The sequence below is a fragment of the Emys orbicularis genome, chromosome 1 (assembly GCF_028017835.1).
Source record: "Emys orbicularis isolate rEmyOrb1 chromosome 1, rEmyOrb1.hap1, whole genome shotgun sequence".
Lineage (NCBI taxonomy): Eukaryota > Metazoa > Chordata > Testudines > Emydidae > Emys > Emys orbicularis.
In genome coordinates, this window is record NC_088683.1 from 130,799,541 (window position 1) to 130,866,226 (window position 66,686).

Consider the following 66,686-nt stretch of genomic DNA (forward strand, 5'->3'; position numbering starts at 1 on the left):
GTTTCCCTGAGATAAGCATGATAGCACTCCCCGAATCAACCAATGCCGTGGTCTCTACCCCATTTAGTTTCACTGGTCTGGTATACATATGTGGGGTTAGTGAGACCCCCACAAGGTGGATTAGGGAGCATGGATCTGCCCAGTTCCCCAGGTTACACTGCATAGGCTCCTCAGCATTGGGACACTGTGCAGCTATGTGTCCCCACTCCCCGCAGGCATAACATCTGTATGGAGCCCTAGGCGTTCCCCAGTCTCTTGGTTTGGGCAGTCTAACATCACGATCTTCTTCTCCCTCAGTGCTCTGACTCTCTGTAGCCTCTGATGGGCCTTCAGCCTCTCTCTTTTTCCACGTGGGCCCTCCTGGTGGCCCAGTCACCCGAACTTTAGGGCGTGGTGCTGCTAGTTTAACCCGGGGTGCCTCTTCCTTAACTGGTCGGGTCAGCTCCCTCGCTGTCCTTCGCCTCTCTACCAGGGCGACAACCTCGTCATAGGTGGAGGGTTCGTTCTGGCTTACCCAGGCACGAAGGTCTGGTGGTAGTCCCCTCATGTATCGGTCGATGACCAGAACCGCTAGTATCTCTTCCGGACTCCGGGACTCTGTTTGCAACCACTTTCGTGCCAGATGGATGAGGTCATACAATTGGGACCGCGGGGTTTTGTCTTCCTGGTACCTCCAACTGTGATACTGCTGGGCCCGCACTGCTGTCGTTACCCCAGATCTGGCCACGATCTCTGCTTTCAGCTGGGGGTAGTCTGCCGCAGCCTCTTCAGGCAGATCATGGTAGGCCTTCTGGGCCTCCCCACACAGGAATGGGGCAAGGATGCCAGACCACTGATCTCGAGGCCAGGCCTCCCGTAGGGCTGTCCTCTGAAAGGCCAGAAGGTATGCCTCTACATCATCCTCCCGTGTCATTTTCTGCAGCCAATGGCTGGCCCGTTTGAGCTGTGTCCCATCATGGCCGCGATTCAGCTCTGTAAGGGACTTTACCTGGTTTACCAGTTCCCGCAACATAGCTCGGTCTTGAGCAGCCTGGTCCATCAGCAGGCGATTAGTCTCTTGCTGCAGCCGCACTGCCTCCTGTTGGGCGGCTGCCTGGACACGGGTAGCCTCCTGCTGGGCCGCCGTAGCTTGTATCAGTGCCCGCACTACATCATCCATTGTGGTGAAAAAAAATAAACCCTCTCTCTTTTTTTTTTTTATTTTTTTTTATCACCCTCCTACTTCCGCTGCGCTGTGCACCCCAAGATCCCACTGCTGACACCAGTTGTGACAAAGTTCCTCCTCTATCTTGGTGGGTCCTGCGCTTATTGGCAGATTTTCTTGACTCAGAGATTCACCATGTGGGTTGGGGAACAGCCCAGAGACCTTCCCCTCTGGAAGAACCCACAGTCCAGGTCAATTGGGAGGTTTGGGGGGAACCCGGACCCGCCCTCTACTCCGGGTTCCAGCCCAGGGCCCTGTGGATTGCAGCTGTCTATAGTGCCTCCTGTAACAGCTGCATGACAGCTACAACTCCCTGGGCTACTTCCCCATGGCCTCCTCCAAACACCTTCCTTATTCTCACCACAGGACCTTCCTCCTGGTGTCTGATAACGCTTGTACTCCTCAGTCCTCCCGCAGCACACCCTCTCACTCTCAGCTCCTTGCACCTCTTGCTCCCAGCTCCTCACACTCGCACCACAAACTGAAGTGAGCTCCTTTTAAAACCCAGGTGCCCTGATTAGCCTGCCTTAATTGATTCTAGCAGCTTCTTCTTAATTGGCTCCAGGTGTCCTAATTAGCCTGCCTGCCTTAACTGGTTCTAGCAGATTCCTGATTACTCTAGTGCAGCCCCTTCTCTGGTCACGCAGGGAACAGAAAACTACTCATCCAGTGACCAGTATATTTGCCCTCTACCAGACTCCTGTACCCCGCTGGTCTGGGTCTGTCACAATATATATATATACACACATTATAAGTTTTATTGTAGTTTTTTGTCTGGTGAAAAAAATTTCCCTGGAACCTAACTCCCCCATTTACATGAATTCTTATGGGGAAATTGGATTTGCTTAACATCGTTTCGCTTAAAGTTGCATTTTTCAGGAACATAACTACAACATTAAGCAAGGAGTTACTGTATTGATGATAATACTGTGGAGCCGAAGATGGCATCAGAAGTTGAGTCTCGAGGAATCGCGTAAGGTTCCACGAAAGCGTGAGCAGAAGCCTAAATTGCTACCCTGCAGATTTCTGAGTTGGGAACATCTTTAACAAAAACAACTGAGGTGGAAGCGGATCTCAGGGAATGCATGTGAATTCCTGATGGAGGTTGCAGGTTATGGGCATGCTAACAATAGTTAATGCAGCTCGAGACTCATTTGGAGAGCCTTTGAGTTGATATTGAGGAGCCCTTGGATCTCTCCACTATTGAGAGGAAGAGTTTAGGAGATTTCCTGAAGTCCTTAGTCCTGTCCAAATAAAATGCTAAGGCTCTCCCAGCATCAAGCGTATGTTGTATCGCCTCCCTGTTGTCACGATGTGGCTTTGGGGAAAAGGTGGAGAGGTGAATGAGCTGGTTCATGTGGAAGGACAATGCCACCTTAGGGAGCAACTTCACATGCGGCCTCAGGATGACTTTATCTTTAAAAAAGACTGTGAAGGGTGGGTGTGCCATCAATGCTGCTATTTCCCCTATTCGATGTGATGGCCACTAGAAATTGTGTCTTCATTGATAGGTGTAGAAAAGAGCAGGCCCCCATAGGTTCAAAGGATGGCCTAGTTAGAGTTTTTAGAACCAGATTGAGGTCCCATGTTGAAGTGACGGGGCGGGGCTGGTGTGCAGCAAGAGGTTTCCCATGCTCTTGAGGAATCTTGAAGTTGTTGGATGGGCAAATACCGAGTATTCATCCACCTGTAGGTGGAAGGCCGTTATGGCTGCAAGATGTACTTTGAGTGAGTTAAGAGACAAACCAGTCCTTTTGAGGTCTAATATATAGTCTAGGATCAAAGGGAGGGAGAAAGATGTCAGAGCAACGTGTTTGGAATGACACCAAATTTGGAATTGTTTCCACTTTTGCATGTAAGTGTGATGAGTCATCGATTTTTCTGCTGTGTAGTGACATGTCCTTCACCTCCTTGGAGCAGCATCTCTCTGTGTTGGAACCATGAAGGAGTCAAGCCTGGAGATGGAGGATGTGCAGGTCAGGATGATGGAGCCGCTCGACATTTGGGGAGAGTAGGTGAGGAATGGGTTGAAGAGGAATTGGAGGACACATTGCCAGCTGTGTCAGGTATGGGTACTACACTTGTCTCACCCAAGTGGGGGCAATCAGTTTGAAATCCTGAACTGCAGAGTTGCAGAGGAATATGCCTTCCTTTCAAATAAGTATAGCCTTTTCCAGTCTCTGTCATAAGGGATTGATTTACCATGGTGCTGTTTCCCTTGTGAGTTAATGGCACCCACGACAATAGAGTTAGGCTGAGGGTGTGTAAAAAGGAACTCCACCTCTTTGTGCGGCACATAGTACTTCTTGTCAGCCTTTTTACGTGTGATAGAGAGGCTGGCGTCTAGCAGATGACCTTGGCAGGATCCAGAATCGCCTTGTTGACTGGGAGGGCAATTCTTGAAGAGGAGGAAGTGTGTAGTATGACCAGCAGTTTGTGGGGGGTGTCTTTCACCTTTTTGAGGAGGGTTTGCAATGTGTTGGCAACCTTCTTAGTGAGATCCCGGAAAACCTTAACATCATCTGCCAGCGATGGCGGAGGGGGCATCACCACCTTATCTGGTGAGGAAGAAGAGATGTTTGCCAGTGGTGTAGCCTCCTCTTCTAGTCTGGCCTCCTGCTCCTCAAAAGTTTCCTCCTCAGGTTCTGGGGCTCTGGATACAGAGGCTATAAGTGATCATCTAGTAGACTCCCTGCAGGAGACACTAGATGCCTGGGAAGGATGATGCCTGAAGGCTGCCCACGGGTCCCAGTATGGTCACTGGGGCGGAGGGAAGGGCATGAGTGGCGGCACCCATGAGTGGCCAGACCAGGAAGGGTGGTGATTGCAGTGTGGGTGTAGTTAGGAAGGCCTCAGTTGTTGTAATGATGGGGCATGGTATGGGACCAGGGAGATGTTGTCATCCTGGTCACTGTCAGACTCCCTGCTGAAATAGGGTGGAGCTAGAGGTGAGTGCTCTGGTGCTGCTGGTGATTCCAGGGACCGGGAAGTGCTCGGTACCAAGGCCCTGGTATCGAGTAGTGGGGACTCTGGCGTCCCTGCAATCATGAGATCCCTGGAAAAGCGAAACTCCTGTGCGGCACCATCGTTGTAATTGGTACGGTTAGGGGCTGACAGTGCTGGCTTGTCAGTACCGATGATCTTTTATAGGCAGCATGGTCCGATGAAGGATGCTTCGAGGCAGTTGGTGCCATGGATTTATTTGTTGGTACCAATTCCTCAGAGTCGGTACAGTCTGTACTTTTGTCTTTGGAAGGCAGTGCTGCAGCTTCCACCCCTGTGCCCTTCAGGTCTTTAGGCATTAAGATGTAACTTGCACCTGAGGTCCCTGTGTCTTCTAGTACCATGCTTTGGTGCTGTCTCTGCCGCCGGTGCTGAAGTGATCAATTGCGTCGGAGATCTCCTCTGGCTGATCAGGGGCTTGGTTTGAGGGCTCACCACCCTCTTTTTGGAGGCTTTGTGAGGGGAGTCAAAATATTTTCTCCTCAGCTCTCCCTCCTGAGAAGTTGAAGGGTCTGGGGACAATCTGTGCTGCAGAGGGGATTCGGGTAGGGTGACCAGATGTCCCGATTTTATAGGGACAGTCCCGATTTTGGGGTCTTTTTCTTATATAGACTCCTATTACCCCCCACCCCGTCCCGATTTTTCACACGGTCACCCTAGATTTAGGATTAGCTGCAGGTTTAAGAACACCCTCTATGAGCAGGAGTTTCAGCTTTAACTCATGGTTCTTTCTGGATCTAGCCTTGAGTTGTTGGCAGAAGGTACACTTCTGTGGGACATAAGCCTCTCCAGGCACTGGATACAGCAGAAGTGTCTGTCTGTAATTGGTATTACCTCCAATATTTTCAGGACCCTTAAAGCAAGGTGGGCATGACTGACATGATAGCCTCTTAGGGCAATCAATAATCTCCAGACCTGCCTGTTGTACTCTGGATAATATCTGTGGGAGCAGGGATGAGGTGTTTGATACACTAAGGGAGGAGGCCACGGGACTTGAAGCAAAACATGTAGAGCTGGAAAATCAAGTTGACACCTGAAGCTGTAACTTATGTTAACACAACCTGCTGTTGATGTGCACACCAAATCCAATATGTTCTGTGCACAGATTTGGCAAGTCTAGGGTGCAGATGGAGGACACAAGTGCCTGATATAGACTGAAGCAAATGTCAGCAGTTGTTGGAATTAACTGGGATTGTTTCCTGTTGTGGGTTTACTCTTATAATACAAGTAGGGTTCTCTTCAGTGACTGTTATGGAATTTATTGTCAAATCTTTCAAAAGTGACTAATGACTTTTGGATACCCAATGTGGGACCCTTTTAAAGGGGCTTGATTTTTTCCCCCAGGAGGTGGATACTCAGCACTTTAAGCTGTCTCCAATTGGAGTCAACATAATCACTAGTCACTCTGGAAAGCTTTGTCATACACTTGACGCAGAAAATGTCAAAATCAGCTCACGCACTTGCAGGCCAGCTGCAATGAGTAACTGCTGTACTGAGAGGTGACAGTGGGAAAGAACTTAGTGTGGAAACATTTACCCCGTCCACAGGGACTTGAAATGCATGTTTTGGGAGTCCTAGTTTTCTTTAGCCTGATCTTGGGTAGGGATAGAATACCAGGGTCATGCACAGGAAGGACCAAATGAACAAGGTGCATGTCTCTGTCCTGGGCAGATTGGGATTTGGCATGTCCACCTCTATGTTGGATTGCACTGAGGGATGAGTCCTGTGAGTCCAGTCCATAGTAGAATGGAGAGTCTTTCCTCACTGTTCCAGACAGGCTGTTATTTCAGGCCACCTCCATACTGGATCTGCAGCCCTCTTGTTTTCTTGTGGAACTGTCTAGTGTGCTGAGTGATGCCTTAGTTGGCAAGTCATTCAGACATGCAATTATAGACCAAGGTCTTGTAAATAACAATTCAGTGTCACTGGATCGCCTCGTCAGCCCAGATGCTCATGACTCCCTGGGTGTCTGGCTTGGGACAGCTGGCAGCATGCTTGTAAAGAGGCTTCTATAGAAAGTGTGCTAAGAAATTAACTTGCTACAATACACAGTGACGGGGAATCTGATTCTGCTGGAGAAACTATGTACAAATGAGCTTTACAATTCTTGGCACAGATCAGAGGCTTCTAGAAAACATGATCCCAGGCCAATAAGAGCTCAGAAACTCAACTAGACAGGACACCTAATCAGGTGGGATGGTAATGGGAAGACTTTTCACCATTGGGGTTGGGAACAAGGCTGCTTGTTGCCTACACTGGCATTTGAATCTATGAAGATGGTCATGGTGGAGGACAACATGCTGATTAGTCATGCTTAAAGCAAATCTACTGTTTGAACACCTGTGCACTGTTGTGAGCAACTTGGTCTACACTAGAAAAGTTTTGCCTTCAATTTTTAACATTGCAAGTGTGAAACATTTACTTTGTTAGAAGCCTATGAGGAGCAGCTACAGGTGTTACCCAAGGTTTTCAGAATCCAAAGCAGTGGTAACTTTACTGTTTCTTTCCAGGTGGTGTCAGGAATAAATCAGTGGGGGCATGCTCATCTGTCTGATAAATGATTGGCACAAGCAAGAGTGCTTTTACCTAAAACTACTTTTTTTATTAGGTCTCAAGCTTTCTCTCTCACACACACACACACACACACACACACACACACACACACGCACACACATGCTGTAGCAGTAGGTTCAGAGCATTCCAAACATTTATAGCTACCCAAAAAGTCTGAAATGGTTTCAAGAAATCAGCAGCCAGGCCTCTGTGGGGGGACCGCCTTCCGTCTAGCTGCTGCTGGGGAACTTACGTGTCAAATCCTTGCCCAGAGGAAAGCTTCCCTGGACTTCTCCAAAGCACACTTTCTACCTAAAATGTTTATAATTTTTCTCCGAACAAAGCACAACTCATAATAAGTTCTCATAGGCTAATGATTTCTCTAGCAACAGCCAATAACAGTTCATTATTCTCCTTATCAGCAAAACATTTCTAGTCATAACAACAATAAAACTTATATATGGGAGGCACCTAAAATCAAGGTCGTTGTCCAAACCTTCCTTCTATTTTCACAATACATTCACTTCTTATCCATCCTCCCATCCTGATAGCAAAACTGCAAACATGCAGTTATTTTGCCTTGCCTCTCAGGGCCTAAGATTATCCTAGCTATGTGATGTTTGGGTTTCAGCTGGCAGTGGCTGAAAACACAAAAAGGCTGACTGCAGTACTGTAGAATTCTGGGGTTACACAGGCACCTGGATGTGTTCTCTGCTTATACTAGATTTGCAGAATAACAAGAGGTACCTACATCACACTTGAGACTTACTTTTCTGCTCTGGCCCCAGATATCTTGTGTGACCTCAGGCACATTACTTTGATTTAAACAAAAATTACAGATTGAATGGTTATGATTGCACTTGCAAATGCCAGTTGCATGTCTGATCTGCAATCAATCATTTCACACACAAATTAGCATGCAATTGTGCCTGCCTAACTTTGGGCAAGCCACTATGGGCCAAATTTTCAATGTCACACACGGACCCAAATTTATATGTAGTGTAACTCCACTGGGCCTGGTTCTTCTTTCACTTAGACTAGGTCTACACTAAAAAGTTAAGTTGACCCAGCTGCATTGCCCAGGGGTAGGAAAAATCCATACCTTAACCACAAGCTCTTCTAGTCTTTACTACTGAGAGTATCAGCACAGCTCTGGGAAAAGGATTACATTAATCTGTGCTGCACCTGCTTTCTAGCTTATTGCCTTTGCAACTACAAAGGAAAATATTAGTCATTCCTAAGCAATAGCTATTGGGCCAGATCATCAACTGGGGTAAATGCGTAACTCCATTAATTTCATTGGAACTATGTCAATTGACACCAGTTGAGAATTTGGCCCATTGTTTTCTTTCTTCTCCAGTGTCAGTGATGGATTTAGATAGATATTTTTTATATTTTATTTTTTACTCCAGACAGCATTCTCTATCAGGATATATCAAATTTATGTTAAATTTAAAGCCTAAACTAATGGAGAAGTGTCTCTCTAAATATTCACTACCTATTACCTGGAAATAGTGATCAAGCAGGGGCAGATCTCAAACCTGACTGAAAATGAAATGATTAGAATGGGGTATATGGGAAGGTGGGTTTTTTTATGTGCGCTTTGACGTATCCTCTAATCACATATTAATACAGCTGTAACTCTGTGTAGCAGTCTGTCTCTATCTGCCTTTGCATTCATCAGAAATCAAATGTTTAAATAAAAAAGTGAATTGGAACCTTGAATTTCCTTTAAGATAATTGAAATAAAGCAAATTTTCTTGTAAAGAAAACGGAGTCAAAGTAAAATAAAACAACTCTGTGACTGTATCTTATGAGTTGTAGCAAGGAAATATCTTCAGCCTTTTTTATTTTTAAATGCTTCATACAGAAATGCTGCAAGACTGAGCCTTTTCTGCATTTACTATCAGGGCATTATTTTGCAGGTTGTACCTGTAAAGACATTTATTTTTCAAGCAGTTTATGGAAATAGCACATACTGCAATGGCATGTACTAGGCCAGTTCCTCACCTTTGATCTGTTATTTTTGTAATTCTTCTAAGAGTTGTCAGCATTTAAGGGCTTCTTTAAACCTTCCTGTACACTCTTTCCTAATTATTGAATAAACCTTTGACAGCCCTGGCTATCTTTGTAAGATATGTAGTTGCATGCAGAGGATGGTGAGTCCTTGGTTTAATTCTCCCATAAATTGTAATCCTCTCCCAATTTCTGGGAACACAGAAATGAGCCATGTTTATTCGACAGAAGGACTCTTGTGTAGACACAAATAAATAAAATCTAACCATGGAAGACTTTGAAGCTGAGATAAAATTCTTTCTAAGTAGATCATTCATTATAAAAGAAGTTTTGTATATAACGGGTCCTGATTTGAAGCACTAACCATCTAGGGCCCTTACACAGTCCCATTGATTTAACTTTACACGCTACAAGTAGTAATTAAGCAAACAAAATCAAACAGTATCAGAGGGGTAGCCGTGTTAGTCTGAATCTGTAAAAAGCAACAGAGGGTCCTGTGGCACCTTTAAGACTAACAGAAGTATTGGAGCATAAGCTTTCATGGGTGAAAGCTTATGCTCCAATATTTCTGTTAGTCTTAAAGGTGCCACAGGACCCTCTGTTGCTTTTTACAAAATCAAACAGGAAAATTTGGAGATGCAGTAAAATTCTTTAAAACAGGGACTTGCCACTTGATCTTATTTTTTTAAATAAATCATCTTATTCTCATCTTGAAAAGGAAGAGAAGGGCACTTGCTGCTGCCTTTATATATTAATCTGAATTTTCATTGGGATAGAAATGAAAGGCAGAGTCCCCTGCCTTTCAAGTGATTAAAATTAAAATGCTTTTCACTCTAGTAATTCAGGCTTCCTCAAGACACAACCTCAGTGGACCATGTACAAAGAAAGAAAAGAGAGCGGTTCCCCTAAAAAGGTTTAATTTGGGTTTCAAAACAAACATGTATAAAGCATAAACATTAGTGCTATGTTGGGTCTATCTTCCGTTGGCACTTTAAGTAACCAGTAGTCCAGCTGCAAAGGAGAGAGAGAGAGAGAGCAGTAGGATCGGGTGAGTTTTTTTTCTTTTCAGATTCAGCCTTCAAAGAAATTTTCAAAGGGAAAGGAAGTATTCATAGATTTCGTAGTCACTTAAAGGAATATTTATCTCAACTGGAAGATCCAACATCCATTGAAGACTTTATTCTGATTCTGGGATTGATTGATCTGGGATGGAGGAAAGTATAGGTAGGAGAGAGGAAGGATGGCCTTGAGTGACTTGGTTCAACTCCCTGCTCTGTCATAGACTTCCTATGTGGCCATAGGCAAGTCACTTAGTGTCTCCGTGCCTCAGTTCCTCATCTGCAAAATGAGGATTATAATACTTCTTTTTAGGCTATAAATTCTTTGAGCCAGGGAGTCTCTCACTATGTGTTTACACAAGGCCTAGTACAATGGGGTCTTGATCTCAGTTGCAGCCTCCCAGTGCTGCTGTAATAAGCATACATCTACTTGGATAACCATCAATGGGGTGAAATGCACCCTGTGGCTGTCTGCAGGGCTTTGAAGAAGAAAACAGCTTACTTTCCCCCTACACACAAGAAGCAGGCTGTAGGCTGCAATACGGTCCCCCGTGCACTTGTCCATGTAACAAAGTTTTTCATATTCAGATACAAATATGAAAAATCCAGTTAGCTGCCCGTGTCTGTGTAGATCAGTGCAAATCATATTTGGCATCACATCAGTAATCATGACTGGTCCCAGCAAGGTGTAACACCTATAGTTTCCCCACTCTTCAAGTGCACCGTGCTCCGTTCCAGGACAACTGAAGGTCTGGTCCTAGATTTGCACACTTGGAAAATTTGGAGTATTACCATTTTCAAAACTAAAGAATTGTTTGAGGTCAGAAAAAAGCCCAAGAAAATTAAATGGACACCAAGGTAAAACAAACAAACAAACAAACAAACAAACAAATAAAAATATTTGTAATGTTGGTAATCAGCCAAATCATGGAAGTCTCTGGGAGTTTTGGGGTATTCAGGGAAAACAGGATCTGGCTCAATAAACCTTAAATGATTATTAAAATGTATGGGTAAAAAATACAAATCTAAATGGCCTTTCACCATTTATGCCATTTGTTCGCTTTCTGCATTTCTCTCAGCTTGGTCAATGGAAATACACTAGTCTGTACTCAACAGGAGTCTTGTCCGAGTAAAGATTGTATTGAAAAGACAGATTATCCTATTGACTGAAAATTCTTGCACATAGTGTGTGAAGATTAGCAGTCTGAATTTTGAAACCAGGCCAGAAAAATCAACTGAGATATCAGAGTAGTTCTGCTTTGACAAACTGAATACATTAGAGATTTTTTTTTAAATAAACAGAACTTCTATGTGTTGACACTGGCAACAAATAAGGTTGAAGAGGCCACGCAAAGAGAGAATAGGGTTTTTTAACCTTTAGGAGCTAATCTTCATTCCTATTAGTCGGTGGATAGGAACAAAAGCAGTATTATTCCTTTGTGCCAGAGCTAGCTTACCCTTTGCACAACACCTAAAAATGGTGGAGTAAATTGTCGTCAGTGCTATACTGCCTACATGTAGGGTGACCAGATAGCAAGGGTGAAAAATCGGGACAGGGGGTGGGGGGTAATTGGCACCTATATAAGACAAAGCCCCAAATATTGGGACTGTCCCTATAAAATCGGGACATCTGGTCACCCTAGCCTACATGACACGCAGCTTTAGTCCTTCAAAGCTTCCTGTGCCCTAGCATGCAGGGGAGCTCTGAAAGTGGTCGTAAACAACTGTTCTTATCTACTGCAAATGGGATGTAAAGCCCCCTTCTGGAGGCTGTAAGGAAAGGGATTAATCTCCCTCTGGCTAGGAGGATGATAGCTGCCTACCCTGACTGCAACTACAGGTTGGCACAACTGAGCCAAATGTGGAGAAATTAATTCCCCCAGCCATAGGTGCTGGAACTAGGGATGCTGGGGTTCCTGCTGCACCCCCTGGCTTGAAATGGTTTCCATTATATACAGGGTAGAGTCAAGGTTTCCAGGAACAGGGCTAGAGTGAGACGAGTACTAGGGAGGTTTTCTTCTTCAGAGCTAAACTTTAGACCTTGTGTTTGAACTTGGCTGAAGTCAGGCACTTCTGTTGACAGAGAACAAATTAATAATAGCATATGGTAGGTGTAGTGACACCTGTAGGCCATCTCTTTCCTGTTACTCCTCACAATGTGTCTTGCCCCTCCCCCACATTCTTCCCTAGTCTCCTCTGTTTCCAAGGGTAAGTCTCACTCCAGCAACCCAAAACAGGCCACTTTTTGTCTGTTTTACAGATAGCTAGCCAGATTCTGTCACCCTCGCTCTTGTTGAATAGTATCTTACTTGTCTCCTTGAAGTCAGTAGGGCTACTCAAGGAGTAAGGTATTATTCAGCATGAGCAAGGGTGGCAGAATATGGCCCACCATTTGCAAAATTCAAAGTAAGTACCAGATCATCAGATGGTTTAAACTGGTGTAACTCTATGGAATTCAATAGAGCTATGCCAACTTATACCAGGTGAAGATCTGGTTCTAAGTGGGGTTTTTTTCAAATTGTAATAATAATGGGTAATGTTTTATTATGGTAATCCTTAGGAAACATCAAGTGATGTGAATGAGAATGAGTTAAAAAAACTAAAACATCAGGTATCTCATTCACTACTATACACCCCATTTGCTTTGTAAGTACCAACAACTAGATCTAGGATAGGTGGAAGGTAACTGAGAAGGTGGTGGTTCTTCAACTCCAAGAGCACCTGGACTCAAATGGTTTTCTGGGTAATTCTAGTCTAGGATTTGTCCAGTCTAGGGCAGTTCTCTGCTGGGAGCCCAGGGAGGAAGGACTGTGTCTCTGGAGGGCTGATAGAACTGCCAGCACCCTGGACAGAGCAGTGCTACTAGCAGGGACTGGGGGAGCAAGAGACAGCTCCTGGCTGGCTGCTGGGGTTTGCAGGCTGAGGCCCTGAGGCAAGGGCAAAGAGGATGCTGGGGCCACAAGGAAATGGCCAGACAATTTGCAGTAGCAGCCACTAAGGGAAGTGGCTGAACAACAGACTGCAGGTCCCCCAGAAGGGAGTAGCACAGTGTGTGGCATGGCCGGAGGACTGTGTTGCTGAAAAGGACACCGCGGTCCTTGGAGAGATGTGGATCCTAAAGCAGGAGTGACAGTGGTGAGACAACACCTGAAGAGGGTGCAAAGCTAATTCCCAGGACAGCCAGAAGGAGGTGCTAGAGTGGTGCGTGAACCCCATTACAGGCAGATTGTTCTTAAATTAGCTTTGCTGGTTTATAAAGCTCTGAATGGGACTGGCCCTAGTTAAATTGAAGACCTACTTCCTGAGTTTCCACCTGATGGGTCTTTTCATTTTGCACTTGCATACTGCCAGTGCTAAGTAGTTCCATAATTGCAATTAAAATCATAGGTGATCGAGCTTTCACTGCAGCAGTCCCACTGGTGTGGAACACTCTCCTTTCTGAAATGTCTCATTTAATTTCCCCCTCTCTTTAAAAAAACACCTAAAAACTTTTTTCCAGCAATGTTTTTAAATTACCATCATTGTTGCTGCTGTTTTATTTTGTTTAGTCATCTTGTCTGTGATTTTGCTGAGGTTGGGGGGTTCTTTTTATTAGTTGAGCACCCCAGGCACTCTTGTGGATGGGTGCTTTATTATTTAATGGTCATAATACAGACATGACCAGTTCCATTATAAACATTATTGAGAGGCCCGGGGGAAGGGTGCCAAATTATTTTTATTCTTTCAGGAAGAGAGAAACCTAATCAATTCTGAAAGAATTAAAGCTTTCTAAATTAACTGATCTGGTCTTTAACAGTATTAGTGGAGTTCTTGCTTTCTGTTATCTTCATGCAACCTGGAGTTTGGTTTAGTAACATTCATGGTTCAGCTGTTTAGCATCACGTCCACCAGTTCACATGGGGAAAAACAACTTATAAAATCTCAAGTCATTGATATATATATTTTTTAAAAGGCAAATCTATAGGTCATGGCAAAGATGCATCTTAATGTACACAGCATGTGTCTACATGTCATATCCTCATCTGCACTCAGCTCACTTTCTCCCTGAGACTTAATCTAACATTCCAAACCTCTGAACAGATTCAAAAAGCGTGTGTTTAGAAAACAGCCTGCTAGAGAAATGTCTTCACATTTAGAATCATTCCCCCAAATGACACCAACTCAGGCCCACAAGGAAACATATTCAGTCCTGGAGAAGTGGCAGGCTTTAATCTGGGGAAATGAGCACTTTATACCACATTTGGAAGCTAGGAATCTACCGTAAGCACTGGTATAAAATGTTTATTATTTGGCCTGGTTGATTCCAAGATATTAAACCTTAAAGGCAGATATTTGTCACTGAAAAGTTATTTAATATTTTAATTTATTTTCAAAATGTATTGGTTATAAGTGGTTTAGATACACATTAGTTTAGGATAGGAAACAGAGAAATTGCTACAGCCAACTGAAACTGCAGGAGGGAGAGTGTGGGTTTTCACATAAAATGATATTTTGAAAAATCTAAGCCTCTGTGACAACCTAAATTCCCTCCTGCAGGTTCAATTAGCTATAACAATTTCTCTTCATTGCCTGTCCTAAACTATTACATAGCAAATTAACTGTTAAACATCTGCATTCCACACCAGTGGTGGCTGCAAATCAGTGGTGGGTGTTGTGATTCCTGTCTATCATTTTTAGAGTATGTAAAGTCCTTTGGGATCCTAAAGGATCAATGAAGCAATGTAAATGTCAGGAGATGATGACTGAGATTAAAATTTTACTCTTATCCAGCTATCATTTATGAAGTCATCAGTGCTGTTTTAGCATGGCCATTTTTTTAAAGGAAAAGTTACAGGGTTGTGAAAAAACAAAAGCAGTAGGCATATGGTCAACAACAACATCAAGTGTTATGGACATTGTTTTATACTCTAAATCAGCAGTTCTCAACCTTTTTCTTTGTGAGGCCCCCCAACATGCTATAAAAACTCCATGGCCCATCTGTGCCACTACTGTTTTTCTGCATATAAATGCCAGGGCTGGCATTAAGGGGTAGCAAGCTGGGCATTTGCCTGGGGCCCCTGCAAAGCTACATTGCTCAGGGCCCCGGACTTCAGCCCGGTACAGTGGGGTTTCAGCTTTCTGCCCTGGGCCCCAGCAAGTCTAATGCTGACCCTGCTTGGCGGACCCCTGAAACCTGCTCTTGGCCCCTCGGGGGGCCTCGGACCCCTGGTTGAGAACCATTGCTCTAAATAACCTTTATTTTACCATGTTCATGTAAAAAATAACTGCTTGTTCTGTGATATGATTTTAATGTAGTAGTTGTATCAGAGCTGACCTTTGTAATCCTATTGTAACTTTCCACATTTATTTATTTAACTTTGAAAAGGAAGAGTGATCACCCTTGGAAAAATTAAAGATTTGAAAGTTTAGTGTTCTGGTTCTTTATGTCCCTACACTGTGCGCTGAGAGGTTGCTCTGTTCACTTTCTGAGGGTTTAGCAGCACTCAATTCTCAATTAAATTGGTTGCCAATTAAATTGACTAACATCATATCCACCCGTCATTCATATGAAAAAAAAAATCTAAAATGTCAAAAGTCAAGGCTTTATTTTTAGAAATAAACACAATCCGTGACTCCTGTGACAAAAATGCAGTCAGACTTGGTACATTTTATTGGTATGAGGTGACTGATTGTGGTTTTGGCTACATGCTGATTAATTGCTGCATTGAAATAGTTTCAATTTTTGAATGACATATCAGTAGGATGAAGATAGCATTCACATTTAGGTTTATCTTCTCTCTGTATATATAATTTCAAACTCAGCAATTGTCATGCCTAAATTTACATAATAGTCGCCAGATTTTTCCAGAGACTTCAGTTCCTATTCTGGCCCCAAAATGAAGGGCCCAGATTTTCCAGAGCTTTCAACACAAACATTGGGATTGTCACGCTGTCTGGAGTAGCTCATGACTGTGAGTGCCAACCTTAGGGCAGACTTTCAAGAAGCAGGGCAGAGACCCCATACTGGTTGTATGTTCTATAATTAGATTTCACCAACCCAGTAACAAGTGTTAACTCCTAAAGTACTGTAACCGTCTTCCCGTGGGCATTCCAATCTGTCTGTGATCCCATGGTAACGATCTTGCTACCCAGGCAAGCTTGACTTAGTGATAGATGGCTGCTATACATCAAAGATCACAAAATATTCCAGTTACTCCCAGTCCCAAAGGACTAGTCATTTACCCCAGGTCAATTTGTACCTTAGATTTCATATCCAAGATAAAACCTATAGCCAATCCTACAGTAAACTATCTAAGGATTTATTAACTACGAAACTAAATGAGTTATTACAAGGTTAAAGCAGGCAAGCATATATACACTAATGAGTTATAGTCCATGGTTCCAAAAAGATGAGAGTTGTAGTAATCTGCCAGCTCTGACTATCTTTTAGGGCTAACCCAGGTTGACCCTGGCCATCCATGTGTCTGTTTTGTAGCTCCAGCCTTGTCAGAATTCAAACAGCAAAAGAGATGAAAAATGTTCTTATCTGAATTTTTATTGCCCTTTTCCAGAATTCAAGATGATGAGATGAGCCTCTTCATGGTTGTAAAGGGGCAATTCACAAAGTCTTTTTATTGTGCTGTCCAACAATGGCCCTCTTAGTTTTGAGAGGCCTTCTTTATGGTCAGGAGATGATTTCTCCTGAGTTTACAGTTTCAGAGCAAAGATTTTTTAGAGTTACAAAGCAAAAATTTAAATATTACCTTATAGCATGTGATAAGTATTGTAAGTGAGATTAATGCATGCAGCATCTTACAAGCATTTCACAAATTCTAAACACTAAAGACCTTGTTATAAGTTCTGTGATACTGCTTCCCATATTTTTCATAGTAATATTATGATATGATTGTGTCATAGTCATTGCAATGTATTTTATGCAAGATGGGTCTTGTGAGATCATTGGAAAGGTTATGATTTACTGAATATGATTATCCTATTTGTAAGCATGTATCATTTTTGTATCTAAAGTTAGGAATATTAACTATACATCTGTACTACACAGTGGATGCACCTGGGGAATGCCCACCAGACAGAATGCAATCAGTCTGGTTCGCTAGCTGGGAACATGTCAATGGACCATTAGGGAGAACAATTTGAAGATGCTAAATTCCCACCTTCCTGAGAGCTTTCCTGGGATGCTACAAACAACCTCTGACTCATGGCTGCTTTGACACTACAGGGTCATGTGATCAAGTCATCTGGTACTGGACTCCATGATAGAATACCAGTATTTTTCCACTGAGAGGAGAGAATCACACTGGGAAACAAAGGATTCCTGACATATATTAAAACCTATTTAAGTCAGCAAAGTGACATAATCATGGCCGTTCTTCACTGAATGCCCGCCCAACAAAGACAAAGGCGGGGAGTGGGGAGAAGAGCTGAGCCCAGGCTGGAAAGGTGTCTGGCTTGTGAAAAGTATCAGGGGGTAGCCAGGTTAGTCTGTATCTACAAAAACAACAAGGAGTCTGGTGGCACCTTAAAGACTAACAGATTTATTTGGGCATAAGCTTTCGTGGGTAAAAACCTGAAGAAGTGAGGTTTTTACCCACGAAAGCTTATGCCCAAATAAATCTGTTAGTCTTTAAGGTGCCACCAGACTCCTTGTTGGCTTGTGAAAGAAATCCTGGAGTTTTAAGCTTCAAGCAAGAGCAGCTTGCCTTCAAGAACCACTGCAATCCACCTAAATCAACATTTAGGGTGAGAAATTACTATTTGTAACCAGTTTCTTTAGTATCTTAAGCTTAGTTTGTGTGTGTTTTGTTTGACAGGTAATCTGCTTTGATCTGTTTGCTAACCGTTATAATCACTTAAAATCTATCTTTTGTAGTTAATAAACTTGTTTTTGTTTTCTCTAAAACCAGTTTGGGAAATTCATAATGAGGGGGAGGTTGTGCATATCTTCCTCCATATTGAGGGAGGGAGCGAATTTCATGAGCTTACATTGTACAGTTCTCTGTGCCGTGCAAGATGATATAATTTTGGGTTTACACTCCAGAGGGGATGTGCACTTGAGTGCTGGGCTATTCCGTAGCTGAAGTCTTCCCATGCAGTGCTGATTTCAGTGTCTGTCTTTCTGCAGCTGGGTGTATCCCTACCTGTGTGTGTGTATTGGAGGAGCATGAGGGCTTGGCTCAGCAGGACAATGTAAGGAAGCCCAGACTGGTGGAACAGGCAGGCTCAGTGGTACCCCAGTACATCAGGTGGCACACGGGGGAGGGGGGGGGAATGGGTAAACCCATCAGAAGCTCAATACCCATCTTAACCAGACTAACACACAAGTGAAACAGACTGGTTTCCAGAAATGAATTTGTCAGTGCTCTGCTGAGGCCTAAAGCCTTGGAAAGAGGTGGCACCTTGTCTGCCAGTGTCACAGGGATTTTCAAATCTGGCCCTAAAGTCTCATCTGCTATCCTAGCATATGCTCATGAGGGCCCATAGAGATCCAGTTGTAAGCTCTAAAGGCTACTGTGACAATTTGGGGAGTCTATGTACAGTTTATGAATTCTGTTTGATATTGGGGACACTCCCTGTATCTAGGTCAGAAAACTCCATTTTTCTTGTCTTTGCTCCCTCCCCCCCCCGTTTCCCCCATATTGAGCTAAAACTCACAAGAAGCAATAGAATACATTCATGCACCAGGCTAATAATAAAGAATTGTTAAACTTTGATCATTCATTTAAACTGGGCACCTTTGGACCAAGAAATGGCAGCTGTCCAGGCCAAATCTTTTTCAAGTCTAAACTCTAGGGTGGTAGTAACTTATTAAGCAATGAATCACCTGGCAAGGGATTTTCCCTACCTGATGAGGCTGATAATGGAGTCACCTGACACCAGGTGTTGAAGGTTATAAAAGAAAGGGGTTCAACCCTTTCCCCCCATGGGGGGGGGGAGGAGGATGAGATTTGATGTGATGTGATATTTTGGATGAGAAGCCACATACAGTAAGAAAGGAGAGGAAGGATACCATCCTCCATAGAAGACTCTGCCTATGCCTGAAAAATGCTCCAGAACCACGAGGAAATTGAGGCAAGGAAATACACACACCCATTTGCTTTGTATTGAACTGCATGTGTCTCTCATGGAATCTAAGTGTTGTAGGAACACCAGTAATCTGTATGCTATGTATAACCTCTTGGATCAAAAGGTCTGTTACACTTTCCCTCCCACTTGTCTCCTCTCCTGCTCTGAATACCTGTGGAGTGGCTTTCCCCCTCCCTCCTGGAATGCTTGTGGAATGGATGGGCTGCTTGAACAGCTGGAAGATCGGATGAGCTCCCAGGTAGATAAGGTGTCTGGGACTCTAATTAGGCAGCACTCACACACCCAATGCATGGACACTGTCTGAGGTGGAGTGTGACCAACCAGATGCGCCCAAGTCATCTCTAGTCACAGGCCATGAGGAGCAGGTCCTTAAAAGGGAAAGGGGGCATGTGCTCAGGAGTGCACTCACAAGCTTGTACCTCCCGTAAAGGCCTTTTGCCGGGACCGCCTGCCTTGGGAAGACTTACCTTCATTGCACCGTCCATCGCTGCGCTGTGGGATACTTACCTTGAAGGATCCTGACATCTCCAATGCCGTGCCTGTCCTGGGAGTGTGAGTATGCGAGTGTGATGCCCCCTCCCTTCTTTTGAGCTTAGCTATCAGTATAATAAACGTGCTGCTTTCTGCCAAACTCTGGTGGGTCATTAATCCTCCCTAAGCTTACTAGCTGGCCCAATTTGGGGTAACACTAAGTAAAGAGTAACTGTATTTAGAATCCTGCGCAAAGTCTGTCTGTTGGCTTTACTATCCTGTGTCGATGAGAGGGGAACTGTGAACTCAGGGGTTGGAGCTCTGGGAAAAGTTGTGCTTAAGCTACTAGGGAGTCTGAGGAGGGGTCAGCATTGGTCCTGGGGGCCAAGGGCAGCTGGGTTGTATGGTGCCTTTATAACAAAGGGGTAACAGAGAGAGAGAGTCTGTACCTAGGAAATATGCCAGACCGGCCTAGGGGAGAAACCGTGTTAGAGCCTACTTAAGCCCAGGGAAACTTAAAACACATTAGTCCAGTTTACCTGGTTCCAGCACCACAGCATGGGGAGTGTCCAGCAGAGGGAGCTGTATGTGTGGTTGTAAGGTGGGGGTTGAGGGTGAGAGAGAGACTGACTGCTATCACAACAAGAAGAGCTTGAAATGTCTTTTGGTTTTTTAATGAGATTTTTTCCCCCGTTAGGGGGTTCCAAAGAAGATGGATCTAGACTGTTCTCAGTGGTACCAGATGACAGAACAAGGAGTAATGGTCTCAAGTTGCAGTGAGGGAGGTTTAGGTTGGATATTAGGAAAAGCTTTTTCACTAGGAGGGTGGTAAAGCACTGGAATGGGTTACCTAGGGAGGTGGTGGAATCTCCTTCCTTAGAGGTTTTTAAGGTCAGGCTTGACAAAGCCCTGGCTGGGATGATTTAGTTGGGAATTGGTCCTGCTTTGAACAGGGGGTTGGACTAGATGACCTCCTGAGGTCCCTTCCAACCCTGATATTCTATGATTCTATGATTTCATTTGTCCAGACATGGACCTATTTTCCCCACAAACACCAAGGGCTATTATACCTTGAATGATTTCTCATATATTACTGGACTGAGCCATCAAGATTACACTATACTTCCCCAGCATCCACTTAAGTACCTTCCTACAAAATGGCAGCCTTTAAAAGCCATTATCTGAGACTACTTTGTTTTGTTTTTCACTTGGATCAGTAATATCTACCTTTGCACCTTAGGTCAGCAGATGACTGATCCTTTGCTATGTGGATCTGTATTTCATTTTATTTAATTTAAGTGTGAACTCATCTAAAGTCCAAAGGGTATATGCGAAAACAAAATGCCCAACAAATTAAGATAAATGTGCAAAGAAGGAAATAATCTATCCACCTGGATTATATTACTCCCCATCAACCCAAAGAACACACCCAGACAAAAATGTGTTGACTGTAGTCCACGTTTAAGCCCAAGGGAAGCAATGAAGCACTGAAAATGCCCTGCCTCCAGCCCCCTGCCAATTAAACCAGAGCAGTGAGCACCACAAGCCTAATGAACAAAGCACTAAGTGGCTTAAAAGCAACACTTTAACTTGCACCTCAGTACAAATTGGGAGCCAGAGCAGATCATGGAGCACAGGTTGAAAATGTGCTTTCTGTGAGACGTTCCTCTGTACAAGCAAGCAGAGGCATTCTGCATTAGTTGTAGTTTCTGGGTGTGGCTCTATATAGAGTGTATTGCAGTATTTCAACCTGTAGGCTCCAAAGGTATTGCATTACTATGTCAAAGTCTGCATCCAGGAGAAATCTTTACTTAGTGAGGTTGTGAAGTTGAGCTAAAACACTCCTAGCTACTGTTGCTCTGTGAGCTCCAGAAGCAGCTGACCTTCTAAATTAGTATTCTCACCTTTTATTACTCAGGTGCACAGAAGGAGCCAAGCTTATCTCTGCCATTTCTGCTAGTTGATTGTGGTGTTTGGAAAATGGTCTTAAAATGATCTCTTGTCATTTTAAGTTGTAAGGGGCTTCCTGGTCATGCTTGCAGGCTAGTGGGCTCAGTAAGGAAATATGCAATCTGGGTCTTCAGCAGACACTTTGTAAAAGTAGGCAGTGTTGTTGTAGTGTTGGTCCCAGGATTTTAGAGAGACGAGGTGGGTGAGGTAATATTTTTTACAGAACCAGCTTCTGTTGGTGAGAGAGACTAGCTTTTGAGCTTACACAGAGTTCTTCTTCAGGTCTGGGAAACTAACTCAAAGTATTATTGCTAAATACAATATTTGAACAGATTGTTTAGCATAAAGAGGTTGATTCCTTGAAATGTGTTACTCAAGATGAAGTGGCTCATTAACACCCCTCCAGTCATAAGGGGAAAGGAAAGGGTGGAGCAGGTGGGGGGCATTGTTTGTAATAAGCCATAAATCCAGTGTCTGTATTCAGTTCATGATTTTTAGTGTTTAGTAAAGTTATTAATTTAAGCTCCCAGCTCTTCTTTTGACAGTGTTGTGCAGGTTTGGTTTGAGGATGGGGACTGAGAGGTCGGATGTAGAATGACTGCTTTGTGAAAAGTGTTCACCCACAGGTAATTTATTTTTTCATCATTTTCCTGTGTGAGCTCATTTAAGAGTGTTGTGATTGTCTGGTTTCACCCAACTAGTTGTTGGGGCATATAGTGCACTGGATGAGACATCACATGTTGTGATAGGCATGTGTAGGATCCATGATCTATGTGGGGGTGGGGGGGAAGGTGTCAATTACTGTAGCAGTGGAAATGTATCTGCAAGTTTTGCATCTGTTCTGTCAAGGTCTGCTTTAGACTTAACTACCTTGAGGAATTTTGTTTGTCTGCAAACATCACTGTTTACACCCCCTTTCCCAGATCATTCATGAATATATTGAACAGCATAGGTCCTGGTAGAGATTCTTGGAGGAGGGGAGCCCTGATATTTACCTCACTCTATTCTGAAAACTGACCATTTATTCCTACCCTTAGGGTACGTCTTCACTTACGTCCGGATGTAAGCAATCGGTTTTCTGAGTTCGATTTATCGCGTCTGGTTAAGACGCGATAAATCGATCCCGGAAGTGCCCCGGATCGATCGCTGGTACTCCAGCTCGGCGAGCGGAGTACGCAGCATCGACGGGGGAGCCTTCCTGCCGCGTCTGGACCGCGGTAACTTCGGACTAAGGTACTTCGAATTCAGCTACGTTATTAACGTAGCTGAATTTGCGTACCTTAGTCCGAAGTGGGGGGGTTAGTGTAGACCAGGCCTTTGTTTCCTATGTTTTAACCAGTTACTGATGTATGAGAGGCCTTTTCTTCTCATCTCATAACTGCTTTCTTTGCTTAGGACCCTTTGGTGAGGGACCTTAGTAAGTCTTTCTGAAAGTCCAAGTATACTATATACACTGGATAACCCTTGTTCATGTGTTTGTTGACCCCCTCAAAGAATTCTAATAGATTGGTGAGGCATGCCTCACCACTTACAAAAGCTGTGTTGACTCTTTCCCAACATTGTGTTCATCGTTGCCTTCTGCTGGACTCTCCAATTTGTCTACAGAAGGGACGTGGACAAATTGGAGAGAGTCCAGCGGAGGGCAACGAAAATGATTAGGGGGCTGGGGCACATGACTTATGAGGAGAGGTTGAGGGAACTGGGCTTATTTAGTCTGCAGAAGAGAAGAATGAGGGGGGATTTGATAGCAGCCTTCAACTACCTAAAAGCGGGTTCCAAAGAGGATGGAGCTAGGCTATTCTCAGTGGTGGCAGACGATAGAACAAGAAGCAATGGTCTCAAGTTGCAGTGGGCGAGGTCTAGGTTGGATACTAGGAAACACTATTTCACTAAGAGGGTGGTGAAGCACTGAAATGGGTTACTTAGGGAGGTGGTGGAATCTCCATCCTTAGAGGTTTTTAAAGCCCAGCTTTACAAAGCCCTGGCTGGGATGATTTAGTTGGTGTTGGTCCTGCTTTGAGCAGGGGATTGGACTAGATGATCTCCTGAGGTCTCTTCCAACCCTATGATTCTGTATGTCTGATAATTCTGTTCTTTACTATAGTTGCAACCAATTTGCCTGGTACTGAAGTTAGGCTTACAGGCCTGTAATTGCCAGGATCACCTCTTGAGCCTTTTGAAAAACAAACAAACCAGAACTACATTATCTATCCTCCAGTCATCTCATATACAGGCTAATTTAAGCAATTACATATCACAGTTAGTAGTTCTGCAATTTCCTATTTGAGTTCCTTCAGAACTGCTGGGTAAATACCATCTGGTCCTGATGACTTCTTATTGTTTTATCAATTTGTTCCAAAACCTATTGTCATCTCAATCAGGGACAGTTTCTCAGATTTGTCATCTATAAAGAATGACTCAGGTGTGGGATTTTCCCTCACATCCTCTGCCGTGGAGACCAACGCAAAGAATTCATTTAGCTTCTCTGCAATGGTCTTATTTTCCCTGAGTGTTCCTTTAGCATCTGTCATCCATGGCCCCACTGACTGTTTGGTAGACTTCAGATTCACTTACAGTTTTTTGCTGTTTAGTTTGGTTTTTGCTAGTTGGTCTTCAAATTATTTTTGGCCTGCCTGCCAGCTGTATGGAAAGTACTTAAAAACACCATAATAGAGGCTCAAACTAAATGTATACCCCCAAATAAAAAAAATGTCATCATGGCTAAACAATAAAGTAAAAGGGATGGCTAGAGGCAAAAAGGCATTTCCAGCTCTGCCACTAGCCTGCTGGTTGACCTTTGGTAAGTTACTTAACCTCTTTGTGCCTGTTTCCCTATCTGTAAAATGGATAGAATGATCCTTAATTCCCTTTGTCAAGTGCTTTATGCAAGACTCTACATAAGAGCTATGGGTTATCATTATTCTCTCAAATCAAAGGTATTACAGACCAGGTGCTGATTTTCACAATGTTTCCAAGCAGGGACTATCACTACTTTGAGAGGATGGTATCCTTCCCTCTCAACATGAGGTAGATGAGCAGGATCTTGGCTAAGCTCTCACCCCATCCTTTTTGCCTTTTGCCTGCTATCCATACCTACCTGTCCCTCCATCTTTGAGTGCAAAGGAGAACAGTCATATAATTCACTATACCAATCCATTCCTTCCTATTTAAATCATTATCTTTACCCTCAGAGCTCTTATATTGCACTTTCCTTTAGAGGATCTCAAAGCACTTCACAAATCGTGCACTGCAAGTTTTCCTCTTATTACTATATAGCAGATTTTATAAGAATGTGAAAAACCCAGACCCCTGACTGATGTAGCTACGCCAACAAATCCCCTATTGTAGATGCAGCTATGCTGATGGAAGAGAGCTTCTATTGACATGGCTAACTTTGTTTGGGGAGGTTGTCCTACAGAGAGTAAAAACCCTTTCTGTCAGTGTATGTTGTCTATGTTATGGGGTTATGACAGTATAGTCTCCATAGTACAGACATACCGTGTGTCCTAGTTTTAGGCTCCACTGCAATTCACAAAACTCCCACTCAGCTGCTGCACAACCCTGTAGGCTCTTAAACTCACTTGGCATTTAAATTTTAGAACCTAAGTTTTTGCCTCCCTGGGTATATGTCCTGCTACCTCACTATAAGCATCTGGATGCCTATCTCCTTCCTAAGCCCCAGTGAAATCCATGTACTGAGAGAAGGTAGGTGGAGGAGCAGCTATCTTCCCTGTGGTGTCTGATCCAGTAGGCTTACTGGATCAGATCCCGTTATAATCTGGCTGTTGGAGGAGGTGGTACTATCCACCTTCTAACTTTTAGCTCAGTGATTAGACCACTCACCCAGGACATGAGACCCAGGTTCAATTCTCCCCACTGCTTAATGGGGAGACATGAGAGACTGCTGTTAAGATCCTTTCTCAGGAGAGTGCCCTAACCACTGGGCTATGGGATATTCTGATGGGCTCCCTCAGTCTCTCCTCTTGAATATGTTCCATTGTGGATAAATAATGAAAGAATGATTGATTGGTTGGTTGGTTGGTTGGTTGGTTGGAGCATGGGAACTAGACCCTGGGTATCCCATCTCCCCGCTGAGTGCCCTGACCACTGGACTGCGGAATCATTCTCACCTTTTCTCTGGCCCATTCACTTTCATTATGTATCTACAGTGGAACAGCTTCTTTAGGAGAAGAGACTGAGGGACCCGCTACATCATAATATCCCATAGCTCAGTGGGAACTCTCCTGAGAGGTGGGAGACCCAGTTCAAATCCTTTCTCACCATCAGGCAGATGAGGGAAACTGAACCTGGGTCTCCCATGTCCTGGATGAGTGCACTAAAAGTTATAGGATGGGTAGCCCCTCCCTCCCACTTAGCATGTAAGCCCCCTGACTCCAGGAGAGGGATTCCCAGCTACGGATCACTGTCAGAGATAGGAACCTCCATGCAGTTCAGAGTTAGGTGCCCAACCCTGTGATTGAGGTGGGGCTTAGGACACACTCCTCTCATCATCTCCCATTGGCTAGCTTAGGCAGCTTCCTGCCTAGAGTGCTGGCTTTTATGGATCACATTAAGCTCCCTATACAACGAACAGGGAGAGAGAGGCACCTAATTCATGCTTTGTGGATCCCAGTGTTCTTCCTGTAATTTTTTTTTCTTTTTTCTAGATACCTTAAAGTTACATGTTGCAACCCCTATGTCCTTTCATGGGTCCAGGCCGAAATCACAGGCCCTGACTCCGTGGGTGAGAATAGTGGGTGTTGAGCACCCACTGGCAGCCAGCTCCTCCTTCTGCCCACTGGTAGTCCCGCCAATCAGCGCCTCCCTCCTCCCTCCCAGGGCCTCCCGCTCCCCACGGATCAGCTGTTCTGTGGTGTGCAGGAAGCACTGGGGGAGAGGGGGAGGAGCAATGGCGGGGCGCCCTCGGGGGAGGAGGCGGAACGTGGCAGGAAGAGGTGGAGCTGGAGTGGGAAGAGGCGGGGGGGGGAAAGGTGGACTGGGGCAGGAAGAGGCGGAGTGGGGGCAGGGCCTAGAAGTCAGGATTCTTGGGTCACTGAGTTTTTATTAAATCACTTTGGGCCAGGTTTTCAAAGGTATTTATGTGCTTAAAGATGCAGATAGGAATCTAGTGGTGAAAATCTGGCCTTTACTCTTTCTATGCTTGTTTCTCCATCTGTCAAATGTGGATAATACATGCCTAATTGGAAATTGTAAAGATTCTTTGAGAGCCTCAGAAGAAAAACACTATAGCAGTGCGAAGTATTAGTTTCTTACTGTAACTTATTAATAAGTTCTTATGTTTTGTACAATGCCTGTTCTTAAAGCAATTCATGCAATACAAATGAATATATAAAGAACCATAATGTGTTCCTCTGAGCATCTAATAACCAGGATAATTGCAAAATCTGCACTTTCCTGTTTTCACAGGATGTATTCGTTAATGGGCTCTGCTGTAATATGGCAAGGTTTGTCTTTCATAACCACCTTTCCCAGTGTATAAAATTATCCTATGTCCTATGTTGCCAAAATGTTAGATCATATCAAATTCTTATTAGATTTACACTTCCCTCCTTATTACTAATCTATACCAAATTTCCATTTATTGATTATATTACCTGTATGATCGTAGTACTTAGATCTAGTCATGTACCAGGACTCCATTTCCATTCTAAATTATTTTATCATATGTGGTCTTTGGCTACATGACCTTGGGTTATGATCTCCTGAGATATTATAAACAAAATAGATTCAGAACAAGTCAGTAACACCCCAAATGCTGCAGGAAGTTGTGATGAGGGGATAGGCAACACTTTTCCCGCAATAAATAGTGAACCGTGGCACTATTCCTACATGTTGCTGGGAGCCCTTGATGAAATGTAGAACTGTGGTCTCCAAGCCCTGACCTCTCTTTTTGGGTCACTAAAACCCACACGATGCTTTTTGTAAAAGTGAGTTAGTTTTGGTTTCCTGGATAAAATCCAGTTTGAGTAATTACATTCTGTTCTGTCTACTTGGCAGAATACTCTATGACCACTAAAATATTGCAAAATAAATCAGACTGGAATATTAACATGACAGAAGACATACTAAAACTGAGATCTTATTCAACCCTTATGCAGGCAAACTCCCATTGAATTGCATGAGTACAACATAGGTAAGGGTCTCTGGTTTTGACTCAATATAAATAGTACATACTTATTCAGCTGAGACTGTGCATTGATTAGTATCTTGAAGTAATTGGATCACAGCTTCATCAGGCTTAAGTTTCCAACTCCTCATAGATAATGAAGATTAGTGATTACTTTAGTCAAAAAGAGTAAGCCTGGATTCAGCCAGGTTCTACCAGAGCCTTAAGACTGTTCATTTTAAGTCTTTGTTACATAAAGGACCTGATTCAGTAATGTTAAAAATCTTCCTTTTCACATTTCTTATGTCTTTTAAAATATTTTAATCTGGACCCAAACAACAGCCAGCCATATGAAACAATGACTCCCATTGAACTCTTTCTATACTCTGAATGAAAAACATATTTAGGCTGGCTGTTGCTGCAGTTTTGTTTCCAGGATGAAGAGTGCACAGTGATCTGTGTCCTCATTTGACATATGAGCCCAAATTTGCAAAGATGCCCACTTTCATACCCTGGGAAGATGTATTTGGGAAAAAGTATGAGATCCCCTGGGATTGATGAGGTTTGGGGAAATATTTTCTGGGATAACTTTTGTATTCTGCCTTTGCCTCAATGTTGGAATAATTATTAAATTATACAGCAATGTAAGCATGCAAGATCAAGTATACAGTTCTTGCCTCAACTTACAGTCTAAGGCCCTGTTCCTACAATCCATACTCATGTGATCAATCATATTGATTCCCCTGTAAATGGGTTGCAGGCCTGATCCCCAAATATACACATGAATGCTGACAACAAAGGAAGGGCATGTGCTTGTGAGACTAGAAGACCAGGATTTATAGTGGTTGTTCAGTTTAGCTATTCATCTTTCACTGGTTCATGTCAAACATATATTTTGTGAGTTTATAAACTAAAGGCTTCATCCACTTATACCCTACTAAATTCAATTTTGATCAATTTCATGATCATAAGATTTTAAAAATAGTAAATTTCATGATTTCAGCTATTTAAATCTGACATTTCACGGTGTGGTAATTTTAGGGGTCCTGACCCAAAAAAAGGAGTTGTGGGAGGGTCGCAAGGTTATTGTAGTGGGGGTCGCGGTGCAGTTACCTTTACTTCTGCGCTGCTGCTGGTGGCCCGCCTGCCTTCAGAACTGGGCAGCTGGAGAGCAGCAGCTGCTGGCCGGGAACTACCACCAGCAGCAGCAGCAGCGCAGAAATAAGGATGGCATGGTATGGTATTGCCACCCTTACTTCCGTGCTGCTGGCGGGGCACTGCCTTCAGAGCGAGGTGCCTGGCTAAGAGCCACCGCTCTCCAGCCGCCCAGATCTGAAGACCGCACAGAAGTAAGGGTGGCAGTACTGTGATCCTCAACCCGCTTTTGGGTCAGGACCTCCAATTTGAGAAATTGGTCTCCCCCTGTGAAATCTGTATAGTATAGGGTAAAAGCACACAACATACCAGATTTCATGGACTGAAATCTGGTCTCCCCCATGACTCATTTTTCATGGCCGTGAATTTGGTAGGGCCCTACTCATGGTTATAGGAACTATGCTTGGTAGTAACTACCACCCCCCCTCAAGCATCATCCAATCCAGAGCTCCTCCTGGGTTGGGGTGGTACTGTACTCAGGACTATCCTTAGAGGCATAAACTAGCCCTAACCTCTGAGGAAAATGAGCAGGCAGATGGGAAAACCAAAATGATTCTCCTCTACAGTTTGATCCAAGACCTGTCTATTCACTTTCTTTCCCTGAAATATAACAAAAAAGACCCCAAGTATTAAACACCTTTCTCTGATATAAATACCATTGATAAACTCTCCATGCATACAAATATTACCTTTTCTCCCTGCTTGTCTGAATTAATTTGTGGTGAAAGTCTGTCTTTCTTCAGTGATATTTGTAAAAGGTTTTCTTATTGTTTTAATCTCAGATCCACAATCAAGTAATTAAGAACATCCTAACTCTTTTCTGCTTAGTGATGATATAAAAAGGAATATATCCAGTACAAAGGCATGTACTGGATCCCTAGAGAGACTCTACACAAAATATTGTTCACATAAAATGGCTAGAGAATTGATCTTAAAAACTAGCCATTTATACATTTAAAACGGTTGAGCAGTAATCTGCACTGTACAAAGGTAGGAATGGTCAGGGCTGAGGGGTCCGTCTGGGTGGAAGACAGGGAGTTTTCAATGCAGGAGGGCAGTGGTGGGAGGGGGGTCTCAGAAGGAAGAGGGAGATAAGGAATGAGTAGATGGGGGTGTGTGGGGGGGCAGGAAGTGAGTGGATGGGAGCGCTGCAGTGGGGGGGAATAAGTGGCAGGGGGTGGGTTTTGGAAAGAGTGAGGGGGGATTTAGGAGGGGGGTCCCTGGGGTCAGGGAGCAGATAGCTCGGTCTCTAGGTATGTGGGGATGGGTCAGGGTGAGAGGGAGGCACGGAGTGAGGTAGGGTGACCAGCTGTCCCAGTTTTATAGGGACAGTCCTGATATTTGAGGCTTTTTCTTATATAGGTGCCTATTACCCCCCACCCCTCCCTCCTGATTTTTTCACATTTTCTATCTGGTCCCCCTAGAGTGAGGGGACGGGGGTTGGAGGCGGGGAACAGGTGCATGGGTAGCTGGGGGTGGAGAAGAGGCGGATGGGTCTCTTGGAAGTGTGGGGGGAGGGGTGTTCAGGGGCGGGTGGCTGCAGCGAGGGCAGGGTGGAAAAACGGAGGCGCACCAGCAGGGGCAGAAGGCTGCGGACCGTTGGTAGCGGGGCGGGGGGAGCCGGGGTGAAACGGAAGGAGAGACGCCTACACGAGGCGGACAAGTCGGAGCGGGACGTTGGGGAGCCCGCGGAGCGCGCACAGGGTCATTGCGCTGCAGTCACCTCGCCCCGCCCCAGAGCCCATCGGGGGCAGCGCAGGACAGCGAGCGCGTGCTCACGCCCTTGCTGTTACCTCCGAAGGGTTGGGGGGCGGGCTCCTATTTGCATATCCCCGCTGATTGGCTGGGGCTTCTGGTGCCATCCCAGCCGCTCCCCGCGGCTGTCGCCAGGGCCCTTTAAGTAACCGGCCGGCGAGCGCTGCCGGCTCCAGCGTTTCTGTCGCCTCATCCGCCGCCGCGCGGCCACGAAAGCGGCCCCTCATTGTGACCGGGCAGCTGGGCCGCTGTCGAGTCCGCGCTCCAACCGCCCCCCCCCACCCCCTTCCTCGCGCGCAGGGATGTTTGACCGCGAGCGCGGCTGGAGCGTCTCCTTTGCCGGCTGCGGCTTCCTGGGCGTCTATCACATCGGGGCGGCCACCTGCCTGCAGGAGCGCGCCCCGCACCTCATCCGCGATGCCCGCAAGATCTTCGGCGCCTCGGCCGGGGCCCTCGCCGGCGCCGTCCTGGTCGGAGGCGGCTCTCTGGGTGCGTCACCCCGCCCCTCACCCTCCCCGGGATGGGGGGGGGGAGGGGGAGGAGGGTGACGGGCTGGAGCGGGGGGCGGCGGATGCTGGGTCTGAGGATGGAGGCGGTGTTCTGCATCCGGGACTCGGCGAGGGGGGAGCGGGGGCCGTGTGTGCAGGGGCTGGGGGGTCCGTGGCATTGTGGGGCTGAAGGGGGGTGGGCAGGCAGGAAGGTCTGAGCAGAGTCTGTGTCACTGACAACCACCATATCATGTCAAAAGCGGGGTGTGTGTGTGTGTGTGTGTGTGTGTGTAAACTCTTGTGCCAAATTCTGCTGGTCAGCAAATTGTTTCAGAAAAAGTGGCCTGTCTGGACTAGATCTAGTACCTGTGTAAGGACCTGTCTGCGCAGGGAAAACTCCCCGGCATCATCCTCTGTAGATGAAGACTCCAGGAGTGTTGCTCTGAAGTTGTCTGTAGCACGGTTGGAAGGGATGGAAACAGCTACAGGAGCTGTTCTTGTTCAGAATATCGCCAGGCTCAGTCATCGCTGAGGTTCCTGGTCTGTTATTGCTTTTCTCCGCCATTCTGAATTTATGAATGACACCCGGGCAGCTACAGCAAAGCTTATATCTATGTTATGCTGGGAGTCCGAGACAAATCAGCCAATCACCACCTTTACTCCACAGCACTTGCATCCAAAAATTTCACAGGTTGTATGCGGGAGACTGCACTGATGATAGATTACTTGATCTAACTGCCACCGGTACAAATAAACAAAAATATCCCAGCATAATGCTCCAGCTGCAAATCAACACAAGCACAACCACCCACACAATACAAGACACAGTAACCACAAACACATACACACCCTCAGTGCAGCACACATCCCTTATTCACAGTCTTCACAAATCTAGGCAGATCTCCCAGTTTAACTCAACCCATGTACAATAATCCCAAATTACACACATTTCAGCTTCAGAGTGATGAGTCCGTGTGAAGCGATGGAAACAGCTACAAGCATTGTTGAGAGTTGTTTTTGTTTAGAATATCGCCATGTTCAATCATCACTGGGGTTTGTGGTCTGTCACCATTCAGTTTTAAAGTTTTCAGCCATTTTTGCTTTTTTAATTTTTTTTTTACTTATGACCTGACATTACAAATTACACCCTTGTGGGACAGCACTTGTTCTGGAGTAAGAGTGGGCATTTTTACAGTTTGTCACTTTGGAAGCAGTGCAAGATAACTAAACTTGGAAAAGACACTTATTCCAGAATAAAAGCATCTATATGTTGAGTCATACTAGTATAACTAGATGTATAGTTATATCAGTATAATTATGCTGGTAAAATTTCCCATGTAGTTTATCTCCTAAATATGTGTGTGTATGAATATAATACACACATATATATCTCCATTGGGAGAAACTTCTAAAAACCTGCTTTAAAATTAATTCTAAAGGAGAGGACTCTCCTTCTTGAATGAATGAGACCTGCAAGGATTTTAAAGTCTTCTAATTTTTTTTTCTCTCTTTAGGCGTTAGAGGAATTTAAAAGGTTTGAGTCCATATATGGTGCAGAGAGGAAAAAGTCAGCTGAAAAATAGGATATTTGTCAGAACCTCAAAACCTCAGGGAATGTGCTCATATACTACTCTATATACACCATTCTGCAGTTGGGTATTTTCAATTGCTAAATATATTGTGACACAATAAGATGTGCTGTGAGTAGCACCTAAATACTGCAGTGGCTGGTACCAAAAAAAGAGAGAGAGAGAGAGAGTGTGTGTGTGTGTGTGTGTGTGTGTGTGTGACTTTCATGCATGTCTCCTTTCTAAGAGTTACACTCTTGTTCCTCCTTGTGGCGTAATCCTATAGTTGTCATTGACTTCAATGACAAGACTGTCGTAGTGACTTCAGGGAGAACATATCTGGGCCAAAGGCTTTTACTCCTTAACCCCAAAATAATAATAATAATAAAAAAACAGAGAAAAACTGAATACTGTAGGAAGAGAAGGAGGTAGCTGAAACTCTAGTTCTGTTCCCTCCACCTTCCTCCCACCCACCCACCTGTCAACCAAAGTAGAAATATTGAGCGTTTGAATTAATTCTCATTTGTTCCTTCTGTCTTAGGTAGAGGTGACTCTCACTTTTTCTATAATTCTCTTTGACTCTATGTAAGGGTTCAGTTAGCTTTAACGTGCTTTCTCTAAAGCTTCTCCATTCTTGGGGTAGGGTTTAGAGAGTTAAGATCAGAGCTTAGGCTAGCTTTAACATGCTTTTCTGACTTAGTCAGCTCTCAATGCTCAAATAGCGTTAGGCGCACGTGATTAGAAATCCTGTTTTTGTTGTTGGTTTTTGTTTTTTTTAGTACACCTCTACCCCGATATAACGCTGTCCTCGGGAGCCAAGAAATCGTACCGCTTTATAGATGAAACTGCATTATATTGAACTTGCTTTGATCCGCCGGAGTGCACAGCTCCGCCCCCCCCCCCCCCCGGAGCGCTGCTTTACCGTGTTATATCCGAATTCGTGTTATATCGGGTCGCGTTATATTGGGGTAGAGGTGTATATGTCCAGTTCTAGGTTGAACATATACTTAAAGTCTGGGTGGATAACAATCAATAATTTTCTGAAAAAAATAAAGAATAAATGGATTTTTTAAATTTAAATTAAATACAGATTTGTTTTTAAGAACAAACCTATTTAAAGTTAAATTTGAAATTACAGCCTATGTTAAGGCCTTAACTTAATATAATCTATTAAATCATTTACTTTAATAAAAAATATTAAGCAATACATGTTTGCTGAAATTTTAAAGAAAGTCAGGGCACTACACTGATGGAAGTCACAGTCTAAGTGCATGGAACCAGGGCTTGTTGAAGTGCTAAATCAGCTTTTGGAGATCAGTAGCCTGTTCTGCAGTTGCAGAGAGACTAGTTTCTTCATTTCAGTTTATTCAACAAATTCAGTTCAATGATTAGCTCATTCAAAGTTGAGAACCAAATGGGAGTTGAAAAGCAGGAATGCTTGTTTTCCTCTTGTGGTCGGTGTATAAAAGCTAGGTCTCTGATGATGAGATCTGTTACTCCTAAAAATCTTGAAGGGCACTAGAAACCATCAATCCAATTAATTAATACATTTAGTTTTATATGCAAAACATGCTTTGATAACAGTATAAAAAGTTTTATGTATCCAGCACATTTAAGATAGTTTTAACTAATAAAAAAATGTAAATGCTGGTTTTGTTCATTTTTAATTGACTTCAAATTTCCATCCAAATATAGCTTGACACAAACCACAAGTGTTAAAAAAAGAAAAAAAAAAAAGAAAAAAAAATCTTCTAGTGTATAAGAAAGGCATCAGTTGCCATTTTCCAACATAATAAAATCTATAAAAATTAAGAATTGAATAAATGTAAGCTAAGATATATAATTATTTAAATAAATAACATATTCTCCTGGATAGCAAAAAAAAGGACGAAATTTAGTGTAAAGGCTATATTTAGTTGCAAAGCAGCATTTTAATGGTTACCAACCAATGAGAATCATCCTTCCTTTAGGACAATAACTAAAAGTACAAATGCAAAACAAGATTAAAATTGACTTGAATAATCAAGGTTTCCTGCTTGTGATTTAAATTGTTTGATTTAAATCAATCCATCCTGCTTAAAGCAGTCTAGGAAAATGGGCTGACTTTAGAAAAGGCTGTTGGCATAGTTTATATAAAAAAGAAACTTGTACATTTTTTCCCCCCCGTGTCAAAGTTCTGTCTTCCCCTGTGAAATAGAGTGCCAATTTCAGAATCCATTAGTTTTAACATGGTATATGCTATGATCACTTACTAAAATATTAGTTCTTGTATACAAATGCTTTTGATTATTCTGTTTTGAAAAGTAAGTTCTACAACTAGAAATGTTACTCATCATGAGCAGGGCTGACGGGGTGAGGGGGGGGGGAAAGCTGGTATAAATTACCGGGGCCCGGGGCCCGACTATGTTGCATATGTTTTTGTCTACAAATCCCATATAAAGATTTTTAGCTGGTCTGCCCTTGCTGGGGGGCCTGAAAATTTTTTTCACTGGGGCCCAAACCTGCTCTCGGCGGCCCTGATCATGAGTAGGTGATAGATTTTTTTTTTTTTTTTTTTTTTTTTTTTTTTAGGTCCCTTGTAGAACAATTAATAATTATTAGTCATTAAGCTGAGGAGACACTTCTCTTATAAGCCCATATATTCAGGTGTCTATTACTTTTTTGAAGCAGGAGGAAAATTATATTTCTCTGTGATTCTGCTTATTTTATTTTGCATTGTGTGTCCTTGTCCTTGTAAGAGAAATGGTGTAATAATGGGACATCATCAGTCTTTTTGAAAAGAGAAAATAAGGGTCTTTAAAAATTGTACAGTTCATGGGCAATACTTGATTTCACACATTTAGTACAGTGAGGTGCTCCAAGTAAGTGCTTGCACAATTGTATATCAGTAGTACCTCACAGATGGATTTCACTAAGTGGGGATTTACCTCACTAGTCCTTTTTGTGCCCACCATTTGGGAACCTTCCCATCTAGTTTCTCCCTTAATGGCAAAATATTTATTTATAGGTTTCCCAATGTTTACTATGTTTAAGTAGTGTGAACTTCTCATATATAAGTTGAGTAAACTTTTATTGATTTAAATTTCTAGGTTAAATTGCATTCTGATGGGTAGTTTAACTTCCTTTATGGAAGTGAAGCCAGGGAGAAGGGCAAATGTCAATCTGATATTGATGAATAGCAGCCCTAGTAAACTGTTGGTTTTCAGCCCTGTGATTGGATAAGAAGGATGAGTTGAGCCTCAGGTGGCTTGTGGTATGACTGATTACTTGACACTAGAGACAAGGTTACTGCAGGTCATTGACCTGCTCAAATTTCTGCTCTACAGGGGCAAGGTGGGAGAGGAAACCCAGACCAAGATGTTCGCAAAATATTTCAGAAGTGTGAGAATTTAAACAAAAAATTGAATGATGCTTTGGATTTAGAATACTCCAGTAAGAGCAGAAATCCAAGTTTATATGTCTGTTTAGAAACTTTTAGTTTGCAAAGAAGTATTTGTTTTTCAGATGATGTTTCTCTCCCTGAAAGTGGAACTTTTTTGACAGCTATTTTTTGTGTGTATTGTGGGTTGTTTGTTTTTTGTACAACAGACTACAATGTTTAGTTAATACTAAGAATAATATTACTGGTAAACTGGTAATTAATTTGAGTCGCTCTACACTTAGGACAAGATTTTCAAAAGTGAGTAATGATTTTGGATCCTGGATTGATATCTTAAATGGGCCAGATTTTCAAAAAGTGCAAAAGACTCAACTTCAGTAAATCAGACTTCAGGAAAACTAAGATATCTAATATTGGGTACACACAAATTGAGTTGCTTAAAATCACTAATTGCTTCTGATCATCGTGGTCATAGTGTGAATCTTATAACTTGTCACTTTAAACAATTATGTTAAGTTCCACTTTTCCTAATACTCAACATAAGCGTTTGTGTGGGGTAATGTACCTCTGCCCTTGAGTACAAGGCTGAAAGTCTGGAGATTTATGTTCTGCCATTTCTGTTGTGGGCTAGGCAGGGTGGATTTGATCAGGAAGACTTGATTTAATCATGGATTTCTACATAAAAGTGCATTCTTGTTGGTTGTTATAACCTTAATACATATTCTTCACAACTCTGACATAGATGAAACCCAAACTGCTCTCTTTTACGGCCTGCTGCCATTACAGGTTTTTCCCTTCTAGTGAGAGAATGGTATGGTACATCTCAAATCAATGAAGGCTACACTCAGAAAGACCTCACGACTTCTGGAATATGCTGCTCCATTTCACTTTTGTTTCTACTGCCTGTCCATCCCTTCTCACATTTATCTCCAGACTTCTTCTCCTTGTCCAGATCTATTCCACCCCCAACAATCTTCTGTTCATTGAACTTTCTGAAACTTTGCACTTTTAGAGAGAGGTAAGGGACTGACTATGTGTACACAAATTTGCAGACGGACAATAGGGTTGAAGTCTGTTATTTCTCACCTCTCTCTCTCTCTCTCTCTATATATATATATTTATTTTATTTATTTAAAAACCTTTTTCTGTTAACAAGTATGTTATCTCTGGAGACACAAATCCACAGTTTGAGAACTGCAAAACTAAGCATCTCTGATGGTATCTTCTAGACTGAGCACTGAGTCCCATTGGGTAGATAGAAAGATTAACCTAAATACTGGTAATCTATACAGAAGCCCCTGGAACCTCATAAGATTGGGTCCCTAATCCATGAACTATTGGAACTCATTTACAAAACTTTTCTTAAACATTACATGAATATATTGTCTCGTACTATAGAATTAGAATTTATAATCCCTATTCCATGATGAGATATATTTGAGCTATAATGTATCTTATCTAAAGATAGTTTTAATTATGCTTTTTGAGGAAAAAACCTTTTATCAAAAAAATCAGATTTAAATAAAAACATCAGATTTTTTTTTAATTATTGATTTTTATGACCCTGGGGCTAGGTCACTTAGGACCTAATTTTCAGAGGTACTGGACACCACAAACTTCACAATTAAAAGTTTGAGTGCTCAGGACCTCTGAAAAATCAGACCTTAATCTTATTCTGTCTGCTGCCAGACTTGCAAAATAGTGTTTGCTTAGGTTGGATCCTGCAACTATATCTCTGTAGTTGGATCCCTGTGCACATAGGAAGCCCTGTTAACTGCAGCACTTCTGAACACACATAATAAGATGTGTGCCCACCTATTCAAGACGAGTAGCATGCCATTCATGTGCTTTGAATTGACTGTGGTTTTGCTGTCTTTGTGATATGAAACTTCAGTCAAATATTTCATTACATTGTCGTATGAAATCCTCATGTTTTTAATGGACAAAACTGAGAATTATTTTATTTGCCAGGTTGTGAAATTTGTGTGTAGTGTAACAAGGAATATTTTTGTTCAATACATAAGCAGCCAGGAAATTTTCTAATTTGTTTAGAAGCCTGCAGTCTACAATTCTGAAGTAGCACACTATTTGACACATAATATACTTTCCACACTGGATAAAATAATTGTTTGGGCACACTTGTATGCATGCGATATTTGAAAACTAAGCCACTGAGCTATGTAGATGCAACAAAAAATAGCATATCCTTCCTTAAAGCATGAAAAAGCACTTGGTTTTTTCCTCTTGCTTAGACAACGTCATAATTTTTATCTTTTTAAGAATAAATACATAAAGATGGAAACTAACTCTTCTGAAAAAGTGTTTTAAAATGAGTATCTCTGAGACATAGACTGCTACTATATTGTCTAGCATCACTGACATGCTGTAATGATCAAAAAGGAATAGTCTCTATTTTAGAATTTCTTTATGGCTTTGTCATGAGAGAGTATTTACCTCCATAAGCAGTTCCTGGAAGCAATTGCAGTTGTGCTAAAAATCTTGAGTTTAAAAGACCACTGAACCGTGTACTTCTAAGCATATCCAAGACTTATGTTTAGAGAGAAGAATAAAACAGGCTTAACTCATGAGTAGAAATTGGATTAATCAAGAACACTCAATCTGTAGGAGTGAGTGTTTCCAAAATGACTTGTTAGTATCAGGGTTGGCTTCATTGAGCCAGGAGTAAGTAAATTTCAAACTGCTGCACATCAGGTGCAAGAAGTGTAAGCAAAAAGTGGCTACTTTAGTAAATCAGCTGAGTCATCTGGGTAGAAGAGTAAATCTTGTTGAGAATTGAGGGCAGTCTGCACACACTCTTATTTCAGTAGGTCAATCCTTATATACTTTTGTTCCATAACTCACTTCTAAAATAGATAAGTTCTGAAAAACATTTTCAGATAACCTTGCAGAATGTCAATTTGGGGATAATAACCTGTTATTTGTGAACTTGTCATTCCTTTTTTTTTTTTTTTTTTAAACCAAGCAAATCTGCCTGATAAGTACTGGGAAGCTCTTTAAACTATTTGTAAAGTACAGACAAAATACTTGGTATAAGAATTTAAATAAATATTTACACTGTTCTCTTATTTTGGTATCTGAATGGGCTGCTATCCTGGGTAACTTCTGACCAGTTTTGAAACTGTTGGGATGGTTTAAGTGTTTGTGAATATAGTCTTCCCTGACATGGTTTGATCTTCCTGGTGCAGCTAAATGTATTCCTATTTAGCTGTGGTATAAATGATTGGGTGCAGTGGCTGAAACTTCTGTGGAGGTGAAATGTATCAGTTGGGGAGACAAACTAAAGTGAAAATTCAGGGAGTGGAAGTAACTGAATCTTTCTCTAAAACATTTGTCAAGCAGATCTACCATTGGCATGAAGATTCTAGAGAGAGGTAGTTCCCAAATAGGTCTGTGTACTGGCGGTTCTCCTATGTAGATGCTGAACAAAACTGGTGGGAAATTTCCCCTAAAATTCCCTAAATATAGACAAGTCCTTAGTTAATGCATCTCTGAATGGTTCTAAGATGGTGTAAGACAAAGTTCAGGTACCAGTCTTGTGGATATGGTATAAGAGGAGTACTACTGCTTTGTGCTCTGATTGGGTACGGAAACAACATCATTGTCAGCAGGTTGTCTTTTGCTGGAGATGGGTTAAAAGTAAGGCTACAATTTAATTGTGGGTCTTTTTAGTAAAAGTCATGGACGGGTCACGGGCAAAAAATAAAAAATGACAGCCTGTGACCTGTCCATGACTTATACCATAAATACCCCTGATTGAATCTTGTACTGTTGGGGTGGGGGTGTGCTGTGGGGGGAGGGAGCCTGTGGCACCAGCTGTGGGGGGGAGCCCTACGGTCCTGCTGCCACTCCAGCTGCAGTGGGGGGGAGGGGGTGGGAAGCCCTGGTTGGCCAGCGGCAGCTCCAGCTGCTGCCAGCAGGGGCAGCCCCAGGAGGTCAGCCGCTGCTCTGGCCGCCCCAGATTGCTGGCGGGAGCCCTTGAGCTGGGACTGCTGCTCCCGCTGTCCCCATGGCCAGCCCCATTGGCCGCTATCTTGAATCACAGATATTACCACAGCCCTCTACTCACTAAATGCAATATTCCAGAACTGGTGTGGGATGCAGCAATATGATTGCTTTGTGGTGGTAATTGCAGGGAGCATGTTGCACTTGTGTTTTGACTTAGTTAATTATTTCTGGGTATTGTTCAAGATATTGACTTGTTTATAAAACCATATGTGATTTAGGGCTTCTTAAGTAGCTACAAAAGGACCTCCTATCCCATGTGCTCTGGTTACAGTATTAGCTGGTTGGTGAACCCTAGGTTTTCTGGTATCTTAATTTATGTTGTGGAATAATCACTTTAAAATTTGTGTGCCATGTACATTATAAACTTTCATTGTCATTTCTATAGTAGTATGCTTATGGAAAACTCTATTGTTTTCCTGGTTGCTACATAAAAGTGCAGACTTCTGGAGCATAAACTGTACAATAGACTTGATAATGAAGCACGTATGCTCTTGATGAAATTTTTTTTAAAAATGTGATTGATCTCTTGTATTACAATAAACAACATACTTAAGTAATCTAGTGGCAGTGTTCAAAATTACAAGTTTAGCAACTTGAACTTGAAAGTTTAGACTTAAACTAGAGTCATAAATAGTAATATCACTGTACTTTAAACAAAGTTTTTGTTTTAGTGCTGTGAACTGCCATGAGAAAATCTAGAAGCTTGAGACCGTGTCACTGGGGAAATAATCTTAATACTTTTATCCTCTGTAGAAATTGCCTCCAGTCTCAAAGGAAACATATTCTGTTTTTCAGCTGAAGCTTGTGCAGATGTTCTGGGGTTAGCCAAAGAAGCCAGAAAGCGAAGTCTTGGTCCACTTCATCCTTCTTTTAATGTGATTAAGATAATAAGAGATGGACTATTCAAAAACCTTCCAGAAAATACTCACCAGTTGTCAGCAGGCAAGCTGTGTATTTCCCTGACCAGAGTGTCAGATGGCAAAAATGTGTTGGTATCTAATTTTAACTCTAAAGAAGAAATTGTTCAGGTATGTGTTACTGGTCACCATTATGACAACTTTAAAAGTTGCCACAATTTAGCTTTCTAAGTTTTAAGTCCAAGTGTAGATTGATCCTTGGAATTTCATTTTGCTTAATCCTTGAATAATCATGGAATAACCCCCTCAATAATGGAATGGTCACCTCAGATTTGTCATGATGTGTGTGTTCTTGAGGCAATGTTTATTGGGGAAACTAAATGTCAAAAATGATGCCATTCATGTTCTATTATAACAGAGGGTCCTGTGGCACCTTTAAGACTAACAGAAGTATTGGGAGCATAAGCTTTCGTGGGTAAGAACCTCACTTCTTACCCACGAAAGCTTATGCTCCCAATACTTCTGTTAGTCTTAAAGGTGCCACAGGACCCTCTGTTGCTTTTTACAGATTCAGACTAACACGGCTACCCCTCTGATACTTGATGTTCTATTATGAAAGTTTAAAATTGTAGAATGAACATTTCCTTGAAAATTCTGCATATCCAATTAAGGTGCAAACTGTTTTATTTGTAAAAGCTGAAAGGCAATTATTTGATGAGCAAAAATGACTGAGAACTAACTAAGAATACTGCTGCTGACTGTTTTGAGCTCTTTATCTTATCCATAATGAAAGAACAAGCATGCAATGACTGTAGTCTTTTGGATTTGGATCTAATACTATACCTATTATACTCAGAGTATCTCTGTGGAGATGGAATGGTTAATTTTTTGGGCTTCTTGTTTGTAAAGACACCTTTCGATAAAACCCTTGTACCCCAATATTTATTAAGAGACCTACATTAATTTTACTTAGAGGGACATTGTAAAAAAAACCAAACACTTCTGTCTGGAAACTTTTCACCTCCTATTGTTAAAATAATACTTTTCTCTCTCTAATTTGAATTATTTTCTTTTTTTAGTTTACTTTATGCATTTGACAACACTTCCTCTGTATAATCAGTCATTTCCTGTGTTGTTGTCGAATTTTCACAGAACAATAGGAGAGAAACCTCTTTTTAAAAAAGGAAAATGATTGATTGCAAAACTACAAATTGGCATAGGTACTCTGGAGAGTGGGAAGGGGCAGCCGTATATATTTAAATTAATTCAAACAGTGAGTTTGTCAACTTTATTTCAAATAGATTTCTGTCCCTTTCATATTATCATAAACTTTAACATTAAATCGAGACACTAGTGTATCGTCATTATATAATAGTTTTCAGTACTAGAGAAATTGTTGTTTAACTTACCTATGTAATCTCATTTCTCCATAGGCTTTAATTTGTAGCTCGTTTGTCCCTGTTTATTGTGGCCTAATTCCACCATCATTCAGAGGTGTGGTAAGTCTGCGTTGTTTCCTGCTAAGTGCTAAATTTAGCTTGATAACCATGTAGGAAATTTTGAAAGATAATATATGAACATATTTTTGGTTACTCTACTGCAGGGGTCGGCAACGTTTGGCACGCGGCTTGCCAGGGTAAGCACCCTGGCGGGCCGGGCCAGTTTATTTACCTGCTGACGCGGCAGGTTCAGCCGATCGCGGCCCCCACTGGCTGCAGTTCGCCGTCCTGGGCCAATGGGGGCGGCGGGAAGCCGCGGCCAGCACATCCCTCGCCCGCGCTGCTTCCCACTGCCCCCATTAGCCCAGGATGGCGAACCGCGGCCAGTGGGGGCTGCGATCAGCCGAACCTGCCGTGTCAGCAGGTAAATAAACTGGCCCGGTCCGCCAGGGTGCTTACCCTGGCGAGCCGCGTGCCAAACGTTGCCGACCCCTGCTCTACTATATGCAAAAGGTAAAGCCAGATATAGCTTCAATATCATGAACTCTGAGTCAAGTACTCATTTTTAGTAAAGTAACATTACATATGTAAGAAGATACAAAAGGGAAGCTAATGGCCTTGTTTACAGCAGTTTTTTCCCCTTAAATTTCCATCTAAACAGAGTTAGGTGACACACTTGCTAAAAGACTGGCTTATTTAAACGAGCACTTAGCAACTGTAGGAAAGCTTAAGAAAAATGTGTAGTGTAGGCACAGCCAGTGAGACGATCCATGTGAGTAAGGGTGCAGGGCTGGTCTCTTAAACGCTTGTCAGGAAAGAAGTATCCTAGTAACAGACCACATTGCACTTCTATATGTTTCACAGTAGATCCACTTAATACGCAGTAACATGAATGCAAATAAGCTATTCAGTGCAAATTTAATGTTGCATTTTTAAACAGGATATTACTTAGTTTGAGTTTTCAATTTAACTTCAGTATGGGGAGATTGTTTTAAAGGTGAAGTGTTAATTGTTCTCTTCTTTCAACACAGCCCAAGGAATAATGGTTAAAAGACCTCTTTCTTAAAGCAACATATTTCAAAGCCATCCTTAGAATTTTGAAATCTCCCATTAATGACTGTCTACACCAAATCATTGCAAGGTGCCATTGCTTGGAATGGCTCAAGTTTTCTTGCAACACACATACAACACCTACTTTCTGCTGCCCCTCAACTCCCCTCATTTTTAGTAAAAAAGAGGGAAGTTAAAAGCCAAACAAGTTATTGCAACATTATGATTTAACACAAATAAGTCAGAGATGCATGTGCATTGTGGGAAAGTTAATCTTACTACCTTAACCTTTTTTGTGTTAAACCATAATGTTGCATCAACTTAATTGTTTTGCTTTCATCAGCCTTTTTTAGTAAAAACAGGGAAGAAGGAAGAGGGTCAAGCGTTGAAAGAAAACTGAAGGCATTCCAAATAATGGTTCATTGCAACATTTGGTTCAGACAGCCTTTATTGGGATATCTCTCATTTCTAAGAATGGCCTTGAAATATGTTGCCTTACAAACATTGTTTCTTGGGACTTGCTGAAAGATAACAACCATTAAAACATCGCCTCCCCTTCATATTTAAGTAACATCAGAGAGCAGCAATGTTCAAGTTGACTCAAAAGCATTTTCAAAAGCTGCCTTATGCATGTTTCTAAAGCTTTTCTATATCCCTACCTCTTTAAGCTGGAGCAAAGTGTTATGAAATAGGACATTGGACTGGATCCAAGGTTTAGGTGGATCCAGGCTAATCTGGCTATTCAGTTCTCGTTGGTTGGACAATAACGTTATCTAAAAGGACTTAGTTCAAACTACAAAAACATACAAGTGTTGATTCTCTGAATATCCTCCCTGTATAAAAAGGTGACTGCCTTCTTTTGACCTATCCTGCCCAATAAAGATTCCATAACAGGCTCTTGAATTCTTGTTTGCAGGGAAATGGAAGTGAAAAATTAAATGTGTCTGTGTCAAGGTGGAAACTTTCTTGAGGACTCCAAATGTTTTGGAAATTGACTTTCCCATTTCATACATAGAGAAGAGAAATAGGAGCTCTGTTTCGGCCATGAAGAGACTTAGCTTGCTAATTTATAGAGTCAGAGATTTTATAGTTAAGGCCCCAATTCTGCAACCACTTATGCATATACCTAAGTGTTTCCCAGTGGGGGGGACTGAGGTTGTAAGACTGTTGCTATTATAAGCCTCATTTAACACCCAACCACCATACTGAAATTCCTCTCTGCTTGAAACTTTATGAATGTGCTCTCTTGTGGGAAGGTGATTGGTAATCAAGCAAGACCTCTTTCAGATATGAGAATTCTGGATAGATGTGGAGAGACTTTTCACATCTTGAAAAGCTGGATTTTTCTGGTAACATCCTATCAAATATGGGATATTGTAGAAATTCCAAAATGATATATTTTAGGAGTTCGTGCATAGAAGCCTTTTGAGAAGGCTTGGTTCTGAAATTTATAGCCATTTGCCTTGAATATTTTAACCTTGGAGTTGGGTGGTCTTGGTAGAGCTTTTAAACTTAATTCTTGTGGAGCTTAAACACAGCAGGCTGCCAGATCTGTAAAGTCCATAGACTTTGTAGTCTGGCTCAGAAGAATTTAGCAGTATCACGTACACCTGACATTCCAAACCAATAAACAGCATCTCTTAAAAATGTTCTCAGAATTTTTGTTTAATATTACAAAACTATTCACTAATCTGCAACAACATTAGTTATATGTTTTCTAAAAATGTACACCCGGAAATATGAAGTTAAGGTTTTTACAGCAATGTTAGCTTGAATGTGTTTCATCCTTAGTCAGTAATATTAAGTTCTAAGATTAGAAAACATTACATATGTGGAACAGGGCTAAGTTAGAGGTGCAAGACAGTGATTTGTCAAAATACCAAAATTGGCTGTTGGACTTGGTGGGATGAGGTGTAGAACCTGAAACCACTTCTAAACTCGCATTTTGAAAATGACTAGGTGGTAAGATAGTATCATTTTTTTAAAGGTTTCAAGAGTGTTAAGGTTTACTTGCAATTTTTTCCTTTCTAGTTGTTTGTGGAGCTTTTTTATAATAATAATCTGAAAGACTTTCAGAAGAAACTAGAAAATCTTTTATAGTTATTAAAGCAGTTACTTTATTGCCAAGGAACTCAACTTTAGCTTCCAATACTTAGAACTTCTTTTAAAGAGTTGATTTCATCTTGTGTTTTTCTTTTGTGGGAGAGCACCGTGGGCAATTCTGGGATTGTGTCCCGTTCTGGTGAAGGGGAGGCAGCTCCAACCTTGCCTGCTCTGTGCAAAGCAGAATTATGACCCAAAGAGTGAAGCAATTTCTTCTCTATTACAAAACTTCAAGCACATTTATTAACAGTATTCTAGTTTTTCAGAGAATTAGGAAATATGTTGGCTTTAAAACTGCAATAAGGAAATATATTTTTATACAAAATCAAAAAAATTGGCCTCTGTGCATATGCAGAGACAAACTTCTGATTTTAAATTCTATTTTAAAATTTTAGGTGCTATTTAACTAATACGGGGAGTTTGGTTTTATAGAAATTGTTTGTCTGGCATTAAACTCTCCCTTTTTTTATTATTCTTTACAGCGTTATGTTGATGGTGGAATCAGTGACAACTTACCTCAGTATGAATCTAAGAATACCATCACGATTTCTCCTTTCTCTGGGGAGTGCGATATTTGCCCAAAGGGGAACTCTGCAAACTTCCATGAAATGAATGTTACTAATACCAGCATTCAGTTCAGCTTAGGGAACCTTTACCGTCTAACACAAGCACTCTTTCCACCAGAACCCAAGGTAATACATGTCCTCTTACATGGTTCATAATAGAATGTTTTGCATTTAAAGGCCAAAATGGTTGCAGAAGCAATTTGAGCAGCAAGGATCTTAGTTTAACATCTAGCCAAATAAGCTTTTCTGATGACATCTGGTGTTGCTTCTTTTCTTTCATAGCTTCCATGAATACTTAATTCTTTTTATGTTCATTTTGCTTTTCAAGACTAAAATAAAATATTTTTCTCTTGGGTTCCTGTGTTTACATTTCTAGCACTGCAAATTACTCTGTATAAGCAGTAGTGTACAAATCTAAAGTAGAGTGTGCAAGATTATAGCCTGTTCATGTCCAGCCACCAACGAGCACAGGCTTTGAAACTGGTACAATTAAAGCTAAAGGTCTTCAAAAATCTGTTGATACGTGCATGATGCAGCCAGAACAGCCCAAAAGTGGTTATTGACCACCACAGAACTTGTCCTCTTTCTGAATGGGGACTGCTGAAGGTGTCTGCGGATGGGAGGTACTAGAGCAAAAATACGGTGTTTTAATAATCAAATACCTGATAACTTTGGATGCTTTAAAATCAATTTTTTTTCTTTCTGGCTAGTTGCAAGCGAACACTCTCTTGTAGGTGATGAGTTTATCTATACTTTGTTCTTAAACTTTTCTGCTTACCTGGGCTTTAAACATTCTCTGTTTTTGTTTGTTTGTTTGTCTAGGACTTTGAAAATGTGCAATACTAGGTGGCCGATTGTTCAGCTGGTAACACCGGTTATCGGGGAGACCCAAGTTTAGGATTAATCATGAAATTCAGCCTCCCTGGGAGAATTGCACAGTTGGCTGTCTTAGTTTTCAGAAGTGGCAAGGGGAGAGAGTTAAGGGGGGGTGATCTGTGTGTCTGATCAAAAAAAGCAACTTAGGGAGACAGTAAGGAAAGAAATTTTTTACAAGCTTAATATGTTAATTTGATGCTTTGGTACAACTGGAAAAGCACTGTTAGAAGTTTAGCAATATCTTGATCAATGGCATATGTTTGCAAGTTGAAAGATGACTTAATTTGGGTATCATCACAGCAGATGTGAATACATCACTTTTAAAACTTTTATTATAGTTTGACAATCTTAAGGTCATGGAAATTGTCTTCCTCATATGACTAGTGTAAGTGAATAAAGCAGCCATTCGCTCTGTGAACTGGTGGTTTTCACTGTGAATCTTCCTTCTGATGGCTGACTGACGTGCTGTGCCCTGTGTTTGCAGGTACTAGGAGAGATCTGTGAACAAGGATATTCAGATGCACTTAGATTTTTGAAAGAAAATGGTATGTTAAATTTGTTTGTCATTATCAATACTTAATGTGACTCTCTACTTATCTTTTTTTTTGGGGGGGGACGGACAAGTTAAAACAAAGCTCCTTTGAGACAAAGTGAATGTCATCATGAAAAGAGAACAAGTTTAGTCCAGCCATTCAGTAGGCAATAATCTTTTAATAGTAATAATGTACTTGAGCAATTTTATTAAGTTGGTGAAATTGCTGTCCTCATGCTGTTGTGTGAGGTCCTACCTTAAGTTTGATTTCCTACAGTCTGGTTCTCTACTGTTTTTCATGCCTGTGCAAAGTGGGGGTGTAAAATGACACCAGTTAAGAGTGATAGACTGTTATACCCACTTTGCACAGATGTAAATGACTATTCAAAGACACAAATATTGTAGAAGTGGAGCAAAGGAATGGGTGTACTATAGAGGAATATGAGAGCATGAAATTGGGAGGCTTTCATAATCAAGAGACTGATTGTCTTATAATTTCCCACTGCAGATCTGTCTGCAAAGTCAGAGAAATAGAGCCTATAGTCCTGTTCCTGGAATAAGAAAGCGTATTGACTGTAACATTCTTAAACCTATTTGTTGGGACTTACATTTCTCTGAGACAGACTAATATTTAACCTGGAAAAGTTTTTTGGGTTCTAGATAAAATACTCGGGGGTTATGGTTGAACAGAAATAAGATGAGATTTTGAGTGGTACTGGTATCTTAACACAGAGTCAATAAGCCTCTGAAGTTTGTATAATTAATGTATTTCTAAATGTAGAGGTTGAGTGTTAAGATATGTTGATACAAGCAACACGTTCAAAATCTGACATTCTGTGTTCATAAAAAGATGGAAAATCTAGATTCTGGTAGGAGAGTTCCAAGATAAGTGGTGAATGAAGAGCTTCTGGTCTGCGATGAGCTTTGACAACATCATTTCTGTAATATGTCTGATAAGAGAACTTATTAATTCACACTATTGCTCTTATAACTGTCATCTGTAATGGCAAGTGATTGTCCCCCTTCCTTATGTAAGGCCTTCTCTGGACTAGCAAAACAGATGTGCCAGCCACTGTTTTGGCCACCATTGCTTCCCTGTAACATACCATGCATCCACAAACACAGTAGGTCCCAACAGTGCATAGTCAGTCATGCTACCACTTGGCTTACACTTGCAAATCACCACCACATCATCTACCGTCATGTCAGTCTCCGTTGGTGCACTGTTGACGTATTTATCAAGTGCTAGTACAGCAACTGTATTTATGCAGTTGGCCCTCCCAGTGTATTCCCAGAATGCTTCTGCACACATGCAAAAATAGAAGAAATGTGAAATAGGATGCCTCATATGGATGCATTGCACTATGGCAACTTGCATCAATACAGCTGTGTAGTATAGGCATAGCCAAATACATTCATTCCCTTACTGTAACTGCTTTGTTGTATGTAACAGTTCAAATTCCATGAAGAATTTTCTGCTTATGATCTTGGTGTTTTTGAAGTAAGTTAATTGGATCTTTAAGAAACAAACAAAAAAAGGTTGGTTAACAATGGTCTGATACCATTAACAATTGATCAAAATAATAAGTATATATGGAACCAGAAGTCTCCCCATGAATTATCACAATAACTACATCTCTTCCCCCCCCCCCATCATTCCTCAATCATTATCTTCCTCCTGAAAATCTGCCTATAGTTGAAATTACTGAATGTTATCAAAATTGAATACCTTTTAGTAAACATTTTTCTATGTATTTAGTTTCACTTCAGCTGAGAATTTGCACAAATCTACATTATATACTGTTGCTTTTGGTTTTCCAGCAATACCTGTAAGTGCAATATGCATTATATTGTCACCTAATTAAGTTTTGCTGCTCTTGTATGCAGATAGAAATACTGCATGAACAGTGGCTTACTTTTGCTGCTCTTTTAGAAATTGAGAACTCAAAGAACATTTTTGGATACGTAATTTTGCACTCAATAGCTAGCACTATTTTCAGAAAGAACTTTGCTAGAGGTTTTGGCAGTAAGATGTGGAAAGTATGCGTCTGTATGCACCTTATGTTGGGCACCCATCAGTTTCTCCGGATAAACAGTTGGGCTCAATCAATACTTGGATACACCTTGAAGGTGTTGTAGATACAATAGGTGGCACTAGTTCCTTGAGCTAATGTCCCAAAATATAGCGTGCAGTGGCATTGACCTTCAGATGAGATGTAAAAGTGCTGGGTCATTTAAAAAACTTATGGCACATTTTGTACGCGTAGACGGAAATAGTGTGCAGCAGACACCACCGATTTTGTTGACTTAATGTACCCCCTCTACACATATACACATCATACATCATTTGAAAGCTTATTATGTCTACCTTAAAATGAGAGATGATATAGAGCTCATGTATACTGTGGTTTCTTTTTTGCATGCTGTTAACTCATGGATTCTTTCAGCTTGAGCTTCAAGTTGATGCCCTAGTCTAGCGTTGTCTGTCTGTCTGTCTGTCTCATTATTCCATCAGCATGGAAGGGGGACATAGGCACAGGTCCTGGTGGGTGACCTAAGAACACTTTGCCATTGATATATCATCACTGCATCTTGCTAAAGAAAGGGCTCTGTAGAAAATAATTTCTGTACGCATAGCTGCTCTGATTGTTCCTACCTTGCCAGACTTAAATTTGGTGGTCTTGGCCATGTCAGCAAATGTTTTGATGCCAGATTTCTTGACTGGACTGAGGAAGCTATGTGTACCATTGGAATCAAGTGCATTTCTTACAGATCTCTCCATTTGTACTTCACCAAGATCTGCTATTTTCGGTAGAGACTCTTGCAGAACTGATGTTACATGCAGTCCAGTAACTACGTTGATGATCACCTCTTGATGTGATTCAGGTCAAATGGGTTTGTCATATTGTTGATGACATGGTTGGTGAGAGTTGTAACATGGTCTTCATCCCTATGCACTGCAGAGGCAAGGACGTATTTGCAGACTTTGTCTTCACTACTTCTTGTTAGCCCACTTCTTTCTCTCCTAGCTTTTGCATAATCATAATATGAAACTTTGTATTGTCACCTCTAATGTGAACACTGACCTGTGCATAAGTGTGACAGAATTAAAAAGCTAGTTTCTAGAACGTTTCAAAGGGTAATACTGCATGAATAGACAATTATATATTAAACCTTCTACCAGGCAGACTAATGCTACATTAGGAATTCACATAAATTTATTATCTACCCACTATGCAGCACAAACAGTGGTCGCACAATTGATTGCTACTGCTGTACAACTTTCAGTGTGAGACTGATCTGGTCAGCAAATTTTACTTAAATATAGAGAAGAGTTATCACTTGTGATACTTTGACCGTTAAGAATATGCGATGTGAAAACATTTCATGTTTGTATACCGCACAATGTTGTATTTGCCATTTTTGCACATGCTAAACAGCTCCATCATTCCTGGGGGGAGGGGGGGAAATTATCCAGGCAAAACCAATAAATACCCTTTAGTACATTGTTTGGTAGTTTGACCAATAAACACCACACAAAGGAGTTGAACTTAACTGAAACAGTAAAAACTTTAGTCATAATGCAGTGTTTCTGGATTGCAAAAAATGGCATTTTCTCATTTTGGGTACCATTGTTTCACCTTGCCTGCCGGCTTATACTTGACAGCTCCACATCATGCCTCATTTAAATGGACATAAAATAAACTTGCAAATGATTTATGATGTGGGAGTGTGTTGCGTAGGTAGATTAAACTCCAAAAATAAGGCCCTTTTTTTGCAGAATTGCCACATGCCTAATGTGATCCCATGCCGTTGCCAGGTTATGACTTCAGTGATTGTATATATTCCCTATGTAGATTCAGTTGACAGCTTTCATTTTTTCTTCAGCTCCTATCCTAAAATGATACCTGGTCCTGCAAATGGTCTAAGGGTCTCATGTGAATAAGGATTTACAAGATCAGGCCCATGCTTACTATCTTCTTTTAAAGTCCTGCATTTCACCTCTGGTAGCTGAAGTGTTGCCTGTTTGTAAAGCAGTGGTTATCAACCAGGGGTCTGAGGCCCCCTGGGGGGCTATGAGCAGGTTTCAGGGGATCCGCCAAAATAAACCAGAGAGCAGGGTTGGCGTTAGTCAGTGGGCCCCAGGGAAGAAAGCCAAAGCCTGAGCTCCACTGCCCGGGGCTGAAGTTGAAGCCTGAACCCTGCCGCATGGGGATGAAACCAACTTAGCTTCATGGAGCTCCCCGTGGCATGGGGCCTCAGGCAGTTGCCCTGCATGCTATCCCCGAACACTGGCCCTGGCTTTTAATCTACTGGATATGCAGGAAAAGCACTTTTTGTGGCACAGGTGGGCCGTGGAGTTTTTATAGCATGTTGGGGGTGGGGCTCAGAAAGAAAAAGGTTGAGAACACCTGTTGTAAAGGATTCTGGGATCTTTTGAATGACAGCTGTCATAAATGTGAGTTCTTTCTTTCTTATTTCCCCAGATATTCTTAACGATTCAGTTTATGTCGACTTGTCCTTAAAGAAAAACCCTCAGGAACTCATAGAGGACACTGACTTTACAAACAAGAAAACTATTCCACAGAGGAAGGGCACAGAGGAGATGTTGAAGACAAAAATGCTTAATAACCAGCTAAAGCTAAACACATGGCCATTGGATGAAAGAATTTTTGAGCATCTACCTCCTAGACTTCGTAAAGGTATAGGCTTGAGAATATCTTCCAATAACTTTGAATGCCAATAATGTTTTTACAAATTACTTGAACTAGTTCTCATCTTGACAATATCTTCTGATAATAGAAAATACAAAACTATCTTGCATAAGATGATGATGTAAAATCTACTGTAGTTTTTAATTGATTAAAGTAACCCAGAGCAGTTCTTTAAATAGTTATAAGGTATGATCACATAAGAAAAATAAAGTTGTATTTGGCTTCAGAAACTGGCAAGATGGAAGCTAGTTTCACAAGTTACTTAACTGTAGTTTAGTAGAGCATAACTGAGGTGTAGTGCCATAAACTGGGTACTGATTAATTTTGTGGATATATTTATAATAACTTGGGCAGTCAAGTGATTAAAAAAATTAATTGCACAATTAAACAGTAATAGAATACCATTTATTTTTGATGTTTTCTACATTTTCAAATATTGATTTCAGTTATAACACAGAATATAAAGTTTTCAGTGCTCACTTTATATTTATTTTTGATTACAAATATTTGCACTGTAAAAAACAAAAGAAATAGTATTCTTCAATTCACTTAATACAAGTACTGTAGTGCAATCTCTTTATCATGAAAGTTGAACTTACAAATGTAGAATTATGTACAAAAAAAAATTAAAAATGTAAAACTTTAGAGTTGACAAGTCCAATCAGTCTTACTGCTTGTTCAGCCAATCGCTAAAAGTTTGTTTACATTTGCAGGAGATAATGCTGCCCACTTCTTGTTTACCGTGTCACCTGAAAGTGAGAACAGGCGTTCAGATGGCACTGTTGTAGTCAGCGTCACAAGCTATTTACGTGCCAAATGCCCTAAAGATTCATATGTTCCCTTCATGCTTCAACGACCATTCCAGAGGACATGCATCCATGCTGATGACAGGTTCTGCTCAATAACGATCCAAAGCAGTGTGGACTGATGCATGTTCATTTTCATCATCATGAGTCAGATGCCACCAGCAGAAGGTTGATTTTCTTTTTTGGTGGTTCAGGTTCTGTAGTTTCCATATTGGAGTGTTGCTCTTTTAAGACTTCTGAAAGCATGTTCCCTTGTCCCTTTCAGATTTTGGAAGGCACTTCAGATTCTTAAACCTTGGATCAAGTGCTGTAGCTATCTTTAGAAATCTCACATTGATACCTTCTTTGCGTTTTGTCAAATCTGCTGTGAAAGTGTTCTTAAAACAAACAACATGTGCTGGGTCATCATCCGAGACTGCTATAACATGAAATATATGGCAGAATGCGGTTAAAACAGAGCAGGAGACATACAATTCTCCCCCAAGGAGTTCAGTCACAAATTTAATAAACACATTATTTTTTAATGAGTGTCATCAGCATGGAAGCATGTCCTCTGGAATGGTGGCTGTAGCATGAAGGGGCATACGAATGTTTAGCATATCTGGCACGTAAATATCTTGTAGTGCTGGCTACAAAAGTGCCATGCGAACATGCCTGTTCTCACTTTCCAGGTGACATTGTAAATAATAAGCAGGCTGCATTATCTCCTGTAAATGCAAACAAACTTGTTTGTCTTTGATTGGCTGAACAAGAAGTAGGACTGAGTGGACCTGTAGGCTCTAAAGTTTTACATGGTTTTGTTTTACAGTGCAGTTATGTAACAACAACAAAAAAATCTACATTTGCACTTTCACGATAAAGAGATTGCACTACAGTACTTGTATGAGGTGAATTGAAAAATACTATTTCTTTTGTTTATCATTTTTAGAGTGCAAACATTAGTAATCAAAAATAATATAAAGTGAGCACTGTACAGTTTGTATTTTGTATTGTAATTGAAATCAATATATTTGAAAATGTAGAAAAAATCCAAAAATATTTAATAAATTTCACTTGGTATTCTGTTGCTTACCAGTGCGATTAAAACTGTGATTAATCGCGATTAATTTTTTTAAATTGCAATTATTTTGAGTTCATCGCATGAGTTAACTGCAATTAATCGATAGCCCTAATAATAACCACAATAACATGGTATGAACAATCCTATGAGAAGTATTTCAAATGCCTTACAAATTAAATCTTTAATCACTAATATTTTAATTATAATTCATTAACTAAAATTGAATAAATAAGAACTTGAAGTCATCATCAAAACTAATGACTAAATAAATTACTTTTCTTATGACTAAATAAAACCCTTGTTTCAGGGGACAAAACTTAACAGGTATATACTAAACATTTCTGGGTTACTGTCCCTAAATTTACCTTAGATTAGGTAGGTGCCTGTAGATCATGACCAGCAATTTAAAGCCTGAAATATGTGACTTATGATTTAGGAAAACAAGTAAATTACATAAAGAAACATGAAAATTTTGAAAGCAGAGTTGTTTGATGGACAAAACACAAAACTGGAATTTGGGGAAACCTGGGTGCTATTGCCAGCCCTATTATGAATGTTAGGTGACTTGTCCATGTTCACATAACCAACGTGCTTGATTTTTATCAGTCAGTAAAATAGGATGCTGACATTTACCCATCTTTGTAATGTTGTCTGAGGTCTATAGCTTAAAAGCAAATAGACGGGCTAAGTACTATTATAACTTTCCTCTGTAGTGTGATGCATTTTAAATAGAAAAGTTTGTTTTAGCACTAATATTTTGTGACATAGGGCTTGTCTAAATGAACATGTTAGTTCACAGTAAGCTGGGGTGTAAATGTATCCCGCACTAGTGTGCCGTGCCGCCCGCTAAATGTCTTTGTAGACCTTGTTGCCATGCTCTAAAAGCTCCCTAAAACAGGAGTAGATCAAAGCACATTAGAAAACTTTGTGTGTGGCAGCAAGGTCTACATAGACACTTAGTGCGCAGCATGCAAGTGGGGGGTAGATTTACATCCTAGCTTGCCACAAACTAAGTGCTCATTTAGTTAATGTTGCTTGTCAATTGTGCTTCAATATTAATCACCCTTCTAGAACACTAAAAGACATCACTACACCTAAAATAACTTGTTTGAACAGTAAATTTAAAAACAAAAATGTATTCTAAAGGCTTTTTTTTAAAAAAATCCTTATTTTCCAGCATTACAAGAAGCTTGTAAAGAGAAGAGCGGGTTCTATGCCCAGCTCTCTAAACTCTTACCAATGCGAGTGATGTCTTATCTGATACTGCCATATACCCTGCCAGTGGAGTCTGCCTATTCTGTTGCTTTAAGGTGAGGTTCTATTTAAGAACTATTATAGAACCCATACTTCTGGCTCATTAAGACTTCTTTTATTCTTTTTCATTTATTTTTATAGTCATGACTAACAAGCTAGCAGTGTATTAAGTGTTCTGAAACGCACTGAAGACTCGACTTTGAGTTCTAGAACTGTCTCTAGCATGTATGTAAATTGTAGCTTATGTTCCCTTCCCCATATTCAGGGCTGGCTCCAGGCACCAGCGGAGGAAGCACGTGCCTGGGGCGGCACATGCTAAAGGGCGGCATTCTGTCCATTCTTGGGGCGGCTCAGTCCGAGCGGCTTTTTTTTTTTTGCTTTGGCAATTCGGGCGGCTTTTTTTTTGCTTGGGGCGGCATATTGCTCATATTGCTTCATCTTTCAGATGTTTTCTGTGCACAGCTAACAGCCTTTAATAAAAGCTTGCTAACTGAAAGATGGATAGAAACGGAGAGATTTCTAGAATTCCATATGTATTTAGTCTTTTTAATATATGAAGTATCTTTTTAATTGACTCATTTAAAAAAATTATAATATCTAAGCAACATCTAAAAAAAGAGTTCTATATATAAAGACTGAAAAATTAAGGATTTCTTTTGCCCACAAGTGTCTCTTCAACAAGGGAGAAACTGATTATATACAAAATAAATCAGAAAGGGTCAGGTTTCTTTGTTTGTTTTTGTTTTGTTCATTTGCTAACTTTTTTCAGTTATAGTAATCCGCTATAGCAGGTACAATGCCTTCAGACAGATTCCCTTTTAATGTGCTGCTCATAGCAAAATATAACAATTTCATTTACACTGCTTCATTCTCTGGTGATAGTTAACCAGTATCCACATTATGCCCTAGTTCATGCTTTAGTAGCAGATGTAGCAGTAGGATCGGCAATATTACATGCATCTTTGCTACCAATTTCCTTGCACCCACCTCCATGCTGAACACTGCTTCCCAATTACCCATGTGTGGAATACACATAGGGGCCATCACAGTTACTTACTATAACTGGAGGCTTCTTCAAGATGTGTGGTCCCTATCTGCATTCCTTCATCCCCTCTGCTTCAGATCCTGTTGGATTCGTGGTTAGAAAAGGAAGTGGAAAGGTGTTGAGCCCCCACTGCCTCTTAATACCTTTGGCTGGGAGCACTAGGAGCGCTACTGTGCATGTGTGGGTCAATGGACACTGCTTTGAAGAATTTCCAGACTCGGGTGCATGGCACACATGTGGAATACAGATAGGGACCACACATTTCTAAGAGTCTCCAGTTACAGTAAGTAACCTCCACATTAGCAGGGTGTGTGCGCGTGTGTGTTAAAGTTTGCATTCCAAACCTTCTATGGAACTTTCAACATAAATTCAGGTTTGCTGAAACACTTTATTTTTTGATGACTGCAGGTTAGTAGACTGGTTTCCCGATATCCCTGATGATTTTCAATGGATGCAGGGACAACTACGTCGGATTGTTAGTACAGTTTATTCTCGGGCAAGAAATAAGCTACTCAGTACATCCAGGTAAATCATTGTGCTGCTATGTGCAAACTTATGCATCTCTCTTACATTTGTTTTGACTGGCAAAACAAAACTTAGTGCAATTATTAATATTCTGTTGCAAGCATTTAGTAGATTATTTCAAGGATAAGTAGAAATTTGTTTCACTTCTACAAAAGCCCTGTTCTCTCTATTACAGTATACTAAGGGGTTGTTTTCCTGCTCTCTCTTCATTAGACTTGAAGAGGTTTCTTCAGTAAATGGCTTCATGCTCTTTCCTCAGGACTGATAATAGCTGAGACAATTGATAGCTCATGGATAGCTTGCCTGTTGGTACTACCTCTCCAGTTTTTTTGTTTGTTTGTTTGTTTTGAGCAGACCACTGGATTTCCCGCTCTGATGCACCACAAATTTAGCCTTGTTATCTGAGGCTTATCTGATCATCCTACTGACTTTCTTCATACAACCCTTCCATACTTGAGTTGCATCACAGTTCAAAACTATGCGGGCACCCCCAGTAAGATGTGCTCCATTGAAGTTCAGACCTTTGATGCCTTATTTTCTATTACCCCATTAAAAATAATATATTTAGAATCCACATTTATTTTCCCTGCGAGATGCTGTCATGTCATCTAAGTTCCCCTTGCATGTAGGAAGAACCCCTGTTCCATTACCCCTTGAACTGAAATAGAAACCTCATTTAAAATATTTCTAATAGATATTTGTTTTTGTTTCTCCCCCCCCCCCCACAGTAAAGAGAGCTATGCATCACTAAGAAAATGTCAGACTGTTCCACCTAATGTAGAGTTCCATTCTCCCTACTGCCATTCTAAAGTGCCACACTCTGCTGCAGACCTTGAAGGTTGGCTCTGGGATTTTCCATACTGCACAGACTCAGCAGGGAAGGAAATTTCTGTTGGTATAAAGGGGCTCTCAGACTCTGATTCTCATCATGTTTTCTTCATGAATTCTGAAGAATCTGGCTTGGAAACGGATTTTGACTCCTCCTCAGACAAGAGTTTCCAAACTACCTCAGAAGATTAATTTTGAAAGCTCTGAAATCCGTCTGACAGAGAAGCTTAAACCTTGTGAACCGAACTCATTCTTCCATCTTGCCAATAAGTATTGGAAGACAGTTTTGTTTACAGCTCAATGACAAATTGCCTTTGGGGCCTTTACAATGCTAAGGATTATACAAAACAGTTATCACTGTACTACGTAACAGTCACATTCTTGTTAATCTATTAAATCACCGGCTTCATTTCAGAATTACAATAGCACAATATCTGGAAAAAGATTTCACTCTAAGCTACCTGTAATTAAAAAGCTACATAAAATCAAACCCTATAAATTACTTGTTCTAGACTGAAACAAGCATTTATAGAAAAGTTGCATTTTAAAAGGCATGCTTTTAAATAATAAATGTGTATGGTGGTGTTAGATTAATTTTTAGCACTTGCATGAAATCAGGCAACTTGTACTTTATAAAGGGAAATGTACATAAGGAATTTTTTGAGGGCCTCCAATATCTGTGTATTTGCCTTTTGTTTAAATGTACTGTTTTGTGGAAAAAAGGCACCAACTTTGATTACATACTGTAACATACAATTCATAATGTAATCCAAGTTCACCATTCCCAACAAGTTTTACAAAGTGCCTCTTTTCCTTAAGTTTTGAGAAGGAAAAAAGTCACAAGAACTGGGCCACATTTAGCCGTAAGTGTTAAGGGGCACAACTCTATTGACTTCAGTGGAGTTGTGCATGCTTAGCAAGGGCTTAATTTGAACTAATGTTTTTAAAGATATTTTAAAAAGAAAAATCTCTAGACCAGTGGTCTTTTGAAAAGACAGTATCATTGAGTGGAACTGTATAGAGCAACAATTAAGTTGTCAAAATACAACCATTGCAAAACATCTTTGTGACATTACATTATGACTGAACAGTGTCAGGCTTGCGCTCTGATTTGTGGATTATATACATCTTCTGTAAAATGGAAAAGGAGGCTGCCTTCTTTTTTTTATTCCTTGGAGGAGCAGAAAGGGGATCCCAGTGATTCTATTCTGTTTGTTTAGCACTTCTTGTGTTAACTTATCTCAAACAGTGTAGGGAAATTTCCTAACATTTGTGCCCTTCTTGAGATCAGAATGAATAAGCGAAGTTCAAAACAAATGTGTTGATATTGTTACCCTTGTATTATACCATAAAGAGCTGCATGCAGGTCTAAATCAACTGTTTAAAAATAAAAAATAAAAAAATCCCTGTCCTCTTTCCCCAAAACATCAAGTCCTATCCATGCTGAAATTTGTAACAGTTTATAAAAATTATTCTCTATAAAGATGCCATTGTGGTTTCAAATCTCAGTATAGACAGGCTTAAATTAAGTATTTTATGAGCTCATCTGACAAAACTCTGATAGTTATGAAGATAATTATTAAACCACTATTTTAATGATAAAATAAGTATATATGTTTTTTAGCAACATGTTTTGGGCTAATGGTGGTTTTGAAAAAAACCATAGATGGAAGTAACCTCTTGTGGCTTGCTTGAAAAAGACTTGGCATTTAGGGGCCAAATGTTATTTCTAATACAGTGGTGTAAACTTGGAGTAAATCAGCTGTACTCCAGGGAGAAGAGAGAACTCTCTCAAGCATTTATTGGGAGTGGCCTGTAAAGAAAACTGCCTGGAGATGGGAGGGACAGGAGAAGAAAAAATATTTTTTTATAATATTATAGTGTAAATTTAGAATATCTCCAGGTCTTTAAGTTGTCAAAACCTCAACGTTCCCAACTTGGACTAAATGTTAAGCAGTTCTTTAGGTTTTCAAAGAAAATTCACAATTCAAAGTACTACATCTTAAGAATAAACTCTAATTAAAATGTTGTAAAACTATAATGTATGTTCCCCCATAAAGTATTGAAGCATTTTTATATTCTAGATAATGATTTTTATATCTTTGGTGCTATCTCACTTGAGAAAATGGTACTTGATTTTTGTTATTGGACTCTTTTATGTCTTTGATTCTGCATGGTGACTTGTTAAAAGAAAAATATTGGTATAACCACTAATTTTTATTTAAAAAAAATAAGACACAAGCTGTGGTTCTATATAATCTCACTTGTAATGCTAAATTGATGTTATGGAGGTTTGTTTGTTTTTCTTGCCATGTTTTAGAAAATACTGTTTTGGTAAATTATTTTAATGTCCTCCTTATGAGATAATATTTAGGCCACAACTCTACTGACTTACAAACATACTTAATTTTACATCTATAAGAAGCCCCATTGCCTTCAATGGGACTAATACACATTCACAAGTCCTTTGCAGGATTGTGGCCTGCGTTTCCTGTAACACAGTTCTCTTCCCCCCCACCCCTTGCTGCCATTTAATTTTTTTACAATTTTTTTGTTCCAAATCATAGTGGAATCTTCAAAATAGCAAGGAAATACATGGAAATCTACTGATATTCTTGGAAAGTATGGTTAACTACACAATTGTATCAAGTATTGTAGACAGCTTCATTTTTTGCAATCACGATAAGGCGAAGTGGCTAATAAGCAGGCTTGTTTCACACATTACAGGAAAATGCACTTTACTAGGGTTGATACTGTAGGTTTTCTAAGATAATTTTTAAAATCCTTGCTGTTCCTTTGCTATAGTCTTTTTCATTTCTTATAACTCTCTCTGTTGTTGAGATCTCTGAAATGCTGTTTTGCTAATCATGTATTGGACTGATTTTCCTATCACTATGTGCACTTTTACACCTCTGTAAGCTTCATCATCCTTTTTAAAAATAAATAAATCATCAATTGGTTTTTAATTTGTAAGTGGAATTTGTGGTAGTGAAGAATGTTGGAATAACAAAACTTGACTCCATTTTTTAGCTTTGTAACAGATACACCAAGGGTATCAACTGTGCAAGCTTCCTACCACTGGCCTCTCAATATGCTTCCTGTCGGAGCTAAAGGATCTATTTGTCTTCAAGGAAATTAGTGCATTAATTAGCCTTGCTTCATACACTGTCTTAGGCTTCTCTGCTGAGACTACCAACTAAAGTGCCACATGTGATGTTTGTAACTGCATTTTAATATTTTTAAATTGCCCTAGTGCTTTTCAAACCCTTTGTTGCTCTTCTTTCTCCATCCTATTTTTTTCTTCTTCCTAGTCTCTCTTCTTTCCTCTGCATTTCTTTTCCTGCAGAAACTTGCAGTTCTCAACCCAGTGTCTGTTGCTTCCTCTCTTTCCCTCCATTAAAATGATCAGTGCTTAAATAGATAAGGTTGACTCTGAAGAATCCTCATTTGACTTTAGAGCTGGCACCCTGTCAGAGGGGGCAAGGTGTTCACATCTGAGTCTTGGTTCAAACTGCCTAAAGACTTGGACAGATGACATTGAATCACTCATAGTCTGTTCACATTATCTCTGCATCAGTGCAGGCTAGAAACTTTTTTTTCTGATGATACCTTAGCTTCTGAATCAGAACATGTAAGGCAGGCCCCACAAGTACAGCATTGGGGCTATACTTTGGACACCATTGTGATAAAGGTTCATGAACACGACTGGGTACCTTTCTCCTTCCCATTTGAATGTATTGTTATTTGAGGGATATCTTATCCATCAGTTTACAAGGCTGAGACACTCCATGTTTTGAATTCACTTTCAAAAAGCACTTAAATATGCCAAGCTAACAAAGTGATCAATTAATGGATTGGGGTTTTGGGGAGAGGGAGGAGGAGGGAGTGAAATGCTTTCTTACAGCCTTGGCAGGAGAATTGCATAAGGGTAAGATGGTTACTTTGATACATACAAGAACACTAAGAATAAGACACACAAGGAAGTTGTATATAAACATTGATTCTCTAGGGTATTTATTTATCTCGGGAGAGGAAAACTAGATGAAGAGTACTTTAAGCTAATGTGTTTTTTATTGTGAACTGAAAAGTAGGGTTACCATATTTCCACAAGCAAAAAAGAGGACACTGGGGGGGGAGGAGCCCCGCTCTAGCCCTGCCCCCATCCACTCCCTCCCACTTCCCAACCCCTGATTGCCCCCCTCAGAACCCCCAACCCCCCCCGCTCCTTGTCCCCTGACTGCCCCCTCCTGGGACCCCTGCCACTAACTGCCCCCTAGAACCCCACCCCCTATCTAAGCCACCCTGCTTCTTGTCCCCCGACTGCCCCCTCCTGAGAACCCCCTACGACCCTACCTGTCCCCTGACTGCCCCGACTCTTATCCACACCCCCACCCCATATTCACACCACCACCCCCAGACAGACCCCCGGGGACTCCCATGCCCTATCCAACTGCTCCCCGCCCCCTGACAGGACCCCCAGAACTCCTGACCCATCTAACCCCCCCAGCTCCCTGTCCCTGACTGTCCCAACCCCTCTCTACACCCCTGCCCCCCTGACAGCCCCCCCAGACCCATCTAACCCCCCCTGCTCCCTGTCCCTGACTGTCCCAACCCCTCTCTACACCCCTGCCCCCCTGACAGCCCCCCCAGAACCCCAGACCCATCTAACCCCCCCTGCTCCCTGTCCCTGACTGTCCCAACCCCTCTCCACACCCCTGCCCCCCTGAGGGCCCCCCCCCAAACTCCCGACCCATCCAACCCCCCCTACCTGTCCCCTGACCAAGGCCGGCTTTAAAGAGCCCGGGGTTGCGGGGCTTGGGGCCGGGCCGGATGTGCTCGGCCGGTACACTCGGCCGGAACCAGGGCCGGCGCTGCTGGGGCCCGAGCCGGGCCGGAGCCGCCGGGGCCGGCGCTGCTGGGGCCCGCGCCGGGCCGGAGCCGCCGGGGCCGGCGCCGCTGGGGACGCCGGGCGCCGCTCGGCCAGGGCCGCGCCTCCCCGGAGCTCGCCTCCTCGCGCCCCCCCGCCCCAGCTTACCTGCTGCTGCCTCCCACTTGCCCCTGCTTCTTTTCAGACTTCCCGCGAAGATCTGATTCGCGGGAAGCAGGGGAAGGGGAGGAGCAGGGGAGCGGAGCGTTCATGGGAGTGGAGGAGGGGGAAGACAGCTGCGGGGCCGGACAGCGTGGTAAGGCTGCAGGGGATGGGGGGAGCTGGGAAGGGGCTTTGGGTGCCCAGCGGCGCTTGGCCGCCGCTTTTCTGTCTATAAATAGCCGACCGGGGGGAAATCCCAGACATTTTTAGATTTTTAAAAATCCCCCCCGGACGGCTATTTATAGACCGAAAAGCCGGACGTGTCCGGGGAAATCCGGACATATGGTAGCCCTACTGAAAAGAGAGCTCTGACCTACAGCCTCCAGAGCCAAACACACTGCCTTCCATAAGGACCAGTGTTGACCCATGCTTTGGGCTATTTCTATACTACAGAGCCTATGCCCGCATAGCCTCCTAGTAGAGATGCAGCCATCCACCAACTTTTATTTATTTATTTATTTTTGCCAGAATAGGAACAAGAGAGAGGAAGTGGGTGTAGTAATATTTTTTTATTAGACCAAATTCTGCTGGTGAGAGACAACTTTCGAGTTTACACAGAGCTCTCTTCCACGAACGACATCACCAGAAACATGCTTGTGATGGCATAGCTGTGTTCTACACTGGGGTTTTTGACACCACACTGCTGCCATAAATCTTAAGTGGAGAACCATGCCTTGTGCTTCCTTCTCCAGTATATCAACTTAGTTGCCTTATATGTGGCCTGTAAACTTTTTGTTACATGTTTGTACAGCATCTAGCATAGCGATTTTTGAATTTCTATATTGGTGACCCCTTTCACATGGCAAGCCTCTGAGTGTGACCCCTCGTATACATTAAAAAGTCACAATGGAGTCTTGGCCTGCAATGGAGGGGAGTGGGTAGGGTCACTAAATGCTGTGGCAATACATAACAAACATAATTCTGTTTTACAAATAGCCCCAGTTGTTATGGCTTGTCTGAGTAGCCAGGAATTGGGTGGGAGGGGTGTGAAATCTGTCCTCTCACTGCACAGCTTGAGCCCAGTTTGAATCAGGATGGTCCAAACTTTTCAAAGCTGTGGGCTGGATGTTAGTTTTGGGGCACCTCCATGGGCCATATACAGAGAAATGATCTGCTTCTTGGATCTGAAATTATATTTTTAGGATTTAGCCATAAGGCATTAATGGGATTAAGAAGTAATAAAATAAAATAAAAAAAAAAAAAGAGACTAGCTCACCTCTTAATCAGAACTCGAAGGAAAAGCTTTTTCTTGCACTAGAATCCCAGTTTCTATCATATTTACAGAGACAGCAGCCAAGTGGTGTTGCTCTCGAGTTTGTTTTGACTTCATGTTTCATTACTGAGAATGTGCTTTTGCAGATGTGCTTTTGAACATTGAACAAAGCTTCAGGACAGAGTCTTTTAAGTTTGGAAACTAATCCTTAGGGACAAGTTTCCAGAAGTTTTCATGCAATTTATTCTTGAGAAGAAAATGAGTCTGTAGTTCACACAGTCAAACTGAAGATTGTGTGATTGCTGCTCAGCAATCTATCTGATTGCTAAATGTTAGATCTCTCACTCTCAAACTGCTAATCTAGGGTTGAGATATGATATAATTTCTGAGAAGCTAGGAAAATCAGCAACCCCGATCTCACGTGAGAGTTCCTTACATGATGGAAAATGGGTGATGTTCTTGGGAAGGGACACACTGAATAGTCTAAGCTTTCTGTGGACTGCGTTAGCATGGTCCACTACAGTAGAAACATTCTGATTTCTACCTTGCAGAACCCATGCCTGTGGATGCTGAGATGTGTATGGGTGGAAAGGCACAGAGGCTTCAGTACTACCTCCTAGATTACTGAAAAGTACTTACTTTTTTTTCAGACATTGTCTTTGAGTTTTGAGGACATGTGATCGATCGTTCATGTCCATTACCCTCCTTGCTACAGTGCAGTGGGGCAGTGACACAATTTCAACATTCTTTGCCATTTCTTCATCCCCAACTGCATGACCCAGCATGATTATACACCTTTTACCATATCACCATCCCTAAAAGCAGTACTGGGTTTATAATGACTCCTGTGGCTCCATGGAGCTGGGCCCATGCTCAGAAGGGGCCCCGGCCTGCTCCGCTTGCACTGCACCCTGAGACCCCACTGGCTCCCCCCACCCACCATTTGCTCCTCTCGGCCTGACTGCTGGCTGGCCAAGGGCTCCTCTCCTCTCTCTGGTGCCACCCCCTGCTCCTCTCAGACCCTTGGCCGGACCCCAGTGCACCTCTGGCTCTTGGCAGTCTCTTCTTCTCACCACTTGAGGGGCCCCACCTGTCTCCCCGGAGCTGAGCCACTTGGGACTGGTGCAGAAGCCTGGCCAGTCTCAACCAGGTGGAGGGGGAGACAGTGCGGAGGGCTTGGCTGGGCCCCTCCAGGGAAGTGCATCTTGAGGGATCCTGGCCGGGGCAGGTCCTGGCCTGGCTGATCGCGCCATTCCCAAAGGGCCAGAGCGATTCCCGGCCCTGGGACTGGCCTTGGCCCGGCAGACAGTCACCTCCCAGCAGGACTGGTGAGTGCGGCCGGGAGGCGGGGCTTGGGGGCATAGGCGCTGTCTCCTTGGGTGCTCTGGGGCTGGAGCACCCACGGGGAAAAAGTGATGGGTGCTTTGCACCCACCCACAGCTCCCAGCCCCACCCCAGCTCACCTCCGCCTCTGCTCCGCCTCCTCCCCTGAGCGCGCCGCATGCCTGCTTTTCTCCCCTAGCTCCCAGCGCTGGAGGGGGAACGCGGCACGCTCGGGGAAGAGGCAGGGCTGGGGCGGGGATTTGGGGAAGGGGTCTAATAGGGGCTGGGAGGGGGCAGAGTTGGGGCAGGGATTTTGGGGAAGTGGTTGGAATGGGGGCGGGGCAGGGAAAGGCTGGATTTGGGGCAGGGCTGGGGGGGCACGAGTACCCACTGGCACCGGGGAAAGTTGGCGCCTGTGCTTGGGGGAGTGGATCAATGGGGAGCCTGGTGGGGCGCTGGACTCTGAAAGGGCAGGGAAGATCTGTGTGTTGGTGCACTAGGAAGTGGGGGGGTCTGTGGGGGGTGCTGGGCAGTTGTGGTGAGGCTGTGGGCAGGGGTGGTGTTGTGCAGGGTGCTGTGCATTTGTGGGTGGGTTGGCGGGGTTCTGGCCACAGGGAGTCAGGGAGGTGTTGCAGGGGGGCTGTGTGGCGTGGCACAGGCCCACCCCCGAGGGGAAGGGGCATGGTGGCAGCACAGGGCTGGGCAGGCCACTGTGTGTCTGGCAACTGCCGGTTTGTAAATAGTGCCCTCGCATTGGGCAGAGCGGAGCAGGGCTGCCCCTGCCCCTGCCATGCCCCATTGCCTCTGGCTGGCCCCTCGCTCTGGGGACTGACCTCACAATGCCATGTTCCATTGCCTCCATGGGGGCCCACAAATATGTTTGGGGCTGGGCCCACAAAAGGTTCATCCGGCCCTGCCTAAAAGCCTTTTTACATTTTACTGGCACAAGGCAGCACCTCTATGATGCAGTGAGACTGAATGTGTGCGAGTGCGAGTGCGGCTGCTGGGTTTGGCAGTATGTTCCTCTGCTATTGAAGTCTGTTTTTCACGTCAGCTAGTGCAAGGCTCTCTATTATGCTGCTTGTGTCTTGCAAGGTGGAGGAGCAGGGGGTGAGGTTAGCTAAGGCTTTGTCTTCACTACCCGCCGATCCGGCGGGTAGCAATTGGTTTTTCGGGGATCGACTTACCGCGTCTAGTGAAGACGCGGTAAAATCGATCCCTGATCGCTCTGCCGTCGACTCCGGAAATCCACCTCGGCAGGAGGCGGCAGCGGAGTCGGCGGCAGCGCGGCAGCGGTCGACTTTCCCGCGTCCTCACCGCTAGGTAAGCCGACCTAAAATACGCAACTTAAGCTACGGTATTCACGTAGCTGAAGTTGCGTATCTTAGGTCGGACCCCCGCTGCAGTGTAGACCTAGCCTAAGACCAGACTCCTCCTCCCCCCTAGCAGTCACTTGCAAACAGACACCACCCTTGCAGCCCGGTGTTACTGACAGCGAACCCACGAAAGCTTATGCTCAAATAAATTTGTTAGTCTCTAAGGTGCCACAAGTATTCCTGTTCTTTTTG

At 42.3% G+C, this 66,686-nt stretch overlaps 1 protein-coding gene across 1 annotated transcript; it reads left to right on the top strand.

The window, feature by feature from the left end:
• The first annotated feature begins 30,678 nt into the window (after positions 1-30,678).
• On the top strand, positions 30,679-57,685 carry LOC135886155 (1-acylglycerol-3-phosphate O-acyltransferase Pnpla3-like). The gene is made up of 9 exons (XM_065414019.1): positions 30,679-30,865; positions 40,633-40,865; positions 42,128-42,193; positions 45,769-45,978; positions 47,213-47,273; positions 51,748-51,963; positions 55,019-55,151; positions 56,549-56,665; positions 57,394-57,685. Exons 1-9 carry the CDS (start codon positions 30,679-30,681, stop codon positions 57,683-57,685), a joined length of 1,515 nt encoding a protein of 504 aa, XP_065270091.1.
• The last annotated feature ends 9,001 nt before the right edge of the window (positions 57,686-66,686 follow it).

What these genes read in the sequence shown, in the direction of transcription:
- LOC135886155 (XM_065414019.1), top strand. Translation starts at nt 30,679, where the DNA reads ATGTTTGACCGCGAGCGCGGCTGGAGCGTCTCCTTTGCCGGCTGCGGC. An exon ending in CACCATCATTCAGAGGTGTG is followed by an intron (nt 42,194 to 45,768) that starts GTAAGTCTGCGT and finishes TATTCTTTACAG; the next exon opens with CGTTATGTTGATGGTGGAAT. An exon ending in TAGATTTTTGAAAGAAAATG is followed by an intron (nt 47,274 to 51,747) that starts GTATGTTAAATT and finishes TTATTTCCCCAG; the next exon opens with ATATTCTTAACGATTCAGTT.